This window comes from Halichoerus grypus, chromosome 13 (genome assembly GCF_964656455.1).
Source record: "Halichoerus grypus chromosome 13, mHalGry1.hap1.1, whole genome shotgun sequence".
Lineage (NCBI taxonomy): Eukaryota > Metazoa > Chordata > Mammalia > Carnivora > Phocidae > Halichoerus > Halichoerus grypus.
In genome coordinates, this window is record NC_135724.1 from 48,054,039 (window position 1) to 48,126,127 (window position 72,089).

A 72,089-nucleotide genomic window follows, 5' to 3' on the forward strand; every position below is an offset into this window, starting at 1 on the left:
TTCCCCTGCTTGTGTTCCCTCTCTCACTGTGTCTCTCTCTGGGAAAATAAATAAATAAATAAATAAATAAATAAATAAATAAATAAATAAATAAATAAAACCATGATAGGATTAAATAACTCTTAGGAGGTCAACTCCAATCCTGGGATGCCCATCTCCATTGTGACTTCTCCCAAAATTGTTCTCAAATGAAGTTTCTAGTCTTAATTACTTTCATTGGTAAGGTACTCGAGGAAAAAAACACAGTACAAAACTATTTCCTGTAATGATTAATCACTTCTTCCTAGAATGGAAGAACAGCCGATTCCTAGAGTACAGCTTGTCTGTTTTTAAAAAAGCAAAGCACTCCACAGCCTAACCCTCCCCTTTCTCATTTGATAGACTCAGATGGTAACCACACCCTGATGTGGGGTCTTGGGGTTGTGTACTTCCACACCCCTGAAAGTTAGCCTCTTGTCTCACACTTACTAGTGGCACCGTTGGGTTCCAGAACTTCAGAAACAATTGAGGGGAAGAGCAAGGGGCTCATCTTTATTTCAAGTTTACTCGGTGTCAAGTATTATGCTTGGCAGTTCACATATAGCATTTTATTTAATTTCCAACAACCCCAGAAGATATCCCATTACTCTCACTTTGCAGATGAATATAAACGGAGGCCCAGGGAAGTTAAATATTCTGACCAAGTTCGCACAGCTGGTAAGTGGAAACGCAGGGTTTAAGTCAAGATCTGTCTTCTTCCAAAGCCTTGGTTCTTTCCAGTATACTCTATAGTCCCCTAAATTTCAAGAAAGCTAATACAGAGGGTAAGTCTACCTATCGTTACCCTCGAGCTTGTGCGGGTACATGTCTTTTTAATGAGACATACTTTTTAAAAATATTTTTTAATCTAAAAACACCTCTCAAGCACTGACTAGATGAATGATATCATCACATCAGTGATAAAAAGACACCCCTTTTCTGGTTCATAAACATGTGATGCCATATCCAAAAAAAGTGAAGCAATCACAAGCTGTGAATTCCTAACAAGTCTCTGCAAATCTTGTACCAACACTAGAGGAGAAGAGAAATGCAGTGTTAAAAAGTGAGAAGAAAACGTAAGGTGCATCAAGTCTAAATGTCCAAGCGGAAGCCCGGAAGAGCCCAGTGACTTGCCCAGAGTCACACAGCCTGACCATGGCAAGCCAGGCTCAGGACTTGAGGGGACAGGAGTCGACAGCTCCTATACTTCAGGAAAACACCCTTGTACAGAACGTCCCCTGCCCAGTGAGAAGCCTGTGGGAGTCCCCAGTATTAGTCTACAGGTTGCTCTGAAGGTATTTTTTAGATGTAATTAACATATAAACAGTAAACTGAGTAAACCAGATTACCCTCCATAAGAAGGGTGGGCCTAATCCAGTCAATGGAAGGCCTTCAGAGTTTCCCAAAGAAAAAACTCCTCCTTGGGACGCCTGGGTGGCTCAGTCGTTAAGCGTCTGCCTTCGGCTCAAGTCATGATCCCAGGGTCCTGGGATCGAGTCCCACATCAGGCTCCGTGCTCAGTGGGGAGCCTGTTTCTCCCTCTCCCTCTGCTGCTCCCCCTGCTTGTGCTTTCTCTCTCTCTCTCTGACAAATAAATAAAAATCTTAAAAAAAAAAAAAAGAAAAAGAAAAAACTCCTCCTCGGGAATGCAACATAGAAATGCTGCCAGTTTCCAGACTACTGCCCTGCAAAACTGAGACTCAAGATTCCAACATCGACTCTTTTTTCATCTTCAACTCATTTCTCCTACCTCCCACTCCCTGCCTCTGGCAACCACCAATCTCTTGTCTGTATCTATGAGCTTAGGTCTTTTGGGGAGGGCTTTGTTTTTGTTTTATATAAGAAAGATCAGATGGTACTCGTCTTTCTCTGCCCAACCTATTTCACTTAGAATAATGCCCTCAAGGTCCATCCATGTTGTCACAAATGGCAAAATTTCCTTCTTTTTTACGGCTGAGTAATCATAGATACATATAACCACATTTTCTTTATCCATCCATCCATTGATGGATACTTAGGTTACTTCCACATCTTGGCTATTATAAATAATGCTGCAGTGAACATGTGAGTGCATGTATCTTTTAAAGTTAATGTTTTTGTTTTCTCCACATAAATACCCAGAAGTGGAATTGCTGGATCATATAGTAGTTCTATTTTTAATTTTTTGAGGAAGCTCCATCTTATTTTTCATACTGGCTGCACCAGGGTGCATTCCCACCAACAGTGCACAAGGGTTCCCTTTCCTCCACAGCCTCACCGACACTTGTTGTTTCTTATCTTTTGATGCTAGCCATTCTGACAGGTGTGAGGTGGTATCTCATGCAGCTTTGGTTTGCATTTCCCTCATGACGAGTGCCGCTGAGCACCTTTACATGTGCATGTTGGCCATCTGTTGGAAAAATGTTTATTCAGATCTGCCTGATTTTTAATTGGATTTGTTGTTCTATTGCTGCTGAGTTGTATGGGTTCTTCATATATTTTGGATATTAGCCCCTTATCAGATATATAATTAGCAAATATTTTCTCCCATTCAGTAGGTTGCTTTTTCATTTTGTTTGAAGGCTTCTTTTGCCGTGCAGAGGCTTCCTGGGTTTTTTTTGTTGTTTTTTTTTTTTGACAGAGAGAGACACAGCAAGAGAGGGAACACAAGCAGGGGGAGAGGGAGAGGGAGAAGCAGACTCCCAGCTGAGCAGGGAGCCCGATGCGGGGCTCGATCCCAGGACCCTGGGATCATGACCTGAGCCGAAGGCAGACGCTTAACGCCTGAGCCACCCAGGCGCCCCGAGGCTTCTTAGTTTTTGATGTATCTTCATTTTTGTGTCTCTGATTTTGGTGTTAGATTCAAAAAATCATCACCAACACCTATGTCAAGGAGCTTACCACCTATGTTTTTGGGTTTTTTTTTTTTAGTTTTACAGTTTCAGTTCTTATATTCAAGTCTTTATTTTGAGTTAATTTTTGTGTATGGTGTCAGATAGTGGTCCAGTTTTCCCAACATCATTTACTGAAGAGACTGACCTTTTCCCATTATATGTTCTTGGCCCCTTTGTTGTAAATTAATTGACCGTGTATGTGCGGGTTTATTACTAGGCTCTCTATCCTGTTCCATCGATCTATGTGCTTTTCTGCCAACACCATACTGTTTTAATTACTATAGTTTTGTAATATAGTTTAAAATCAGGGCTCATGATGCCTCCAGCTTTCTTCCTTCCCAAGATTGCTTTGGCTATTTGGGTCTTTCATGGTTCTACACAAATTTTAGGATTATTTGTTTTATTTCTGTGAAAAATGCCCTCGGAATTTTGATGGCGACTGCACCAAATCTGCTGATTGCTTTGAGTAAATAGACATTTTAACAACATTGATTCTTCCACTCCATGAGTAAGAGATGTTCATTTGTGTCTTCTTCAATTTCATTTATATCTTGTAGTTTTCAATACACAGGTCTTTCACCTCCCTGATTCAATTTATTCCTAGGTATTTTATTCTTTTTGATGCAATTATAAATGGGATGGCTTCCCTAATTTCTCTTCCTGATAGTTTCTTATTAGTGTATAAGAAACAACAGATTTTTGTGTATTGATTTTGTATCCTGCAACTTTACTGAATTCGTTTATTAGTTTTTCAATGGAGTCATTAGGGTTTTCTATATGTATCATGTTATCTGAAAATAATGAGTTTTACTTTTTCCTTTCCGACCTGGATGACTTTTATTTCTTTTTCTTATATAATTGCTCTGGATAGGACTTCCAATACTACGGTGAATAAAAATGGTGAAGAGTGGGCATCCTTGTCTTATTCCTGACCTTAGAAGGAGAAGCTTTCAGCTTTTCACTGCTCAGTGTGATGTTAGCTGAGGGCTTGTCATACACGGCCTTTATTTTGTTGTGGTACATTCCTTCTATACCTGCTTAGTTGAGAGTTTTTATCATAAATGGGTGTTGAGCCAACATCAACTCTTAAACTGAGCTACCAGCTTGCTGGCCTGCCTTATGGATCTCAGACTTGCTATCCCCCACAATCACTGCATGAGCCAATTCCTTAAAGGGAGGGAGAGAGAGAGAGAGAGAGTAGAGAAGGTAATATACACACATAGAGATATATATACATGCACATGCAAATACACATATAAAATACATACACATGTACATGTACATAATACGTATATGGTTCTGTTTCTCTGGAGAACCTTGACTAATAGATGGTGAATGAATGAATGAGGTTCTTCTAGGCTGCACATGGGAAATAAAAAGCAACTAAATCAGTGTCTATCTCATAAATGCACTATAGTAGAACCACGCCCAGAGTTACATACGCAGCTCCTCCCTCCACAAAGCTCAAGCTGAGTGAGGCTTCAAGGCTGATGACAGGGCCATGAAGTGGTAATATCGCTCTCCTTTTTGTTGAACACTGAACACTGCAACCTGGAGAGTTCAAGCAACGTGGTCAAGCCACAGAGCTGGTGTGTGGAGCCAGGATTCAAACTCATGACTGCATGACTCCAAAGTCCACAGTCCTTCCCACTTCATCACATTCCTGATTTATTTATAACATCATGACAAGTCAAAAGGGGAGGTTTCAGGAAAAATGGAGCCGGCCACAATGTCAAATGCTTTAAAGAGGTCGAGGAAGGAAGGCTGAACTGAGGAGCAGCTACCTCCACTGCCCCAATAAAAGATAGAGCCACTAACCAAAGGCCTTCTCTGGTCAGTTCCATAATAGAAGAACCTCTCACTCATTTGGAAAGGAAAGGAGGCACCATCTAGGAATTTCTCCTGGAAGGACTCAACTAAAAATTTCACCCATGAATCTAGTAGTATCAAAGTATCAGAAATGTTTGTTGTAAACCCAAGTATTCAACAAAATGTAAATGGAAGAACAGAATAAACAAAAAGACATTTCTGGTAAAAGTATATAAGGAATAATAAGTGTGTAAGAAAGAGTAAAGGGAAGATAAGAGTTATAGAAATGTTAAATATCGTGTAATCTATGCCAGTGTGTTCCCCACAGACCAACTGGTATTCAGTATGTCTTATAGATAATACACAGCAGATGCTCCCAACATCCTTTTCCATGAATAAGATGGCTTGTGTCCTCAAAATGTAATACACAGGGTTTACAAAGTTCGTTTGACTGGAGTCATCACTCTCAGCCAGCCTAGCTACTGGTCATTGCCCAGCTGATTGGAGCCAGAGATCTTCCCTCTGCCAGATTCAACAAGAAGGGAGCATAAAGAATGCAGTCTCTTATTTACAAGCTGTGAGGCCTACAAAAACTTCGCAGAGTGTATCTGTCCATTTGGTGATAAGTGATCTCCGGGGGCTCAGAAAGGGAAGCTGTTTGGGTTAGCAAGTGTAGGTGTTTGTCCTAATTTCCTGCTCTCACAATGCTTTCATTTATTCCAGCAAACGCAGTCTGATGATTCACTGGAGACCAATGGTCATTTGTGCTACTCCCTGGAGGTAACTCTGAGCTGGTGTTTGGGGACATACGCAATCTTTGAACAACTCTATTGGCCCAAGTCTCAGTACCTTGTTAATTTCTAAACTGATTAATGAAGCAATGCTCAGAGTAGTAGAAGTTACTAGCCTCTGCCAAAGGCCAAATTTTTGCTCACAGTGTTCGGTTCTCTAGTTTAGTTTCATTTAGTGACCTCTCAGCCTAGCCCAGAGCCAAGGCCACTGAGTCAGGAGTCTGGAAACCCAGGGTCCACACTAACCAGCAGGACTTAACCTCTCAAGACTCAGTTTCCTCTGCTGGACCTCAGGAAGGTCCTTCCATTTCTAAAGTTAAGTGAATCCATGATTTAAGTGAACAAGTACATTAGAAGGTATGTATTTCCTTATTCAAACACCACCAAGAGCAGGGTTTCCCACCAACACCCAAGCCATCAGCAGTGCAAACGGAAACTGCATGATCCCCCAGAAGACACCAGATAATCAATCGAAAGAAGATATGAAAATTCAGAATGATTCTGGGAAACAAGCTTAATATACACTTAGCGTATGTAACAACCAATTAGAAAAGTAGGACTAACATCAGGAAGTGTGAAACACCTAGGGATAAACTTAACTAGAAACATGCACAGGATCTAAATGAAAAGTTTAAAATGCTAATGAGGGATGCAAAAAAATATGTAAACAAATGAAAAGGTAAGTCAACAAAATATATTAATTCTCCCTAAGTTAATTCAAAATTTTAATATTATCCCAATAAAAATACCAATAGGGTTCTTTTTGTTTGTGTTTTTACTGAACAAGTCGATTCTAAAGTTTGTATGGAAAATAAAGTGAAAATAGTGATCAAGTTCTCATTTTTTAAAAGATTAATGAGAAGGGGTTAGCCCTCTAAGTATATTGAATAGTCAAAGCAATTTGGGATCAAAGCATGAACAAACAGATCACTGATACAGAATAGAAAAATCCAGAAATAGAGCCAAATATATATAAAAATTTATATTATATATATCCACATAAGAATTTATACAAGAATACATATACATATGAGAATCTACATATTTTTTTAATTCCCATTTTGAATCAGTGGGAGATAAATGGATTATTAAGAAATGATGCTGGGACAATTCGGTTGCCATTTGGAAAAACATAAGGTTGAATATATACTACACATATTACAACCACCAAAAACAAAAATTCCAGATGGAAACAAAATGTAAACCTCAAAAGCAAAACCACGAAGTACTAGAAGAAAACATGGGATTAAAAAAAATCTTAACAGTGAAGAAGGCTTTCCTAAATATTACACAAAACTCCAAAGCCATAAAAGACAAGATTGATAAACTGAAATACCTTTAAAAAAGAAAAGATCATGATTTTTTAAAAGTATAAACAAAGTCAAACGAAAAACCAGGAATAAATATCTTTAAAGTATATTTCAGACAAAAGGCTAATGTCCTTCATATGCAAAGAGCTTCTCAAATCAATGAAACCAATAACCCAATAGAAAAAAATAGGTAAAGAATATGAACAGAATCGGGCAAAGAGTTCACATAAATGGAACTACACACATGGCTCTTAATCATTAGAAAAAATGTTCAACCTCATTCACAATAAGATAAATGAAAAACAAAACTCAGAGATGCGAAAATGACAAAAATCAGAATGTTTGGTAACAAACGTGTTTGGCTGAGGGAAAACATGCACTCTTGTACATTGCCTGTGGGAGTGCAAACGGAACCAACCTCTGTAAGACCAATTTGGCCAAGCTACCAAAATTAATAGTAGCGATACCCCTTGACTCAGTAATGCCAATTCTAGAAACTCACCTCATAGGTATATTTGCATATGAGTGAAATGACACAGATACGGGATAATAATTGCAGCATTGCTCAAATAGCAGAAGATGGGAAATAAATGTTCTTCAGTAAGGCACTTATTAAATAATGAACTACCCAGGCATACTAAGTGAAAAAAGCAAAATGCAATGTGTATAGTATGCTACCAGGCGTGTTAAAAAAAAAAAATGAGTATATATACTTGTATATGCTTGTGTATGCACCAACAGTCAATGCGTATAATCAATACAAGAAATAAGAAGTTACATCTGGGAGAAGAACAGAGTGGCTGGGGAATAGGGGTAAGAAGGGCAATTGTTTTTCACTGTATTCCAATTTATAACTTTTGAGTTTTGTACTATTCAAGAAATTTTAATTAATGCAAGGCCAAAAAAATGCACATTCTTCAGCCTTACATGGGACCTGCAGAATCAGATTCTTTGGGGAAGGAGTCAGGGGCTGTGCAATTTTAACAAACACTATGCATGATTCTCATGCAAATAGAAGTCTGAGAACCCTGACAGAGAGCATCATTAGTAATGTACACTTATCAAAGTAATAATAGCAACAATGATGTAAGCACTAATGAACACTTATTTAAAAAGATAAAGCCTAAGACACCACTGCCAACATCTTGCACAAGTTTTTCTGAAAAAAATTCCTTGGCACAACCAAGCATAGAAAGATTTGACACCACAATGATGCATTCCTTGTTCTCTCGTGTTCAGTTTTAACCACTACTAATAATTTTACCAGCTTTTTACACTTTGCAAAATGCTTTAGCCACATCTTTTGTGCCAGGTAAGGGCATAACAAGCCTTACTTGGAGTTCCATGAAAAGACGACAAGTAAATTGCTCACACACCGCACAATACCTGCAAACTCCTGCCCTTCCTTTCCAGCTAACAACTACACCCTACCTTCCGTGTTCTAAAGAAACTTGTCATTGGAAGAAACACATACATTTAACTAGGTGTCTTTAATAAGGCATACCTGTATTGCAAATCACAATTACCTATTTCTGAGATGCTGGGGGAGAGAGGAAGGACCTAGCCTCAAGTCTCAGGCAATTCTGGCTTCCCTTCTGCATTCTCCAATTTCTTCCCCTTTAAATCAAGATGAAAAGACAATATGATGGAGAGATTAAGAGCATGTGCTTTGGAGCAGGACAGCCCGGGCTCAAATCCTAGCTGTGCCACTATGTAACCTTGGGCAAGTTACTTCTCTGTGCCTCTGCAGACACATCTGTAAAATGGGGATAGCACCACTTCATTCATGATATAAATCGACATATGTGCAACACTTTGTATAGAAACTGGTACGTAGTCAGTGCTAGATAAATATTTGCTATTTCAGACCAGTCTTGGAGTGTTAAAGGAAGAGAATTCACAAAAACAGAGGTAAAACCTGGGGAAGGGGTAGAGAGACAGGGAGGAAAACTCGATGGCTGAAGAGAAGACACAGAAGGCAAACAATGAAAAGTTGATTGTTTCCAAGAAATAAAAAACCAACTACAAGATATCGAAGCAATGGGCCAAGCAAAGCAAAGCTGTTTTTTCCTTGTTCTGTGGACGGCTCAGCTGCCAGACGTTTCCATTTTCCGGTCTGGGTCCGTATCGCTGTATAAGTTTTGTATCAGGGGCCCCAGACCAAGCAGGTTTGGCATGAGGGGGTGGGGCAGCACCTCTTACAAAGCCCCTGTGTTCATGAATATGACCAGGATTCTCACCCTCTGTGGCCTAAGGCAGCAGGATGAGCTGGTAAGGGTACCAGAGGAGAGCTAGAAGGGGAGTCCAACTCCACCAGCTGCCCACAGACACACCATCGCCTCTGCATTGAATCTGCACCTGGGCCCGTGGGCAGCAAATGCAGATGGGAGGGACCTCTGAGCAGCCACACTGCCTGATTTCTGCATTTTATGGCTGCTTCGGAGACGGAGGTCCAGAGAGAGGAAATGCCTTGCCCCAAAGTGAAGGGATATCGAGATGATTATCTTACCACAGGGAACCACCGATGACTGAAATATAAGCCCTTCCACCAATTAAAACATTATTTCATCTCTGCTATATTTAAGCCATTTTTTAAATGCCCATTCTTTAAAAACAAGCAAAAAAAAAAGCTTCCGAGCAAAGTATCTCTTTAACTAGAACAGTGTGAGCAGTCACCTCCCTGGGCGGGCTCCCGAGTGGGGAAGCACAGCACAGACCAGCTGACCCACCAGCTCTCGGGTGCAGATTGGGAGATGCCGCAGTACTTGGTGGGAGCGTGGTCGCTTGCTCAAACGTCTAACTCAGGGGTTCAACGTGTACCTGCCACATCCTAACTTTCCTTTAGAAGCTGTGCGTTAAGTATCAACCGTAATTTACTTTATCCAGAGCCCCTGTGAACTTACTTCGGCTTTCAGCCTCCTAGTATTTGACATTTGAACCAGTCACAGACACCATAGGACTCTTTTCCTCTGCGGGTCCTACAGCTGGCTACCACCTTGTCCCGCTCCCCCTAGCCCCCACCCACCTCCAGGCACCACAACCGAGGGGTCTGCTTTCGTTGCAGCTAAAGGTTCAGCCACACAAAATCCATCTCGAATGCCTCAAGTAGCCAGAGCTATAGGTACCGAATTTTTACCACAGACCCTGTTTTGAAAGATTTGGTCTAGCAAATGTACTGACGTTTCTCATTTAAAATAATCAAATTCATACCTGACTGCCCATTAGAGCTTCCAAACAACAGGTGCCAAGCTGACTTGGTATTTCAACCCAGAAACAAAACGCATTTTAATTAGCAAGAGCTGCCTTACCCTGAATGAATGTTTGATCCTGCTCCCCGACCTGGCCTTGCCTACACAATTATTTCCTTCTCAGAGTCATAGGATCTGAAGACCCCGTGGAAAATGCCAGTACGTAGAATTGAAAGCACCAAGCTACCACACTGCCCCGAATTAAAAGCAGCCTGAAATCTGGCATAGCCACCAAAGACTTGCTGTATTGCCCTCCCAGCAGCTAATCTATGATCTGAAATTATTCCAAGGACTGAGGAAAACATTTCCCATGAGCAAGAAGTTAATTTACTTGCAGGGGGGAAATGAACGGCTCCCTTTGCTTTCCTGACCCTCCCATAGGCACCAGGAAACACCACAAAGTGACCCCGAAGAGAGACCCCAGACAGAGCCTTCAATTATGTAAGGTGGCCTAAAATCAGCCATGGGTGACAGAAATTCTGCAACCCATGGTAATGGGCCTAAGGACTCTTGAAGCTGAGATGCACCATCTATTTAAATGCACTCCCTCTTTTGAGATATGACTTGTTTTTTGTAGGTCACACTTTGGGGGAGCAGTGCTGAGATCATGTATTTGGAACAAATTATCAAACTTCTTTATACAATCACAGGTGAGAAAGTTAGCATTGAAAGGCTTAGTTTAGGAGAGCTCATGGTGTTAGGACAGGCTAGATACAAAAAGCCCCGTTCCCCTCATTCTTGCCCCTTGTACTTTATTTTATGGAAGCTTGAATTCTTTCCCTTTTGTGTTCTTAAAAAAAAAAAGCTTTAGCAACTCAGTGGTGTCTTGGGTTTGGAAGGAGCAATATCTGAGACCATCCCCAGAAAAGATTATTCGGAAGCCCCAATAAGAAAAATTCATTTTCCCACCAAATTGTATTAACTCTAACAAACTCCCAACCCACCAGAAAGCACTCAAAGTAATGAGAACTGGGAAGAGGAAGGAGGGAAAAAAATTGGGGTAGCAATTTTCTTCTGCTGTCAGACTAACCCTTTTCTTTTAAAATAGTCAGCCAAACTCAGACTGGTGTCTCTCGTGTGCTCCCTCCCTCCAACTCGGCCACCCCCTGGGCTGGGAGAATCCCTCATTTCACTCACCCCAGCCTTGTTCACAAAGTGCAAGTGAGTCAAGGGACACCAGACCCTCACAGACCATAAACTTCTCAATACCCCACAGGGAGTAAGGCATTCAGAACACCCATGTGGTAAGAGCTCCTGCCACCTTACCTCAAAGTAAACACACTTGCCCAAGGTCACAGAGCTCGTGCATGCACAGCAGGGACCCGAAGCCTAGCGGTCTGAGTCCACACCCAGACCATGGTTCTAGCCCACCTTAATGGTTATCAGGGTACATGTGGGACTCAGTGGCTTCCCCAGACACATATACCACCCCCGCCAGCTCTGAGTCTTACTTGCAATACTACCCACCACAAAGCAAGACTTCCCCTCTCTTGGAAGACTCAGACTGGCCCCCTAGAATGACTGATAATCAAAGAAGCAAAAAATGTCCCACACTTCGGGAGCCAAAATGAAATGCCACCATTGTGTTGTGAAACAGTCTCCTGGTTTTCTGAAATCCACAGAGACTGTTCAGATCATTTCCTACCTTCTGGTGAGTGTTAAGGACTTCAACCTCAGATGAGCTGGGAGACTTGGTGGCACTTTGCAAAGAAGGAACTAGAAAGGAAAACTGTTCTGTTTCTGGGAGTATACTCCATTCAGAGGGAAAGAAACTCTGGACTCTTAATTTAAATGTTTTCAAGGATTACCCCTACACAGAATGCTTATAATCTCAGATATTGTCACAGAATACTGGGTCCTTTTCACTTATAAAAAGTGTCCCCAATGCAAACTGAAGGTGATAACTCCATGTGCCAACTTCAAATAAACCAAGGTATAAAGCAGCTCCAAAAGAACAATTCATTGAAAGGAAAGCCAAAAGGCAATTTACAAACATCACATGCACTTGTTTTATATGAACATCTCCAGCCACATACAGTGTCCAAATGAAACTAAAAGGGAAGGAACTCACTGTACAGAAGACGAACAATACCCTTTTTATTTTTAAAACTTTGGTGAAAATAGGTTTCCATATGACATCCCATTTAAAAAAAAAAATTAATGTAAACCAACCTGCCTGTGGGTTAGTCACACTATAGACTTCATCGTAGTGTGTACAGATGCCTACAGTATTTACAAATGTTATCTGTTAGGTAGTAAAGTTTTGTTGCAATTTTTCCAGCACGCATTCCACAGTAAAATAAAGAGGGGATACTGGTGTTCTTGTATAAAAATTCTTAACAGATGGATAAAGGCAATTTTCCTGAGAGAAGATTTGTTCTTGAAATATTTTTCTTTCACAATTGGAAATATAGAAATGGGATGCGGTTGTAAAAGAAGTATAAGAATGTCTAAGTTAACATTTTCTTCTTTTAAATTATTTAAGTACCATTAAGTTAAAATGTTTACATTCATTATAAAAAATGTTGTTAAATCTTATGCAAATGATTTAACACTGATTGCTGCAACGCAAATTGCACTTTTTAAAAAAATTATTGTTTACATGGAAGAAAAACATCTTGTTTGCTACCCTGTTTACAAAACCCGACTGACTTCAGATCAGTCACACAATATGCACTTTGAGAAACGTCAGTCACAGTGTATGTTACAGTCATAATGCAGTCTTGCCAACTGAGTCACAGTCCTGACTCAGCCTCCAGAAGTGTGTACCAAATGGTCTTCTCCATGAAAGCAGGTGAAATTCAGGTGTGGAAAAGGTACAAAGAAATTCTGGAACAACCAAAACCGATCAGAAGAAGCACATGATTTGGGGCAATACACATAAAACCTTTTTTTTTTTTTTTAAGAAAAAAAAAAAAATCTCTCTCAATATTCCTTAGCAGGCAAGGCCCCGGTCCTAGTCCCGCTTTCTGGAAGTGGCACGGCGGACATCAGATCCCCTGGCGGGCCCAGAGGCAGGTTGGCTGGCTGGAAAGGACCGTGGCCGGGGAGGAGGCGACATGCTGTGGGCTGCACTGGCCCTTCCCTGGAAGCTCTCCATCTCCTCTCTGGCTCTTCAGAGATAGGGGCAGGGTGAAGGCAGAGCAGGCCTCTCGGGAAATACATCTCTTTCAAAATAAAGGCACGGAAATCACGCATCAGAGGAATGTTCCGTCAGCATACTCGCCCTGGTGTGGCCGGCTTGACAAAATCCCCGCAGGCCGCGCGCCCTCCTGCTCCCTGGCAGCAGGCTCAGGCCAGGGCAAGGGCGCACCAGGAATCCTGTCTCACCGAGGATGTGACTTCGGCCGGCGAGGCCAGGCTGACGCCTATGTACAGCCCATCTTGACCTGAGTACTTGAGCTCGCTGTTCTCGGGGTTAGTGCTCTCTCCCACGCCAGACATCACTGAGGCGCCCGCCTGGCGGAAGAGGGGGACAGAGAGGGAAGAGAGAAGGGGAGAGACAGTTATCGATAAATGTGTCAGGCGGCACTCTCCTGCAAGGAAAACACCTGGGGACAAAGGCGGTGGGCAGCGGGGCCGGCCGTGCGGTGCCACTGGCCTCACCCTTGAGAGCTCAGGGCAGCAACCACCCAGCAAGCTGCTCGGCTGGACGAAGGTAGGAAAGGGCGACTGCGGGAGGCCGTTTGTAAGACCAGCCGAACCCCCAGCTCTCTGACAGCGAAACAAACCACACCACCCAGGTAAACGGGTCTCAGGATGCCCACACAATCTCATCATTTCCAGAGAAAGCACAGAGCGCCACCGCCCCCCCTCCACACACACACACAGCAGAGCCACAACCTGAGCACTTATGCCCGAGTCTAGGATGGAAAGCTACACAGCTCAGCAAGGCCTAAGAAATGAAATTTTTGAGCACCGACTTCGGGGAAAATTAACTCATGCGTACACAGGTTTTAATATACCGCATTTATCTTTAATTCTTTGCAAGGAGAACGGGCCATTTTGAAAGCAGGCCACATTATAAAGAAAATGCTAACATCCAGTATGTCATGGTTGTGGCAACATTTGTTGAAGCAGAAGATCACTGTTCTCTTATTTCATTCCTTCCTTCCATCCAAATGAGAAAGGCCAAATAGAAAACACGATATAACTTAGTAGAATCAAACCAAAATAACTAAAATCATGTTTAGACTACAGTTTGAGAAAACAGTTGCCTTTGACTTAAAAAAAAGTAAAAAAAAAAGAAAAAAAATCTAGCCATGACCAGTATGATGCCCAGGCTGCTCAATGTGGCTCTGATGTTTCCCTCAGGATTTATATGTATGTTGTGCTTGGTTAAGAAGTTACAGGATCTAGGGGCGCCTGGGTGGCTCAGCCAGTGAAGCGTCTGCCTTTGGCTCAGGTCATGATCTTGGGGTCCTGGGACTGGGCCCCGCATCAGGCTCCCTGCTTAGCGGGGTGTCTGCTTCTCCCTCTGCCTGCCGCTCCCCCTGCTTGTGCTCTCTGTCTCCCTCTCTGACAAACAAAAGCTTTTTAAAAATAATTAAAAGTTAAAAAAAAAAAAATTCTAGCCATGATTCCATACTTAAATCATGGTTTTTTCCTTCTAAAAAGCTCAGAGTCTCTTATTTCTTCCTAGGTTTCAGGGTTTCGTCCCATAAATTACTGGCTATTTGCTTTTTGACACAAGTAGAATGTTTTGTGCTTTTCAAAAACATCCCTTTGTCTGTCTGAGCTGATGTGACATCTACTTCAGAGAAACATGGGGCACCAGACACAGGCTGAACTGAACAGAAGGCACGCTGAGCCCCCCTTGGCTCCACACAGGGGCCTGGAATCAATGTGGTCCTGCTCTCTCTGGAACAAAACATCTGCTTTTCTCTCTCATCCTCAAGATAACTGCATGAGGCTGGAAGGAGGGCTCTAGGAGGTCTGACTGTGGGAATTCCTATCTGCCCATCCCAACTTCCCAATCCAGCCCCTCATCACAGGTAACCAATCCTTCTCTTTCCCGGTGAAAATGAGGGTATGTAAAAATCCAGCCACAACAGTACCACCACACTCCAACTTCTTTTTAAATTAACACGAGACTTAAACTGAGGGCTCTGGGTGCATAAAAAAGCAAATTTCAGATCTTGCCATTTGCAACGACGTGGATGGAACTGGAGGGTATTATGCTGAGCGAAATAAGTCAAACAGAGAAAGACATGTATCATATGACCTCACTGATATGAGGAATTCTTAATCTCAGGAAACAAACTGAGGGTTGCTGGAGTGGGGGGTGGGGTGGGAGGGATGGGGTGACTGGGTGATGGACACTGGGGAGGGTATGTGCTCTGGTAAGCGCTGTGAACTGTGCAAGACTGTTGAATCTCAGATCTGTACCTCTGAAACAAATAGTGCAATATGTGTTAAGAAAGAAAAAAAGAAGAAGAATGTAGCAGGAGGGGAAGAATGAAGGGGGGGAAATCGGAGGGGGAGAAGAACCATGAGAGACAATGGACTCTGAGAAACAAACTGAGGATTCTAGAGGGGAGGGGGGTGGGAGGATGGGTTAGCCTGGTGATGGGTATTGGGGAGGGCACGTTCTGCATGGAGCACTGGGTGTTATGTACAAACAATGAATCATGGAACACTATATCTAAAACTAATGATGTAATGTATGGGGATTAACATAACAATAAAAAATTAAAAAAATAAAATAAAATTCACCTTGGAGAAAAAAAAAAAAAGCAAATTTCATGAAGTCACTGAGATGCCTAAAACTTAAAAACAGATTTTGAAATGGCTGAAATAATCCTGTCAAACACACCAAAGTGATGATTTGGTTACCCATCAATATGGTAATTAACAATAGCCATTAATTCCAGAAACTCCACTGTGAGCAAACCCAAAATAGACCCAGATTTATCCCCCAAAGAAATAAACAAAAGGGTGATATTCAATTACAAAAGGACTCATTTGAGAAAGGAGCTACCATACAACTAATAAAAAGAGTGAGTGCAATTATAAATGATTTATGTCACATCCAATCTCATATTGATCTACCTATTCCCAGAAAAAGCGCATGTGCATTTATCCAACTAAATCTGACTTCACCACAGCAAGTGTTAATTTTCTGAAACAAAAAGGGTACCTGAATTGGCCCAGGAAGCAGCCCACCTCACCTGGCCAGACATGCTGAAATAGCAGAGGGGTCGGTCACCACCTCAAGTCAGCAACAGGAAACATTAGCAAGGTGCTTATGAGAGCCAGGCACCTGGACCATGAGCCCCAAAGAGACAGTTACTCCCTGGATGAGCTCCTAGGCCACATACACACATGGAAGTAACAATGATCAACTGCCTATCATGAATGATAAATGAGTGGCTGAGATATGGAGTGGAGCAATAGATCAAAAAAGCAATCAAGACGGAAAGGATTCCTGGGGATGGGCCGCAAGCAGACTTCCAAGCACTACTCTGGTTCAGCCACCTACTGAGTAAGGTCACCTCTCCAAGCCTCCTCCTGGGTAAACTCGCCTTCACGTCACCCATCAGGTAGGGTTTGATGATTCAGTGCTTGTAAAGGATCAGCATGATGCTTCGCCATGGTAAAGGTACTGGTGAGGAAAGGGTTTTCAGCATGGGAGGCATGTAGGACATACCAGAGGCCTTCTGAAACAGAAGGATAAGCAAAGGAGGAAAGGAGACAATGTGGAAGAGGCAAACTAGAAGGCCAGACTGAAAACTCTCTATGCCTCAGGTTCCTCACCTAGAAAAATGCAAATTTTTTTTAAAGATTTTATTTATTTTAGGGAGAGAGAGAAAGAGAACAAACAGGGGGACAGGCAGAGGGACAAGGACAAGCTGACTCTGCGCTGAGCACAGAGCCCAAAGCAAGGCTTGATCCCAGGACCCCAAGATCATGACCTCAGCCGAAATCCAGAGCCGACGCTTAACCGACTGAGCCCCCCAGGCACCCCTAAAATTCGTTAACATACATAAAGCATTTCCAACAGTATCTGACAACAGGAAGGACGATACAAGTATACACCACTATTAGTTATTTTATTATTCTTGTTAAGGAGCATAGACCTAATTTAATCTCCCCAAGTCTGCCCTTCACCAGGTGAGTTACCACCCATCACTTAGTGGGAGAAGTGGAACTAAATTCAGAGCTAAGTGAAAACCATCTACCACAGCAATGACCTTCTAATTGTTTCTGACAACGCTTCAGAACAAAAACAAAAAAACAAAACAAAACAAAAAAACCAAGGTGCTTCCTTAGCCCTTCAAAAGGTTCATGGGCCTTCTTCAAATAAACTACATTGAAGAAATCCTAGTACCCTGAACATTATTCTTAACCCTTGAGCAGTAACTCCAAAAGCTACCAACTCAACTACCTATTGTCTTCTTTGTTCAGTCAAAAATGTTGTTAAGCTATACGGCAGACCAAGACTCCAGCGCCAAAGGGCAGGCAAGGCAAACCCCAAATTACATGAGTGACTCACATCGGCTCATTTGAAATCAAAAGCAACATCTGACTTTCTGAGGAAAAGATGGAACAAGTGCTTATGCCAACACTGTTAAGAACCTTATTTGTAATTGGGGATACACTATTTAAACATGAAATACTGCAATGTACAGCTTTTTTGTGTATCAGTCATACCTTAATAAAAAATAAAAATGTTTATGTAATGATACATAATGAGATCATAGTGATGATATGGGATGAGACCGTGATAACCCCAGTCCCCTCATCCACGGGCGGCAGGGCTATATTCTGGTACACGCCTTAGAAGGCAATTAGCAAAGCCCATCAAGAACTTTATACACTACTTAGCTCTGTAATCTCACTTCTGGAAATGTATTTATAAGGAAAGAATTCAAAGGAAGGGAAAGGCTCCACAAGGGAAGACATCCATTTCAGGGTAACTTATAATAGGGGAAACCATGGAAATAATCTAATGCCTAATAATATGGGATGGTTTGGAAAAGCAAGGTACATCCGCTCAATGAACTATTATGCAATTATTAAAAATAATAAGATCATGTAGCAAAGTGGAAAAAATCCTGTAACGCAATGTTAACTGAAAAACAGCAGGATATAAATTCTGTCATCATTACAATTTACGCACGCAAAAGTATTTCAAGGGAACCCAGTAGTGTGTGGGGACAAGGGACCATCTATTAGCCATCAGTACCTTCCTTGGAATATTTTAATTGAATGGCGTAGTGCAGTCTAACTTTGGGGAAGGCAGAAAACATTAGCACCAGAAATATCACACACAAGCACTTGAGGGGTAAGCCAGCCTGTAAAGAGTCATAAAGTAGCATGAAAAAATAGGGAGGAATCCGAGTGGAGGTACTAAGCAAGAGAAGGGAGGACCAGAATGGGCACCCATGCCCCCCAGAAGTCACCTCCATCCATGCTATCTGCCACCGGCTGGAAGCTGGCTGATGTGAAACATGGTTCCACATACGTTAAAACAGCAAACACGCTACAACTGGGTGCATCTGTGTCATCTGAGCTCTTGAAACCGGTATTCTAACTGTGTAAGACATCTAGAATTGGCACAACTCTCCTTAAGAAACCTGGCTTGTCACATCATTGTTTGTCTAAAGTGCCTTTTCCTCTTTGATGATGTTCAAGAGCTACCCTATCAAGAATCAGTACAGTACAACTTGGGGGAAAAAAAATGAGAGGAAACTTACGACCCTGGACCCAGTACACACACAGAAAATCATAAGCATAAATTTCGATTGATGAATATGTTTTCCCACATCTAGTTAAACCCTTGAAAGGACTTTAGTTCATATGGAAGACATCTAAACACAGCAAAAGCAGGCATTTCACTAACGTAAACCAACCTAACCCCACCAGTGTTCCTGAACAGGCGCTCTGAAGGGAGCGTTTCAGAATGCCCACAGCTGAACCATCCTTCCTCCTCTTGGTGGGCAGCTCACGCAGGCGGAGGTCCTCGCTTTCTCTGATCAAAGTGCATTATAAGGGTGGGGCAGAAATCTGTTCTGGGTTTCCATTCACAGCTTATCTGCCCTCCACCCTCCCACAGACAACTGAAAATGGAGGCACTTCCTGTTGAAAGAATGTGTTATCAGCTCCAGACTCGGCCGGGGCTTAGCACTGAACTCAGGCCAGGTTAGGTGGGAGACCCGGCTGAGTGACTGGCTGGAAATCTCCCTCTTAAAGGAATAAATGACTTCAGGGACAACCCGGGCTTCTGCGAGGCTGGGACATGGAAAATGTCCACTAGCCTGTGAAGTAGGCACAGTTCATCTTTAGATCACATGAATTTTTTTCCCCTGTGAAAACAACTTTTGGACGTATCTGAAAAGTCAAGGATTCCTTTTTTTTTTTTTTTTTAAAGATTTTACTTATGTATTTGAGAAGCAGAGAGAGAGCACACAAGCAGGCAGAGTGGCAGACAGAGGGAGAGGGAGAAGCAGGCTCCGCGCTGAGCAGGGAGCCGGACGTGGGGCTCGATCCCAGGACCCCGGGATCATGACCTGAGCCAAAGGCAGACGCTTAACTGAGTGAACCACCCAGGCGCCCCCTGAAAAGTGAAGGATTTCTAATTTGATAAACTCCTGGAGTCAGTGCCCAGCAGTGTCTGGCTCACAGTGGGCTCACCAACCCTGTCAGCTCTCTCTCTTTTCCATTGCCTCACAGGCCGGCCCAGAGACAGCTCCTAAGGCACCTCTGGATAGGCGACTCTTCCAAGCGAAAAGAAACCCTTAAAGGACACAGCCATTCCAGAACAGCATAGGTTCTCTAGCTTGTGAACATCAATTTCATCTTTGAGGAAGGAAACCAAAAAGGAGTCAACTGGGATATGTTCAGTCCTCTGTGCTGTAATCTCTCTTAATGGAGCCCTGAGCTGAAGAAACAAAACACAGCAACCCCAGGGTGAGTGTGTGATCATTCCCAGAGCTTAAGACTTTGATGATGGTCACACTGCCTCCTTAGCTCGAATTCAGACTGCCGGCTTCCATGGCCTCTGATCTGTCCTCCCTACATCTAAGTAAGTTTGTGGTTACGGCTTTTTCTTGTGTGAGGGGAAGCCAGCCATCCCTCACTGCCAACGCTCTCTTCTCTGCTTTTGTAACCTCTAGGTTAGGCTCTCGCAGTGCTTTAGAGCGGCCTGCCTCAAAAAAAAAAAAAAAAAGTAACAACTATGTGTAAATTCCAACAAAGGAGAAACACTTTTAGATAAGTGAACGTTCACTCTAAAAAACTATACTCATTTCAGTTTGGAGGGAGACAAGAAAGTGCCTCACTAAGAGTTTAGGAAGTGGCACAAGAAGATACACAAACACACAAGGGTTCTGTCTCCATCAGGACCCGTGAAAGTCGTCAATCACAACAAAACCCTTTATGTCTCCCCTAACAGCTCAAATAACGCAAAAGAACATAAGCACCTTTTCTCACAAGAAGGAAGAGTACAATCACTGTAGCCAATGACCTAATTCAGTGTTTAGCAGAATATTTTATTTTTTTGTAATTTAACAAGCAAATTTAATGCAGAGCTCACTGGCTGCCCCTTGGGCCCTTTCGCCCTGCCCCTCCTGGGCTTGAGTAGGCCAGGTTCTACCCATACCCCAGGATGCTGCCCTTTTTAAGGAGGGAAGAACAATTCTACACACACAATCTACCCTGCGCAAAGGAGCAGATTGTTTTATACATCTGCACACATTCAAATAGCAGGTTTGTAACGGTGAAGAAAGGCATAGCCCGAAGTTTAAGTGCCCTTGGACTAATAGTAAAATGCTGATTACAGGGGCTCCTGGGGGGACTCAGTCGGTTAAGTGCCTGTCTTTAGTTCAGGTCGTGGTCTCAGGGTCCTGGGATTGAGCCCCACATTGGGCTCCCTGCTCAGTGAGGAGCTTGCTTCTCCCTCTCCCTCTGCTCCTTCCCCCTCCTCCTGCTCTTGAGCTCTCTCTGCACTCTCTCAAATAAATAAATAAAATCTTTTTTTAAAATGCTGATTACAAACATAAATGGTAGGGGGGAGGGTTTGTCCCAAAACTTGAAGTCACTGGCATTCTAAAGAAAAAGTTTATCTTCTAAAACGAATCAAAATGGATGACCCTATTCTAGTCAAAGTCATAAAAGATCCCGGGGAAAGATTTAAAACCTGGTGAATTATCTTTTGTAACAAAACTGGCTTTTCAAATTGGGTGAGTACCTTAATCTCACCGTCTCGATCAGAGAAAGCAGACCATGGTCCTAGAACCAAGCAGCATTTACAAGAAAGCATTATGGAAGTACTAAGTGTCACAAGGAATGAAAAACTGTGGCTATCAGAAAAATAAAAATATTTGTAACCTGGTTACTTTGGGGGCGCCTGGGTGGCTCAGTCGGTTAAGCGTCTGCCTTCAGCTCAGGTCGCGATCTCGTGATCTCGGGGTCCTGGGATTGAGCCCCGTGTCGGGCTCCCTGCTCAACAGGGCATCTGCTTCTCCCTCTGCCCCTCCTCACCCCACACATGCTCACGCGCTTGCTCTCACTCATTCTCTCTCTCTCAAATAAATAAATAGAATCTTAAAACAAAAAACAAAAACCCATGGTTACTTTGTTAACGCAACAGCTCTACATCTCTTAATTTCCCCCATCAGGAAAGTAAGGATTTATTTCTAATGTCTTGGGATGGAAAAAAAACAATGCCATATAAATAAAGCACATCACTAATAGCTTCCAAGATTATATTTAAATAGTGCTGTTCTCCTTGAGCTTCAAAGAGGTCTGCAGGCATCTCCCACTTACGCTACACAATGCTCTGAAGGACCAGATGGTAGGAATTACTTTCCCCTTTTAGGAGGAGGAGAACAGAGGCTTTATAAAACCTTGGCAGCTTACTGTAGTCACACACAGAGCAGGATCTAGCCCCTGGCTGCCTGAATTTGTTTCCTCCCAGCTGCTAATCTGTGAACCCCCAGAATGAACTTCAGACCATGCCGAGGCTTCACCATGAATCAAACAAACAAGCTTAATCAGAGCTTTAAATTAAAAAGTATGTGTCCTTAGTAAGATAAAAATAGGATTCCGGAGTGTGTGCCCCAGCTCTGGTGAAACCATGCCACGTTAACAACGAAACCAGCAGCACAGCCGTCGGATACTGACTTGGGACTATTTACTCCCAAGACTCCTACAGGACACCGAGATCAATACCTGTTGTCTATTTGTTCAAGTCTTTCTTAAAATCTGAGGTCAACAGAATAATCTGTGCTCAGGCCCACAAATTCCAATGCTGGGTCCGGGCCACAGGTAGCTGAATTACGAATTATCGCATATACCAACACCTATCTTTGGAGATGCTTTTTAAAATTATTATAATTTCAGGAAAAATTAACAGGTAGATCTCAACATGAACAAAGCTAACAGATTGTATTTAATTCATATCCATTAGATCTTCATATTGCTAGTAACTCTTTTGGCAGACACCCATGAAATGCATAATAAATTACTTTTGTTCCAGTAAAGGAATTCATTTTCTTCAAAGATTAATTTAGCAATAACATTTCAGAGCATTCTAAGCCAGGATTTCTTAAATTTGGCCATGTTTTCCCGTAACATTATTTCATGTTTTGTGACAATTTGTATATTCTTACAGAGGCAGGGCGGGGAAAAAAAAAAACTGCAAGGGATCTGTAATCTACGGAGAAACTTTGTGTTCTAAGATGAAGCCTTCTAACCTGAGGCCATGAGAAGGCGCAGGACACCCTGCCCACCCTCCTTCTTTCCCTAGCACTCTGGCTTTCAGATTGTGATAATGAGTCGCTTATTAAATAGACCACAGTCCTGTGATAAATTGGATGGACATATATATTATAAACTATTTGAAGGACGATACAGTTGTGCTGACTCCTAACATATATATAAAGGCATTGGATATTAATGTAGTGCAATGCATCTCTAACTCTTCCTCCTCACTATCCTCCCCGTAACACACAGGTGTGCACATACACACACATGCACGCGCGTTCTGGTGCACACAAGACAAACGGGGGGAAGTCTAGAAAAGGCCTTGAGATCAAAATGAAAGTATGCAAACTCCACATGCTTCCATGTTCCCTGCCAGGTTGGCGTGTGACTTTCTCAGCAAAGGCCAATGTGGTCAGACAGGAACGTGAGTTATTAGAAGGAACTGAAAGAAGAAAGGGAGCCTGGCATGTAGGGAGGGTGAAGATAAAATGCCAACAAAATATTTACGTTCATGGCTTGTAGCGAGTGGCAAGTGGGATATTAATAACTGTGATGACTGGTCAACTCCCTGGGAGTGGTAACAGCCCTGGGACGGGGAGGCAGGAGACATCGGTTCCAGTCCCGGCTTCAACACCGGCTGGTTTTGTGACCTTATGGAGTCATTCTGGATCCTGGCTTATAAATGAGGCAATAATAAAACCTAACTGCAGCACTCTAACAGACCCTGGTGGGAGATTAATGACTTTTTAACTCTCTTTTTATTCATTTAGAAAACAGTGTCGTGGACCATAAACTCTGCAGGGAAATGGACACTTGCCTATTAAATGCTTTTTCAATGATTTCATAAAAACTAAATGTATGGCAATTTGAACATTCTGAACAATTCCAACTAACCTGGCACTCACAGTGTATTAAGATTGAAATCACACCGTTAGAAGGATGTTAGTACTGCAACCTTGTATTTGCTATTGTAAGAGAGCCTTTTAATAATCACGTTAGGTACATCAACCACAGTAAATTTCACTACCTGTTACCTTTTTATTATCCAATTAACATAGTCTTAGTACTATAACACAATTTATTTAGAAATACATGAAAATTTATACAGTGTTCCTTATATATTTGGTTACAAGCAAATCACTTCTCTGGCATCATTTTCCCACCTGTTTCCCACCTGTTTCCCACCTGCAGGATGATTTTTGATGCTCAAATTACTAATGAAAATTAGTCAGATTTAAGAAAATATTATTTCTTCTCTGAAGATTTCAGTATCATTTATCATGTCTTAATCTAATATGACATACTAATACTAGTAATATACTATATGTTAATTAATTGCATTTAAATAAAAAATTAAATTACAAAGTGAAAAAAAAATCTAGTATACCATAGTGATAAAACACTGACTGCCAGACCTGGGTCCAAATCCTGCCTCTTAATACGTATATAACCTTGGGCCTGTTACTTTGTTCTGAGTCTCACTACTCCCCCTCCCCAAATGGAAATATAACACCATAGGTTGAGTGGTAATTATGAATAGAAGAGAAAATGTACATAGAAACCTGACACGTAAAAAGTACTTGGGAGAAGCAGGTTTCTGCTTTCCTATGTCCAATATCTTGTAAATGATAAAAGTATGGAAAAGGGAGAGATCTCCTCAAGAGCAAGAGTACAATGATAAAATGCAAGACTAACACTAATGCCCTGCTCTCCCGCAACCTAAAGGCTTCTATATCATATTCAACTTAAAGAGATGAAGAGTAATTTTTTTGTCCCCCTCCAGGAACCTCCTGAGTCAGAACTGCTCTGCAGAGTGAAAAACAACTTATACTGTATATGTGAGTCCTTCATGAATGTACCTTTCAGCTACTTAACTACTGTCGGAATAATTAATAATAACAGGAATTATTGTTTTGTCACCAACCATAATGCCATAGTAAATCCAGTGTGATCCAATCACTTGGAGAAAGACAGTGGAGTATAAATTTGCTAATACAGAAGTAAGCTATGTGACTATAAAGTGGTGTTTTCCAATGTTCAGCATAGGATGCAAATATTAACACATAAAATCTATAACCAAACTTTAGATATTAACCTACAAAGTACCTAGCCTTTCTTCAGAAGGCCTTCTGAGGACACCCAGAGACCCTACAAGCACTAGGGGTGCACATTAACTCTTTCAAACCGCTTATAGCCCAAGATTTAGCACCACACAGCTCAGAGAAGTATTTCTTCTGACACGGTCGTTGAATAAAGTTATTGCCAAGGAGGGACCGCAGTCGGGAAACAGGTCTATCCAGGCGCATAGCATCCCAGAGGAATAAATGAGGGAGGAAGGAAGACACCTATTTAGTATCAAGAAAATGACCAATCAGCAGGTAAGCCCCCCCACCCCACCCCGAAGGCACAGAACCAGCCAGCGCCAAATCTGAGATGAGGTCCTTGTCTCGGTCTGAGGACGGACATCTGCCTCTCTGTGGAAGTTGTCTATTACCAGCAACGAACCACAAAGGTGCGGAAACATTCCCTACCACCAACACACCATGCCTAATATGTCTCCATTCAGAAGATTCACCAGGCACCACCCCAGAAGCCCTGAGGACAGAGGAACAAAAGCCCAGGCCTACATCATACGCCACGAGGCCAGTGCATGCCACCAGCTCCAAGGGGTGTCCTTTCCTTACTAATTATGAGGGGAAACCCTGCTGGTAAAATGCTGGTAAAATGGAGCATGCTACCGTGTGTTTACATCAGTCATCAAAATACTCTGTGGAGAATGCTTTGTGGGACTCTAGCATAGCAAAAGAAATACATTTGTCACCACAGATGGGGATTAGAGAAGGTCCATTATTTAGAAATGCAGGTACTTTGGGCCCCACTTAAGGCTGCCTTTATATTGACGTGAGCCAGTTTCAAAGGCGTCCCTTCCACTTACTTCACCCGTCTCACCTCCTGCTTTGGCTCCACACCCTATGCTCCAGCAACACTGGACACTAACGTAAGTACCATAGATGCCCATGCTCTTCTTTCTGGAGAGCTCCAGCCCACTGTTTCCTTTGCCCTGCAAAAATCCTACTCCACTAGTTCAAACGCACTCCGTGAAGCCATTTCCAACTCTGAGGTCCGAATTAACCGCTCCCTCCTTTCGACTCCTACCCCAAGGTGTCCCTCATTTAAGGCACTTCCACATCTGACCAGCAGTGAGCTCTGTCGTCTACACGTGCTCCCCACCCCGACCACCACATTATCAACAATTTGAGGTCAGGTACCTTGTTTTACTCAATTGTAAATAGGGCCTCCCAGAGCACAGTACTTTTTAAATCGAACAATGACCAAAAAGCAAGGTTCTCCATTTATTCCAACGTTGTATGTTTAATGATGACTTCAACATTATGGTTGCAGTTTTAATACAAATTTAAGTAGCTTTTAATTTTTTAGAAGTTATTAGGCAGGCAAATATGTTCAGTGATTTCTTATTCTCAGACATTAAGTCTTACTGCTAATTTCATCCCCAAATTAATCCTTCCTGTCACAAAGGAAATACCTTTTATTTAAAAAATTTGGGAACTGAGCTATGAAATGCATATATAAGCTTATATATGATATATACATATTATACACTATATACATCTATTACACACACATTTTACATATATGTAAAGAATTCTCCAGTTTTACTAATCTTTAGTTACAAATCATACGAGGGATAAGAATATTTATAGATTTATTAAATCTTATTTGGCAAATAAATCTTATTTGGGAATTGCTAAAATAGAACATGTTCCAGTATTTCCCTCCTAAATTAACAAGAACAAACCAGTAAAATGTAATTTAGTCAATACATGGAGTTCAATGAAAGATTTAAGTATTCTTACAATCCACCAGAGAATATAAATGCCATAGAAAATGTTATCTATTTTAAGTCAACCAAATACGTATTTTTCAGTAAACCTGTATGTGTAAGAAAATTTTAGCATAGAAGACTTTTCTTGAAAAATCTTTTAAGTTCAAAATCTTTTAAGTTCAAAAGGCACAAAAATTAATCAACTGTCTATCAAAATTTAAGTTTAACACATTTCTTAAACACAAGAAATTTGAAAGGAACAAGACAGGGGCTGTTTCAACATGAGGCTGCATGGCAGTCAGCCTTCCAGAACACTGCCCTCCGTCCCTGACACACACACACCACACAGAAAACCTACAACAACGAGAAACTGAGTCTGAGTTAAACAAAAATTAGCAACAAGTACAGAAAGCTAAGACACTGTAGCTTTATAACAAGGGAAGACATGAGGCCTCGGAGCACCACAAAAAATGGTTTCTGTGGCCCCGAGACACTTGTCAAGCCTTTGCTCACAGCAGCAGACGACTACCCTCCCTCTAGAATATTCAGCTCCTGCCAGGCGAGCTCAGGAACCTGGTGCCCCCACATGCAGGAGAGGGCAGAACGTCAGGATTTTAAAGGAGCAGGCTGGGAATGCCTACTGATCATCTCCTACACTGCTTTCTCAGGGGGGACTTAAAAGGACAGCAGGTTTGCCGTGGACCGCTCCAACAATCTGACTTCCTTGCTCTTACAATCGTCATTAAGATGGCAAAGCAGCTATTGCCACTTAGATCACGTGGCCCCCAGTTGCTGTCTTCCACTGGGAGTATGCCTGAGATCACCCTGTTTTGTAGCTCGGATGACCCTCTGCAAGTGAAGTAACGCTGAACTACTACTTTCCACCACGTCAGCCACAGGCGCCACTGGAGATCAATGGGACGGACCCATCATCAAAGGAGACTTAAACGCTGAGCCAACCAGGATGCTTGCTGTGTGCTGCGCACCAGGCACAACCCTGCGATGCCCATGGAACCTTTTCCTCACCTACAGCACTTCCCCAAATCCTACAGTCATCCAGTCACCACACCTGCTGCCTTCCAACATCATAGAAACTGTGACCAAATGGGAAAATGACACACCTTGTCAGCACAGCCACCTTTCACTAATGCTTCCGCCAGTGCCTCACAGACAGCTCCCCCAGCCAGGGCCCCCTCACGGCCCCTCGGCCACCGGCCGCACACGCCAAGCCTCAACCCACCCACAGAAGGCTCTGAAGGTGCTCAGGGTCACCTGGGGACACCGCTTGGGCAGACAACAAGCATTCCTGGAGGGGAACAGTTTCCAAAGGCAGCCAGCAGACTGGCTTCTGTCATGTGCGCCTGGTCCCCCACAACAGCCACGTCAAGTCGGGGCTGCTGGAGACATCTGTGATGGACTAACCCGGTGAGAGAACCCTGGGGGAGTGGGTCCCTGTGGGGAGAGGAGGGCGGGCAATCGGCGCCCCCTGCCCTGGGAAGGTGTGGGGAAGCCTTTGAGGCCGCTTGGGCTCTGCAAGCTCACGCACGCGCACACGCACACGCACACACCCACCCACCCCCGTCTGGTCGGCAGCTCACACAGCCGGCTCCTGCGGAGGCTGCCTGGGCTACGGAGTGCTGGGGACTTACAGCACAAGACCTCGCATGGAGCTGCTCTCCAACTCCACCAACCTCCCAAATCCTTACTGCTCTGCCGCCTGGCCCCTAGCAGGAACGGCGCGTTCCACCGAAGGGCAAGGGCCGGCGAGCGGTCTCGGGCGTGCTGGGTCTCGGGTGAGAGATGCCCAGCCGAGCAGCCAGAGGCCGGCCGGCACAGCTCCCGAGGTCCCTCTTCCTGGCAGGCCAGGGCCAGAGCCAGACCCCGTCACTGACCTTCCACTGTTCCTCCCTCGGAGGACGACCGATCAGACTCGCAAATGGCCCCATTTTGAAATTTTACATCACAAACCATGAAAGCAAAACGAGCGCCCCGTCCCCGAAGTCCATTGTTGGGGAAATACCTGTATTTCTGCGCCATTTATCTTTCAAATTTGGCTTTTTCCAGGCTTCAGCTGGCCTTAACAAACAAAAGTGACCTGAAGCTGGCAGCAATTTCCATTTCAACTAGAAAAGACCAACACCCAAGCCAAAAACCTGGCTGCTTCCCCAGTGCTTTCAAAAACCAGGACCTTGTTCTGCCTCACTTAGCTGCTACCGAAGTGCTGCTGAGGACTTAGGGCATAATAAAGTATATTTTAAATAATCTTTATCTTTCCATTTCCACACAAGTAACTGTTCTATTTACCACTCGAGTCCCTTAAAATTACACCAACCCTTCTGTACAAAAAAAAACAAAAACAAAAACAAAAAACAACACCATCTTACACCAGAGTCCACCTTTATAAAGGTTAGAAACGTTCTTTAACATCTGTCAACAAACGAAACAACGGAAAGGCTTTTTGCCTTGTGAAACTCTGAACATACTTCTTGTGTCATTAAAGCAAAAGAAAAAGCCCAAAGAATTTGGGATGGAGGACCAACAGAAATATCACATTTAATTTTTTTAATGTTTCATTTTTGTTTGTTTAAGCCATTTGAAATATGATGAAGAAACCAGCTCTGTGGTTCCCGAACCCTGGTTTGAAGACACCTCAAGGGCAACAAACTTCAATTTCACCTGGAGCGCTAGTTCAAAAACACAACTCTCCAAGCCCCGCCCCCAGAGACTCTGACTCAGAAAATCCAGGGTGGGGCCCAGGAATCCGTAGCATTTCAAAGTACCCCAAACAGAGCAAAGCTAAATGTAAAAAAACAACTACTAAGTAAATAGGGGTTTTAATGCTGGTGTTTTGCCTTAAACTAGTCTCCGCATAATCCTAAAAAAATCACCCGGGCCTGCTGTAAAGTCCTGTGGCCCAGATCTCGCCCCAGATCCCATGGGGGTCTAGGGTAAGGCCCAGCTGTTCTTCAAGAGCATTCCAGGTAAATTTGGAGAACAAATTTAGGGTAGGAATCACACTTTTAACAGAAACTAACTGGGATCCTCACAAAGCCGTGGCATCCCTATCCTTAGGGGCATCAATTACTCACAAATCTCACAAAGCGAACTGCTCCCAGGCTTGTGGCAAGGCTGAAATAAGCCGGGGTACCATGAAGGTGCATTAGAAGGCAAGGGCCCCCAGCGGGTAAAGGAAGATCAGTGAATACAGCAGCACAGAACACATTATGATGAGCTTTGCTTTTTTAAATGATTTTTTAAAAGGAAGGAAGGAAGAGAAAAAGGAGAAGGGAAAAAAGATGGAGTCGCTATGATAAGCAAAAGCAATTTAAAGGCCACGGTCACGGAGATATATAAAACCTCTGAGTTCATAGTTCTGATCTACATCAGAAATACATATATATAGCAGCTCAGACAGAAACCTGGAAATAAAACAACTTCAAGCACTTCAAACCAAAACTTCTTGCTTTTACTTGGGTTAATTTAACCATAAAAAAATGATACAGATCTTAATTAAGAGTTTGTAAAGTACTTAAGTTTGTCATTTTGTTGACATTCAAATGTAATCTCCTCTGAAAACTATTCTTAGGTATCAGCTAACTAAACTGAACTGTTGGTTTAGATTATTGTACTACCAGATAAGATAAAATTTGAGATAATATACTAAAGAGCAACCTCCTAGCTTAGAAAAGTCTACGCTGCTTTTAACACTTACCCCTGAGGCTGTCGGTTGTGTTGTAGGGGAAGTATTTTTGCTGCAATCATCTGAGTTAGAAGAGGTGGAAGTTGGAGTCATAGGAACAGAATTATTGCTACTACCTGCAACAGTCAAAATTAACCTCATAAATATACACATACTCTACTCTTACAGTTGGCCAATACTTTACAATCAAATAGCATTCTGTTGTATTTACCAGAGCAAGCCTTTGACTTATTTATGTTCTTAGGTTTTCTTTTCCTGGTTTGAATTCCCTCTTTTTTCATAGCAAGCGGTCGAGGCACCTAGAAAAATTTTCATATAGGCCTTAAGTTTAATAAATAAATACTATATTGAAGAAAAACCCAACTTCAACCAAAGAACATCAAGTACTGAAAGCCCTCAAGTTGGCATAAATTTCAGTCCAATTTTTATACATGCTCTATAGATCCCAATCTATACAAAGACTACACTTTCCCCATCAAATGCAGATTCCTTCAGAGAAAACGAGAGGACTTGCCAGGGAAAATTTATTCCTTCAACTTACTGTTTGTTTTAAACAACTTCAATTATAGAGTAAAACCACTGGGTACATATTTTTATTTCAAAGAGATTGTGTATTCTCTTCCTCCTACACATACAAGGTTAATTTCCTTTTTAAGACTGATGTGCTTCTAGTATTTCATGCTATCCTTCAAATGAAGGACAGAATGTTGCTAACTACAACTACCAAATATATTATTGCTCCTTTGCATAAATGGACTTGATTGCATTAAAAAAATTCAAAGTTAAGATATAAACTAGTTGTGTGCATTTCTAGTTGGTTCCATGCTTTTTTTTTTCCTTTGAGTATACAGGTTTTTTTGTTTTGTTTTTTTTTTTAAAGGTTACTAGGTTACTACTACATTAGATTCTAAAATGCACATTTTTCACCTTTTAGTATTTCTAAAATTACTAAAATTTAGTCTTTCTAAAATTCTTACCATGGATGTGTGTGACAGTTTAATTGGCAGCATTTTTTGTTTCTTACTGGTATGTAAGGTAATCGTTTATCTTATAATAACATCCTCAATTCAGTAACGTGCATATAAAACATCAGATTCTTCACTTTCATCCCCTCTCCCTGGCTGATTTTTTTTAACAGACACGAGGTACAAATGAGAGACTAAACACGTATACACATGAGCAAAACAGGTGGCGCACCCCATGGAGTTTCATGTAGAGTCCACAAGCATTGCACACAGGTTCACCCTCGGCATTTCTGCGCCACAAAGTGGTGGTTGTGGTGTGACAGTTGGCACAGGACAATCCAAGCCGCCGGGAGGAAGGCTAAAAAGTAGCACAAGAAAAGTTAAGTGTAAAGATATAAGTGACTATGTATCTGCTACATACATCAATGTATCCTTTCCTTGTCGTCAACAAGCATGGACCTTTTATTAAAAACAAATGAAAGGTCCCCTGAGAAAAAAATGTGAACTATAATTAGATTGACCTTCCTGAACCAAGACACTGAAGTTTCACATAGGGTGCTCCATCCCACATGTATGTTTGGGTTGCTCCAGCATATTCATGCAGATTATAGCATAACCGGGACTGAGTCACAACGTTGGCCAATAACTGTGCTCACTGTTGTCAGAGGAGATGTAAGAGTCAAGAAACTCAATCACAACCACCACCACCCCCCGCCCCGCCCCCAGTGGTGTCCTAAGTGGCTTTGGGCAGTCTCTACTTCACCTGGAAGGCAGAGATAATCAGGTCTATTTCTCAGGTATGTGCAGAGGAATGATCCAAAAACTGTAGAAAGGTAGATAGATAGATAGATAGATAGATAGATAGATAGATAGATAGATGATAGAAACGGATCTTGTAAAATATACAAAATTTTTATAAAGAAATATATTCTGATACATCTCAATGATCATGGTTCCCTGCCGCCTGAGTTTTTGCATTATTCATTTTACAAAGGATAAGCAAATTTTATGGCACTGTTTTAACGCTGGCATTGTCTTACAGACGGTGAGAAGGATATATTTTCTTTACCCTGTTAGTACAGTACCCAACTTTTGTTCATACAAAGGATTAAATGGTATCAGAAAAGGCACTGTCATTCCGATTTCCATGTTCCTTTTATGCCCATCACATCCTCAGAAGGAATTTATCTCATCTGAATTATTATGTGTGCGTTATAAAGGAGAGGTTAAGCTAGTACTGTTAAGTTCCTCCCCCAAATGCCAAAATCTAAATTTGTTTTTTTTAATTACCTAGATAGGCAACTAAAAAACAGCACCATGACTTCAGTAAAAAAGCTGTGAGGGAAAATCCAAGGACCAAAATAAATTGGAAGATTTTTCGACAGAATTTGGGAAGTTAGTTACACTGATTAATTTCAGAAAAGAATAGTTTTAAAGAATGTAAAACAAAAATAGGAATTGAGGGTGTACTGAATATTGGAAGAATTTGGGAAGTTAGTTACACCGATTAATTTCAGAAAAGAACAGTTTTAAAGAATGTAAAACAAAAATAGGAATTGAGGGTGTACTGAATATTCACAGGTTAAAGGACAGATTTATCAAACCCTTTGCTGCCATATTTAAAAGGTAAAATTGAATTTTGCATTTACAATTCACATCCTATTCTATTACTGTAGCACTATGCTTTACAGACAAATCATAAAAACAAAGACAGTGGTAAACCTCTTAGCACTACAACATTTTTAAGTCAATGCTAAGAAAAAATTGATTTCACTTTGGCTGAAATGAACATGCTTGGCTGACAGGCAAACCATTTGCGAGATTGTTTTTGTTAAAATGATAAAAACATGTAAAACCTTACACATCGGGATTTGTTTGTTTCTTTTTCCTTTTATGGAAAAAATAATTTCCTAGGAGAGCACCCCTTTCTCTTCATAAATGTGAAATCAGTTAACTAGGGACAAGAAGGTTCATTTTATAAACAGGTCATTTATGACAGTTTCCAGTGGAATTTGAAGCCAACGTGAAGTAACCTTGTTATCAGAATTTGCCATTATAACAAAGAACTTTATGACTGTCAACTGCAAATCATAAGTGAAGCCAGTCTCCATAAACATGAGAAATGAAGGTGAATGGGTTATAAAAGTTCCTTGTAACAAGTGATCTCAGTTATATTCATCACTGACAAGGAATTCAAGTTACACCATAAATCTCTTATTTTGCAATGTATTACAAGTTCAAATTCACAGTGATTGGTTCTGGACTGCTGGCTAAACAAACTTGGGTTCAGCATTCTGAGAACTAAGCTAGGTCCATCAAAACCATAAATAAGAAGCCCACAAGAACTAATTGATGAACACGCCCTTCAATTGGTATCATTTATAACCCATTTACAAAGCACAATGGCTGACCTTGGTTGGTCACGGCCAAGACACCTGCCACACACAAGGAAAACCAACAGATTAAGAGATGTTAAAAACTCTTTTCTGGTAAGTGCACAAAACAAATGGCACTATCTAAATATGGATGTTTCTAGATCAAATTCAGAATGCAACTAGAACCTAATCAGCTACTCTTCTACCAGTTTTCCCCTCAAACTCAAGAAAAGGTTACCTTGCTGAACTCAGCTAGAACTCAGCTCAATGTACCTTTCCAAAAAAAAAAAAAAACCAGTTTCACTGTTCAGACATGAAAACAACAAACTTCTCGGAATATTTTCTGGCCACTACTTTTTCTTTTCTTAATATGATACATAAGAAATGAAAACCATAGGGAGTCAGATACTTAAGTGAAGGGGATGCCCTTTGAAGACAATTTTAAGCTGGAAGTTGTAACAAGTTTAAGGCACATACATTAAATTAGCCTCAGCCACTTTATTTTAAATGCATTAAAAACAAAACAACCATAAAACTAATTGCTTCTCTTTAAGGTGTCAGACTTCCATTGTGATGCAATATCACCCTAATCTATTTAACACAAACAACATGTGTAGCATTTGTTCCTGCTAATTAAGAGTATAACAATTAAATAGATTACTTGGATACTTAAGATGTCTGGCATCTCACTGTAAAATATTTTACTTTAAAAGGTATTAAGAGTATGAGTGCTTGGTTAAACAAATGTTAACCCTACAGTGGGGCCTGTGAACACTTTCATTTATTTTCTCTAATCACTACAGCAGTAAATGCCCCCTCCTAAAACTACATCTAACTCTAAGATTTATCCCTGAAGAAAATGAGAATTCCCATAATTTAAAACACAGTAAAAAAGGCGTTTGGATCCCAACTTGAGAAGCACATAAGACTGCTTTTTTTTTTCCCCTCAAGTTCTGTGTAGTGTTCTGAACAGCTAGATTTCCAAAATAACAAAGGGTAGAGTAAATTTTCATCAAACTCAAAGACAATCCAAAAGACGGATGGAATTTGGGGCTAAAATCTGTCTCACTCCCAGGAGAAGAGGTAGAAGGGACCCAAAGGTATAAGGAACAGAATCAAAGGAACCCTGAATGAGGCTGTGGGGAGAAAGGGAGTGTGGGTTTGTGACTGTCATATTCTATGGGGAAGGGAGGGAGGTTTTTCAAGAATAAAATCCAAACCAGAGCAAACAGTACATAGTGAAGTGAAAAAGATCTCCCTCCTTCATCTGATCTGGGTTGGTATACCCAGTTTTTTTAGCGGGAGGTTACCGTCATTAATAATTTCTTGTGTCCTTCCAGAATTTTTCTAGTGCATTTACAAGTACGTCTAGAGATAGGTCAACACAGACTTTTGTATATTTAAAAAATGGTATAGCGCCCTACACCTTCTTCCTCCCCCATTTATAGACATCATGCCCTGGGTGTAAATGTGGGGAAAGGCTGTCTTCGTTCCCCAAACGCTGGTTTCTTCGGGACAACCTCCACTCGGGCGCTCGCGGGTGTGAAGGGGACAGCTGGGTCCCCGCTCTCGGGCAGACCCCGGCGGCCCCGGGCCGCGCCGCACCTGTTGCCGCGGGGGCGCCGGGGCGAGCCGGCAGCACCGCGGCCGCAGGAGAAGCGCCGCTCGGGGCCCGGCCGCAGGGGAGGGCGGCGCTCGCACTCACCACGCGCTTCTGCGGCTTGATGAGGGGCCGGCTGAGGCCGTTCATCTTGCTGTAGAGGCCGCAGGCGTTGCACAAGTAGTGGCCGGTGCCGTCCCGCCGCCAGAGCGGCGTCTGGATGGAGCCGCAGTTCACGCACTCACGGCTCTCGGGCAGGTCCTCCAGCAGGTCTGCGGCGAGAGCGGGGACAAGAGGCCCGGTGAGGCGGCGCCGCTCCCGCCCCTCCCCGGGCTCCCGGGAAGACCCCCGGCACCCCTGGCCCCAGCGCTGGCGACGTGCTGCCCGCCTCCCCGCCCGCGCCCTTCCCCACGATCTTTCTGCTGCTCAGCAGCCAAGCCAGGAGCCGCCCGTTGTCGCTATCGATCTGCTGAGCGTTTGTCCAATACTTCTGCAGCCCCGGGCGCCCCCAGTAAAACCCCAGGAAAGTAGTAGGAGAGGGTGCTGGAGGCCGAGCCCGAATCATCTGCCTTCAGTCTCCAAGGACCTCGGAGCTGAGATGAGCTGTGGGGAAGTCGGTTTGGGTCCCCTGACCCCTCCTTTCCGGCTGTTCCCAAGCGTTTCAAAACTGAAATCCATCATAATTACAGTGTGCCACTTGCCAAGCCGAGCAAACCATACAATATCAACACTGATCACTGACCCCTGCACCAAACCCGCAAATATCCTGGGACACAGTCGGGCTACCTTATTACTTTTATCCCAAGTAATTATTTTTTAAAGAATTTACTGTATCTGTCACCCTTTTCTCCAATAATAATAAAAAAAAATGGACAAGTGAAATTAGAAATACTGTTCTTGGGCAAGTGCTAGAAAGTGACTCAGGTCTCCCCAGGGGAAAAAAAGCACCAACATTAACAAGCATAGAGATAAATATTAAGTTTTTTTTTCATGCTACAAGGACCAAACGCTAAAATATTTTGAGTTCCACATGGGTCTAGCTGCTTCTATCTGCAAAATTTCTACAAACAGTTGATATTTTATTGATTCAGAACATTACTAAAACCGTCTCGGTGCGCAATAAAACTGTTTCATATTTTCATACACTAAACTTCAATTTATGCAATCTACCTAAATTGTGTTTGTGTCACTTTGCTATTTGGTTAGTTTTTGGTGTTTACAACTAGCCTAAACCTGTTAATAAGAAAAAAATCTCGAGTAAATGGTTGTAACATTTATTACTTCCGCTTAAATTTGTTAAATATGAATGAATAAATACTGTCTAAAATGAGATAGGTATTAATTGAGTACTTTAAAATAGACTTCGTAAAAATTAAAAATATCTTTCTGTTTAGGGTTATTTATAGAGGATTTAAATGTCCAAATTTGGCTTGCTTTAAGAAGCATTTCTGAATTTTTGAAGTAAAGAAGCATTACATTTTAAAGCTTTATTTGAAGATGTGTGCTAGCAAACCTTTCTATTCTTTCTCATTCCCGAGCAGTTTACAGCTTGTTTCTACCATCAGCTACTTGTTGTAAAGATATTTAAATGTGTCTTTGGCGTGAATACTCTTTAATTCCATTAATACTATTTACCCTACAAAACAGGTCTCCTTCCTCTCCTTCCTCCTCAAGAATTAAGTTTAAAGGAAACTAGCATCCTACATAACTGGAGTTCAAAGTCGTCACAGGGATACCGCAACTTACAACACATCACAAAGATTTATTCTTCTCCACCCTAAAAGCCACTATTGACTACGGTAATCAGTAAAATGCTCAGGACTTCAAGGACACTGAAGTTAAACAAGGTATTTGTCTTAGTTGTTGACTTTAAAATGTTACCTATCAGAGACCCTCTCGATAGAGGAGTGGGGCATTCCCTGGAGAACACAGCCCTATGCCTGGCCTCCTTCCCCCAGGCGGGAAACAATAAAGACTCCCTAGAGAAGACAGTGTGAACTCTCCAGGTAAATCTCTTTAGTCATCTCAAAACCCAAAGACAAAACTTAAAGTCCACCTTGGATAAATAAAATTTAGGAAGTTTGCTTATGTCTAATTAAATCAAATCTCCAGCTCCCATTTTCTCCCTACCACTTACCCAGCAGCTACAATCCTACAATGGACCAACGTAAGAAAAACTTACAATTAGGAAACCTAATTGTGCTGGACCTTTGTTCATCAGTTTCCCCCCACTCATCATCGCCTCCTAACACGACTGCTTTGGGTCCCCTGTAGAAAATAAAAAGCTCTGGGGAGAAGGGCACGGCCAGCAAATGCCGTCCCAGGACCCGAGGAATGGAACACAGTTCAGCGGGAGCTCAGGAGGGCGCTGGGCTCAGGGACTGAAGCGCTGTGAAGACTCACCCCAGGACTCCCTCCCACCCACCCACCACCAGAATCAGAGAGGTGTATGGAGCAGGTTCCCGGAGGCCTCCACACTGTGTACGTTGAAAAAGCTCAGTGCTCAGGTTTTAGCCCTGCTGTTTGCCCAAATCAATTAAAGAGTGCCTTCAAAAATGGTTGTTGTTTTTTTTTAAACAATCAAAGTGGAAAAGGAGGGAATCTAGCTAGGAAGCTGGGAGGAGAGGGGTTGGAGGTCAAGGTTTCTCTACCCCGAGAACACCTGTGAGGACAACCAAAATTAGGTCTTTCGCCTCCCCCAGCCCCAGACTGGCTGATTCTCAGTAGCTTCCCGCCTTCTTAAAAGACTCTTTATGCAAAAGCTGGGTGTTCCCAAGCCCCTTCCCATTTTGGGTTTTTTTTTTTTTTTTTTTTAACATACTCTGGATCTACAGAAGATTTTCCTAACTTTGCAATGTCCCATCTAGAAGGTGAAAAGTTGGTGAAGAATAAGCTAGGTTTAAAATGAAACTGGTAACTCGCCTACAATGGCACCCTCCTGCCTCTGGAAAGATTTTTTATACAAAACAAGTTGCTTTAAACATCGGAAGACTCTGATGATGTCTTTTGGGACTACTCTTTCTCAGTCCTGTGAAATGCCGGAAGACTGGAGGACAGGGATCTGGAGACCACACTAAGGTGTGTCCTGGAACAGGTGAAGCTGCAGGATCTCGCTCCAATGGGAGCTGCCCCCTACTCAACTCACAGGCCCTTTCAGATTCCCTGCTGGATTCCTGACTGACAAAAGCCTCACCCTAACCCTTCCCATTCTTTGGAGATTCCTCATCTCTCGGTCTCTCAGCTCCAGCCAGGGAACCAGCTAGGGGTCCCCATGCTGCACAACGGGGTGACAGTGCTCTGCTCTCAATTACTCAACAGGGTCCTCCACACCCACTGTACACAATGCTGAAGATGGTCTCCAGGGCCAACTTCGCAGAGGGAAGAAGAGGGAATTCTGAGACCAGAATCTTAGGAGGTAGAGATACCAAAAGCCTGTTGTCCCCCTCCCAATGTTACCAGGAGGGCTGTTCAAGTCAGATCCTTCCCTTTCGGGCCACTGGCATTTCCAGTATGTCTTTTGAACACAAGGCTGGCAATTCATCACTTCATCCTACTCGTTAGGGCCCCTGAAAGATCTGTTGTCCCAAAACGGAGCACTGAGGCTGGGAAGAGCCCGGACCTGGAGTGTGAAGACACCAGGTAGGATAATTTAGGCTGACCCATGTCTCTTTGCCACCTCTGACTCTCACACCTCCCCTCAAACAAACAAAAGCCCCTGCCCCCCCAAAAAAGGTTTTGTCTTAGGAGTCTGTCAGATTATCAAACGGGTTAAATACAAAATTAAGAGAGACCCACAAAAGCACGTAGAAGGACCAAGAATGCTGCAGCAGCCGAAAAAAGAAGCCCCAGACACAACAATTTCATAACCTCCTCTGCTTGAGCAGAAAACATTTTTCAAAATGGGATGTTTCCAGATATTTTGACAATTGTGTTTTCCCAGTTCACTCCACATTGCCCCCAAATACTGCAAGGAAAGTACGGGTGGCATGGAAAACTTGAAAAAACTGATGGGTTGAACTCTGGAGCAAGAACTGATGGGGGACCTCCAGGATCCCTGGGTCCCAGCCTGGCAGGGACGAGCAGCAGCACAGCTCCAGACACCTCGGCCCAGTTGATGTCAAGCAAAAGGGCCCCTCCACCAGCTTTCCCTCCGCACGAGGCTGGCCAGTCCAGATACCCGCCTTAGCTCCTTTTCCACCGTGGAGCTCTTAAATACTCTCCAGGAGAAAAACACAATTCCTCCCCTCTGGAGTGCTGAACTGGGTGAGACTGTATTTGAGAAGAGGGTGAATCAAGTGCCCAGCATTCTCCTAACGTACCCCCACCCCACCCCCACCCCAACAGAGTCTCATTCTTCCACTTAGGCAAATTAGGCTCGGTGACAGGTCTCGGGCCCTATCAGTTCCTTCCCAGGACCTTTTGCTCCGATTTACCCACCCCATTCACTGTTCAAGTCCCTTGAGCTTCTCCAAGGCACTGAGACCTATACGCGCCCTAAGCCTGGAAAGGAACTGAAAACAATCCGCAAAATAAAGCACCTCATCAACACTGCCAGACTCTGGGTGGCCCTGCCAGAGTTCTGCAAATCCTCCCTGGGGCCGGGCCGACCTCTAGGCACCCAGACAGAAAAACCCTAAGAACAAGGCCCAAGGCAACTAGCTGTTCCACAACCCCCGTACACCCCAGCGCCTCAGGCCCCCACTCCCACGCGGCGGCGCACCCCTTACCTGCGCTGGGGCCCCGTGGCACCGGGAGCGGGGCTCCGGCGCGGCTCTGCAGGCTGTGCAGCACTGGGGTCTCAAAGGGTCCTGCGGGCCAGGCGGGAGTCAGCGGTGCACCCACGTAGGGGGAGTAGGGGTTCGGGTGGTGGTGATGGTGATGGTGGTACGTCCCGTTCAGCGGCCGCGCGGCCGACAGCGAGCTGTACTGGTGCTCGCGGCCGCCCATGGCCGCCAGGCTGCCGCCTCCGCCGCCGCTCACGCCGCCCGCTCCCCCGCCACCAGCTGCGGCGTAGCCCCCGGGGTCCCGCGCCGCGCCGTTGGCCATGGGTGGGCTGGGCGAGTAGGGGAAGCGCGCGGAGACGTGCGCAGCGGCCGAGCCGGCGCTCCCGGGCCCCGCGGCCCCGCCGCCGGCCGCACCGCCTCCACTGCCGTACGGGGGGCTGTCGGCCGAGGCTTGAGGCCAGCCGGGGTGCGCGCCTGCACCGCCCGCGTGGTTGGCGGGCCCGCTGCCCGCCCCCTGCAGGTACTGCAGGCCCGGCAGCATGGAGCCCACGCGGGTGGTGGGCACGTAAACCGGGGAGCTGGCCGCGGCGGCGGCGGCTGCAGCGGCGGCTGCAGAGTGCACAAAACCGCCGGGCGCGCCGTCGTAAGCGGCCGGCCCCTGGCTGGAGAGGGCGGCGAGGGTCTGGTACATCTCCTCGGGCTGCTCGGGTGCGAAGGGGCTCAGCTTGGCGCCGCGGCTGGACCACAGCAGCTTGCTGGCGGTCGCGGCCTGGTCGAGGTCAGTGAAGAGCAGTAGGTCCTCCCAGCTCGACAGGGCGCTCCCGGGGCCAGCGACCCCGGGCGCCGAAGGTCCGTGGGGAGCCCCAAAGGGATGCGAGGCGTATGCGCTGAGCAGCAGCGAGCGGGCCGGGGGTCCCGCCGCCGCCTCCGTGTCGAGCTGCGGCGTCCTGCAGTTGCTGGCGCCGCCGGGGCCACGCTCCCCACCCCGGGAGCAGCAGGAGGAGGAAGAGGAGGAGATGGGGGAAGGCGGCGTGGAGGGCTCCCGCGCTGGAAAGGCTCCGGAGTCGCTGGCGTCCGCAGCCGCGGCCCCGAAGCGCTTCGGCAGGCACCAGCCGCCGTCAGTCAAGGCCATCCACGGTCCGGCGCCTCTCCAAGCTAACTTCTAGCTCCTGAGGCGGGGTGAGGGGAGGCAGGGACGGGAGGAGAAAATCAAGAAGGGTTAACAAAAGCGCAGGCCGCACAAAATCTCACTCCCACTGCCTTTTCTAGCTAATGGGATTCCTCTAAAATCCCATTTCTGCCCCAGGCGCGGGAGTTGGGGAAGGAGAAGGGAACGGAGCCTGGGTAGCTGCCGCAGGGTCCTCCCAGAACAGGGATATCCGCCCTCCCTCGCCTGCACCGCCCGGATCCCCTCGCCTTCCCGCCCACCCCCTCCGCAGCATCCTCCATCTGCGCGCGCCAGGTCCCAGGGGTGACGGTGAGACTGGCCAAGGTTTTCCTTCCGCCCCCAAAGTGGCTCCCTCTCAGCCGATGACACACAAAAGAATTTTTTTAAGCAGCTGTGCTTGTCGGCGCTGCCTTCTCCCGCCTCCCTACGGGTGCCCCCCGCCCGGAATGCCTCGGTGTGAGGTCTGCCCGCGCGAAAATCATTAGCTTAAGGAAGGCAACCTGTCCCCGAAAATGAAACCGCCGCGTTCTTCCACACTGGCTTTCCCAGAGCTTCCCGGACTGCGCTTGACGGGACGGAACGCAAGCTCCAGAGACGTGCAACTCAGCCCAGGGAAGGTGGGGCGCCGAGGCGGAGACCAGTCTCTGACCTTCCGGGCCCGGGCACTGCTGGGTGCCCGCGGGGCCGCAGTCTCACGCCCAACCCTCCTCCCCGTGGCGCTGCACACCTTCGACAAGGCTCGTGGCTGCAGCCACCAGCGCGTGCGCTCACGCCGGCTGGGCCACCCCCGCCCACCCCGAGATCTTCCCCAGCCGCGGAAAGGCCGGACCGTTCCGGAGTCGGACGTAGCGGGGTGGAGCGGAGCGCAGAGAAAAGGAGGAGGGGGAAATGCGGGGGGCGGGGGGGGGGGGCGTGAGACCGCCCTGGGGCCGAGGCCACCCCAAAGGGGAGAGCAGGAAGAAAGACGGGGAGACTCGGAGGGAGTGGGGTAGGAAGGCGAAATGCAGCCGGACGGGCCTCCTCCGAGCTGCTTTTCCAAATCGCTTCGGCTCCTCGGAGATAACCATACTAAAATTAATACCCACACACAGACCCGGGCTAGATAGCAAGAAAGAAGTCTCTCTGCCCGCCTGACTGCCGGCTCCCGCCCCTTTGCGCCAGATAATTCGGAGATAAGGCTGCGCGCAGATAAGCGCTTCAGGGAGAGGAAGAAACAGCAGAAGTTGGTCCGCGGTGTCCCGGGAACCTGGGAGCCGCTACAGCCAGCCGCGACAGGAGGAAGGAGACACCCTCAGAGCCGACGGGGCCCGCAGAGGGCCGGATGGCCCGGGGCGGAGGGGCTCGCGACGGGGTGGGGGGTTGAGGGAAGTAAAGAGGGGAGCCCGAGCAAGCGAGAAAGCAGCCGAACCTCGGGTGCGCGCTGCGCATGGAGAACGGCCGCGGCGGAGACTGCTCTCGAGCACGGAGAGAGGTTGTGGACGCCGGCAGGCGAGCGCGAGTCCGGGGTCTGCGCGGCGCTGCTGGTGAATAAAAAGGAGAGAGGAGGCGCCTCTTACTGCTCTGCCGGAAAACTGCAGCCTGCGCTCCTGATTGGATTCACCGAGCCCTAAACAAACAGCGCTCGCCGAAGGGTGCCAGGCTGTGGGTCGGAACTGCGCTGTGCGAGCAGCTGGGCGCTGGAGGTGAAGAGGAGGAGGAGGAGGAGGAGGAGGAGGAGGAGGGAGCGAGGGGAGGAGAGAAAGAGGGTGGGGAGGGGACCGCGGGCGGCGGGGGGAGGGGAGCGCGCCACCCCAGCAGACAATGAGCGCCGCGCAGCCTGCGGGTGTGGGCCGAGCTGCGAGTACCTTCCTGGGAGGGGGCCAGTCCATCGAGGGGGCGCCGAGCCCTGGGACGCCCGAGGAGGGGCGGAGGTGGCGGAACGCTTGACCTGGCTGGCGACCCACACCCATCCGGCGGCGCAGCACTTTCCTCCGCCCCCAGTTACACACGCACTCACGGGGGCGGGGGGGGGGGCTGGCACGAGAGGAGTTGGCTGTGCACAGCCCTGCGCAGCCACCGCAGCGGGAGGGACGCGCCAGCTTTCGGGTCAACGTGCCCCCAGAATGAGGGGGAAAGTGCTTTGCTCCACGGGCCTTCCCCGCTCCTTCATCCACGTTAGAAGAGCGTTATGCTCTGCCTTTGTATGTGAACTACCTTAAACTTTCCCCGACCTCTAATTGAGACCCTGGGGCTCGGGTCCTGGTGACCGTCGGGGATCGAGGCTCCAAAGATATGGAAAAGAAGGAACTCAGGTGCCCAGCTCCCTACCTCTGCCCTGCTTTTTAGAAACAGACTAAATCCCCAGGAGGTTTCGGGGAGTTCACGTCGACACTCACCAGCTAACCTTTGGGAACTTTTAATTCGGGGTCGTGGTATACGTAAAGGCTAGTCCCCGAAGGTGCGCGTAATGAAAAGGGTTTCCACCCCAGTTGCGCCCCGAGATGCTTTCCAAGTTTTGGTGTCCCGTTTGCTCTGAGCTTATCCTGGAGAACTTCAGGTAAGTCTCGGATAAGTCGTTGGAAAGGGGGGAGGGGGTTCACCTTCACTGGACCCAGCAGGAAATACCTATTCCCCACCCCCACCCTCACATACACACCCCTTCTTCGCTCCTTCCAAATGGTTATCACAACTGTGTACAAACTGATACGGTCCTGAGCCGGCAAAGGGACTGGAAATGAACGTCGCGAGGTTATCAGCGCGGATCTGTCAGCAGCGAGGCGCGCGGCCGCAGGTTCGTCCGCCGCAGCAGCGGTGATCTATGTCTCGCTCCCTTTCACTCACAAAAAGATTTCTTCCGACAGACGTGACCCCAGAAGGCCGCGGAGAGAGAATTTTAACTAGGGCAGGAGGAGTTGCTTTGTGAGGATGGATTTTACAATTACCCCCCCCCCCAGGTAAATCGAAGTAAATGATTTTCTAAAGGTCAGTCTCCCTGAAAGCATTTGGGCTCTTTTGTGTGTGTGTGTTTTTCCAGTTGGGGAAGGGAGAGGAGCCTAAGCAGAGTTGAACCGGCGTAGCTAGGGACATTGTAAAATAATGATTTTGAGAGATTGTGAGACCTCATCGTTAAAAGTATGTTTCCTCTCAGTATAATTGTGAATGTGAGCCTGTGTATCCTAGGGGGAGAAGGGGACAGGGCCTGGCAGTGAGGGGAAGAGCGCTGAATCGAAGAAGTTGGCGAGAATTCTTTTTTTTTTTTTTCCATTCTTCGTTGTAAATTGCTGCTAAACGCTTCTGAATTTTAAATTGCTACTACGACGGTCCATAAACCGTTCTTGTCCAATTTAGTTACTTTTATTACATTCCTCTTTGCTTCCCCCAATCACTGTGGCGGCTCCCAGTTTCAATGTGGCCACAGTTCGGGAGGAGTGAAGGTAGAAAACTCTGGAACAGAGAGATTGGCGACCGGAGCAGGATTCAGGGCTTTAAAGTTTAACCTAGGTTCGATCGAACGGTACTAGCAGAAGAGATGACCCGGCGTCTGCCTCCCACTTAACTCCGACCACAGCTTCCAAAGCCTTTCTCTTTTGGGTTTTGCGTGAGTTCCGACCAAATTTTGAGTTTTTCAGAAGCTCATTTGTAAGCAGATACAGAAACGTTGTGGACGTTTGCCTTTCTTTTGAGTCCAACTGTTTTTGAAATGCTTTTTCAGTTTTATTCTTAAAAGCAGTTTTTTTTTTTTTTAATTCATATCTCAGTGAGGTGATTTCCAATGGAGATGAGTTTTTTTTTTTTAAATCCTCTGGCTAAGTTAGATTCCAAGCTGCGAACGGCCTCCAAGCCTTGAGCCCTTGAGGAGACCTAGCCCCGAACCTGGTTCCTGTTGTGTGTGTTTCTTTATATTAGCAAGTATGAAGGTGTCTGTGTGAATTTCCTTGGACAATAGCTAAAGCCCTAGGGACCTGCTTTTCCCGCAGCTCCAGAGCAGCTGCGAGAGGGTGCGCTGGCCCTGGCACCGCTGGGAAAGAGGTGAGCAGCGGGGCAGACACTGACCACAGCGTGCGGCTTTTAAGGGCTCGAGAAGGGACCCGGCATTTTACCATCCAGATTCCCAATCTCTCTTTAACACTGCCTAAAACAAGAGTGGGAGGTTGTAATTTGCTCCTTTGCACAGTCACAATTTTTTTAGATTGGTTTTCCAACTAAAGGAGGGAATGGATAGTACAATGTTTTTCTTTTCAGTTAACTTAAAAACAAAACTGTTTAACCCGCAGAGTTTCTTCAGACAGAAAGGCAAGGAAGCCTGACCCATCCAGTTTATCATTTTCCCAATGCACTGGATTTGGCCCTGGGGAAAACTTCCACTCCCAGGGGGGAGCGGCACATTTTCAAAGCCTAGGGGTTTGAAAACCTAGGGGTTCCCAGGTCCCGCGCTCTGAGTTTCCTTTGAGCACCCCAGCTAGTCCGGGAAGGTGGGGAGAATAGGGGACAGGGAGGGAAGTGTACCCTAAACTAGGGAGGAACCCAAGAACTGGAGAAGTCCCCCACGGTTCCCCATAAATAGGCTCTTAAAAGTTCTATTTTCTTCGTTTTTTTTTTTTTTTTCTTTTCCTTCTGCCTGTCTCCTTTGGGGGGGGGGTGCTAATCTTAAACGAAATTATTTCTCTCCCGACTATTTAGACGAAAGGAGTGGCCCCTCCGGAGTGAGCCTTCCGTCCTCGAGCCGCCCTCCTCGTCCTCGAAGAGGTGCTGGCTCTGGGGCGCGACCTGTCCCCAGGGCTGATTTATTTGGGGCGCGCCACACTACTATTCGCGATTAGAATCCAGCCAGAATACAGCAGCCAATTGGGCAGGGGGCGGAGGCTTTGTTGCCAAAATGCGAAGGGATGTTTGGGGACCCAGTCGCGCTCTGCTTCCAGGGGAGCTGCGAGACCCGGGCGAGGACCCGCATAACGACACGCCTTTACCCCTGCAAACTTAAGCTCCTTACGTTGTCAGTTCCCAAAGCTCCCGGCTGCTCCAGCGACGTTTCAGAAAGAATACAATTTCTGACTTAAAGTTTTAAATTGAGAGTTTTTACAAAGCCAGATCTCTAGGGCCTTCTCGCCTATACCGGATTTCTTCCTGTCCCTGGGAAGCTTTTGCCGAAGGACAAGGGTCACCCCGGTGCCCCCACCCCAGCCATCCTCCCGGCCCAATAAGCGGGTCGGGGCGGCCTGTCCCCTGACTCAGCGGCTGTCAACCCAATGCAGTCCGTCCAGAGAGCCCGGACGGTGTTTGGGGTGGGGGAGGGAGGGTTGTTTTGTTCTATTTTTTTAATTCTCGAAAGCCCAAAAATACTGGTTAGAAATGTCAGGTGGTGGCGGCGGAAGCGCGAAAACTGCGCAGCCTAGAAAACTGGGCCGCCGCCCCCCCCCCCGCCCCCGGCCCGGCTCCCCGCCCCCTCTTCCCGCCGCCGGTCACTTCGGGTAAGGAACTCGCTGCGCCAACGGCGGGCCCGGGCGGTCAGCATCGAGTCCCGGCGCCCGGCGGCTGCAGGCCGGGCCCGGCCGCCCCCGGCCCGCAGCCCCGGGCTGCCCCCCGCGCGCCGCCGGCGGCCGCCAGCGCGGCGCGGAGGTGGGCTTGCTGCGGCGGCGCGCGAGAGGTCACCGCGGTGGCATTCCTCCCCGCGCGCTGTTTACGTGACTTAATGTACTTCATACGCCGCGGGTAAGTTAGGGCCGCGATAAGGGGGCGGCCGGAGGAGGGTCGCTGTAAAAGCCCCACGCTGGGCGCCTTCTAGCCCTCCCCTCATCCATTAACCTTTTTACTTTCTTCTTCCCTCTCTCTTTTAAAGCTTGTTATCTAGGCCACCCATGACCGACGAAAGATCTTCCCTCCCGGCTTCTCCCAAGGCCGCTTTAAACCAAATAAATTTAGCTATTAAGGGCCAAGATGTCTGACAAAAGATCGAAAGGTGTCTATCCGTGATCGCTTAAAGAAGCGAAGGAGAAGCTGGTGGTTCTCTGATCCCGATAAAGGCATTCCACACGGCGCCGGCCTCCCTCCCCGCGGCCTGGTTGCGTCCTGACACCCTGAGATCTCCGCTTCGCTGGCCAGATCTCCACCGGCCGGGCGAGACCTGCGTCCGTTGCCCTGGGAATGTGGAGGACCCCAGGCGACCGGCCTGGGCGTGCCGGTCCCCGGGGTCCTGGGAGCCGTGGAACTCCAGGCCGGACGGGGCTGGAGTCCCAAAACCGACCCCCCGCACTTGGCAGAAAAACTAAACCGAGCTCATTAGGGCCTGAATTACTATCCCTTTTATATTATTTTTTGATGCTGAATAATTAAACTCGAGTCAATCCAGCCCTACCTTCCCACCCTCACTCCCTGCGGGTTTGCCGAGGGTCCTCGTTACTCCACATCGCTGGTCGTCGGGAACAGACCTTCTTTTGAACCCGGGTCAGAACCTGGTGGGTGGAACTAGGCAGCTAAATTAGACTGAGGCTAACGGCGAGGGTGTGGACTCCGAGAATAAGAGCGTGCAGGTGGGAGGCAGAGGTTCAGTCATTCAGGCATCCCCAGGTTGGGTTTGGTTATAAAGTGTGGTATTTATTATCATTATTAATTACTACTGGCATCACTACACAAAGCCTAGGGCTGCCAGCTGGGCCGAGGCCCTGCCCCTGGGGGGATCCCTTCCCTTTCACTAAAGGTGAAACGGAATGTCCACTTTCCTGATCCAGGACGGGGAAGTGGTCTTGGGAGTCAGGTGCTATGTTTTGGGGGTTTCTGCACTGAGTCATTTATTTTCCCCTTAGGTAGCATTCCCCCATACTCTAAACACACACCTAAGCCTTTTCTACCTCTTTGCGGTATGGGTGGATAAGAACCTCAGAGTGTCAGAGACTGCCTGGCTTCCCTGCGTTAGGGATTCTTCCCGTACCTTTGCCGACCCCTTATGCGCTGTGGTGAAGCGGCAGACAGGACTCTGAATTCCAGAGGCCAACCAACATCTTCAGTTTCTGTCACCTCTTGCTGAGCCCCGGAAGTGAAATCTGCCTCTCTTTTCTCATTGCCCCACTCCAAATAAGGTGAACTCCAAAACCATCCACCTTATCTAATCCTCCCCCCCACCCTCCCGGGATAGGAAAACTCAGAGCATCAGAAGGAAAATTTCTGCTCCCAGGGGAAAGAGATACAGAAATTTCCAGCACACTAGACAGACAGGACCCAGGCTTTCCCTGGAGTTCGCCGGTATCACTAGGTGTGCAGACAATGCCAATTCTAGGGTCAGAGTCCAGATGCCCCTGCCCCAGAGCTGCCTCAGCTCAGAGACCTTTCTTGTTTTTCTTTTCTTGGGGGCGGGGTGGGGGGGTTGGGTGTTGCTAAGGGGAAGCAGAAAAGGAGGTGATAAGCTTTTGGAGATTTGCTAAGTAAGTAACGCTCCTTCTTAAGTCAATTAAAGGGGGGGAAGTGCCCCCAAAACAAAAAATTACTGCATTTGCCAGCCAGAACTATGACCTCTGCACTCAGTTATGTTGCAAATATGCAGAGAATCAGGACCAAGAGTTGTCTACCCATATGCAGCCCTCCAGTTTCCTGCACTTAACCAACAGCACTGCGTATATACTGCACAAAGAAGAACTGCACAAAGAAGAACTGCACAAATAAGGGTTAGCAACTAGTTTTGAAGTGTTTACAGTCTAGAAGTTTGGCACTTGTGTAGAGCCGGTTAGGCAAAGTACCACAGACAGCTTCAAAGATGGAGGGAGATGCTTGATCCTTTCTCTGGAGAAGTACCCAGGCTCATATTGTCCCCTAGGCTTCACAGTGAGTTTGTAAAGAAGGGAGTCACTGCGGCTCACAGCCTGAGGGAATTGCCTGGGTTTGAATCCTGACTCCACCATTTTCTGTGTGACAAATTGCCTAATTGCTCTGTGCCTCAGTATTCTCATCTGTAACAAGGGGATGATAAAAGTACCTGCCTTACAGGATTGTCAAGGGGATTAAAAGATTACCAGTATCTACATTGTAATAGACTCACATGTACTACGCCAGATTTCAATTTCTTGTGTGACCTAACTGTTCCCCAGAGCTAATTTATTTACAGGAAAGAACTTCTTTGAGCCCCCATTCAACTTTTAAGTCCTGCCATTCATTAAAGGTCTCAGGCTTTCTCTACATACCAGCAGTGAGGATTTTATTTATTGCATTATAATAGGAAGGGGTGGGGTGAGACAAACATAGATCCTTTACTTGCTTTTGGTTCCTTTGAAGAAACATTCCCCGTCATTCCCCCTTGCAAATGCCAGCAGCAGACTCCAAATGTCTTCTACAGGACAGAGATAGTAATCTTGAGGCTCATCCCCTGAGAAAAGTATCCCAGTCCTAGCAGCACCCCTCCCTGGGAACTTCTTTCTGGCAACAGATAGGAGTGAGTTAACAGATGGGGCCATGAAGGAGGGCAACCTGTGGGCTGGCATTAGATAAAAGGGTGGGTGGGGGCTAATTAAATGGACCTGGTCATCTGACTATGCTCCTCCCATGCTTTGTACCTTTCTTTCAGTTTGGTATCACTGTATATGAAGGAGACTTACTCTACTTTAGTCCCATTTTGTTAAGGAATAGAAAAATAAAGATCACTTAGAAGCTATGGAACACATTATTGATAGAGTAAAATCTAGGCTGTTCCAGCCATTTTTCAACTGATTTTCTTTCTGGCTTGTTGGTTTTGGGGTTTCGTTTGTTTTTTCCACGTAGCACCCCATCTTCTAAAACAAGATCTCAACTTCAATAATGAAAACGTAAAGAAAGAAATCCATGGGACAAAACAAAGAATACCATTCTCTAGATAAAACGACAGGGAAAGAGATTTGTTTTTCAGAAGGCACAGTCTGGAGAGAACATAAAAGTCGTCTCCTGCCTGCAGGTTTTCAGCGGGGCTTGTGCCCAGAGCCTGTTTTTCTCTTGTCTCTGACAGTCCTGATCTTCTCTGCGTTTGATTTACTGAGTGCTGTCATTTCTCTGCTCTTTACTTTCACAATCACACATTCAAACCTGATAAAGTTCAAGACCCTGAATACTTGCAGCTTTCCCAGATTTACAGCCCCCCCCCTGCTCCCCACCCCGGCCAGCAGCCCTGAGCCTGATTGAATCCTCATGGACAGATGCCTTGGGGGATCAGCAGAGAGCCAGCCCGTCCAAGAGGGCTGGGTCCATGGGGATGATAGTGCCCATGCCAGCTCTGTTAGCCAAAGCAACCCTCCATCTCTTCCTTCCCCTAGAAGAGGATTGGCAACATCCTCTCAGTTTAGTTGAGTTTCAACTTCCAGTTTGTAACCTGCCCATGGGCAGGTACAGGAACTATAACTTGCAAAATTTAAAATTGGTGAGAGTTGAGTGCAAAATCATGATCGGCTTGCATTAGTGCCTGATTTGCCCGGATCTCCTAAATAGCTGTGTGAACAAGGGCAAGCCACTTAACCTCTTAGTGCCTCAGTTGCTCCATCCATAAAATGGTAGAAATATTACTTTCTACAAACATTAATCACAAACTAATGACTTGGGCTGTCCTCCCTGCGTGTAGCTCTGTCTGGACCCCAGGAAAGACTGCCAGCACATGTCTGATCTGGCTCTTTGGATTCTGTCAGGTTAAATACAAACCTACAAGTAAATCTAAATACTATACCAATGGGCTAAACAAAAGGAATGATTCATCTCCAAAGACTGAACAGTTAACTCAAGCTCAAGTCTGCAAACCACTGAAACGTCTTCGAATGGAAGATGCTATCTAAATAAACTATTCTTGGGGCATCTGGGTGGCTCAGTCGGTAAGCATTTGCCTTCGGCTCAGGTCATGATCCCAGGGTTCTGGGATCGAGCCCCGCATTGGGCTCCCTGCTCCGTGGGAAGCCTGCTTCTCCCTTTCCCACTCCCCCCTGCTTGTGTTCCCTCTCTCACTGTCTCTCTCTGTCAAATAAACAAAATCTTAAGAAAATAAATAAATAAATAAATAACCTATTCTTTGTCTATAAATATATAATAAGTCAACCTAAGTCACAGGACATTGATGAAAAGCAACCACTGATGATGAATATTCTTATTTACAATCTGGTTAACTATATAGGGACTTCACATTTACTAAATTATTTTTACACGACTTAATATTTTCATTTTTCTTGAACTCTCAGAATTTTAGGCAGTAATGGTTTAAGTAGGTCTTTAAGAAAAATCACTGTTCTGAATCCATGAACTGCAAGAGGTGTGATTTTTTTTCCCTTTTATTTTTTTTCTTTCCTAAAGATTTTTTATTTATTTATTTGACAGAGAGAGACAGAGCGAGAGAGGGAACACAAGCAGGGGCAGTGGGAGAGGGAGAAGCAGGCCTCCCGCGGAGCAGGGAGCCCCACATGGAGCTCGATTCCAGGACCCTGAGATCATGACCTGAGCCGAAGGCAGACACTTAACGACTGAGGCACCCAGGAACCCTTTTAAAAATTCATTTTCTAAAGAAAGCTAAACTGTCGTAATATCTAAAGGGAAAATTGTACTCACCTGTTAGGGAAGCAAGCAGAATTGTTCCCTACCTTCTTCAGAAGGTTCTTTTTTATTCTCCCAACATAGCCAGTCAGGAGACACCCATTAGAATATATTATAATGTTGCTTTTTCTGGACCATAATTCTCACCTCTACAGAGGTGAATAAAAATAGCAGGTTGACTTAATGGATATCAAATAACTTTTTCTGGCTACTCCTAAACCAGATTACTGCTCTGTTTATAATACCACAAATTAAAGGCATGCAATTATCCAACAAAAACAGTGTGAATATTACACCATTTTTAAAGACTGACTACCACATAGCCAGTGCCCAGCAGACTCCAGCCAAAAACCACAGTGTGGGTCCGCAAATAAAGCTGTCAACCTTTGCATTTTGAAGGCATCTTTTTGTAAAGAGCCCAGCATGCTCTGGGCCAAAGTGAACCGGCCTTGGTTAAGTAGGACGGAGCCTACCCAGTGGTTGAGCAGGTGGGCCCAAGGCAGAATATCCAAGGCAGAATATATCCAAGCTTTAGCACTGTGGCTGGACTAAGCACCCATGTGGAGGTTGGGAGCATGAATCTCTGGGTTCAAATCCCAGCTCTTCAGCTTGCTCTCTGGTTGTGTGTTCTTAAGAAGTTTTTAAGATCTCTACTTCTCATTTTTCTTATCTGTGAAAAGGGAGCAGTAATGACAGTAGCCCCAAAGAAATGTGAGTTGATTAAGTTGATTTTTATAAAGTGCTTAGAAGAGTGCCTGGCTCAACATGCAGATTTGAATTGTTTGATAAATAAGTAAAAACGCAGATTTCTAGTTCAGGCCACCTCTTAAGGGGAAGGGAGATGAGGGGGAAGAGAGAAGGTATCAAGGGCTCAAAAAGTTAGGTAGGAAGGTGATCAAAGGCATAAAGAAAACTAAAGATGGGGGGAAAGGCATTTCTTATTGGGGATTATTTAAGATCATAAACTCACCCTTTCTGTGTATATATAGCACCTTCCAATGTGCTGTCTTCCCCACAGTGACAAATGTGCCAACAATTTGATCTGTGAATGGAGTCCTAGGATTTTTTTTTTTAAGATTTTATGTATGTATTTATTTGAGAGAGAAAGAGCGTGCACAAGAGGTGGGTAGGGACAGAGGGAGAGGGACAAGCCAACTCCGCACTGAGTGTGGAGCCCCACACAGAGCTCGATCCCACAACCCTGAGATCATGACCTGAGCCAAAATCAACAGTGGGACGCTCAACCAGCTGAGCCACCCAGGCGCCCCTGGAGTCCTAGGCTTTTGCCCACCATAGCATGTTTACATCAGAGGCAAAACTGAAGGTTGCCAAGGTACTGAAACTCTCTCAGGGTGCTAATATTTTAATGTCTAACAAGTGTAAAAGATTCTTCTTTCTGGCAAGTCAACAACCTTTCTCACTTGAGCAAGCACTGCACAATGGCTAAAACTTGGCCCCAGGTTTCCACACCTGTTTTGTCCTCATGAGCGCCCCAGACTGTGTCCACAGTCACAACTGGAGTGATTCTAATGATTGTAAAACCCATCCCCAAACCGGCAAAGACCATCACAATGTGTTCCTACCACACAGCGGCCCCCTTCTTCCTCCCCCCACCCAACCGCACTCCCACGATCATGGCTGCCGCCTTTACGCCCAGGCAGCGTTGTGATCATTGTGACACACAGTGAGTCACAGGGGGCTCATCTTTACTGCATCTCTCTGCTCCTCTAGTCTGGGAGACCGGAAGGGCACAGATCACGTCTAGGTCATTTTTGTCTCCCCATGAACACACACAGTGTCTAGCACAAAGCACTCACTAAATACTTGCTGAATAAACCGTTGCGTGTGATAGTATTGAAAATTTCAGATGCAGTGCTCCAAACTCAAAGCATAAAATCCAGCATTATCAACACCACATCATTCCACACTAAAAACAATGATCTCTTTGTATGACTTCCTAAAATTCAATTTTTTTCTTCTAAGTAGAATCCTCAACCAGAATGTTTGAACATCAACTTTTGCAGGGGATTTTATATTGAATAGAGCTGATTATCAAGTGATATCTATATGAGTCCTTTTCTGATCCAATAATCCCGATACAAACAAATCATGACTGTAGCTTGTGGAAATTTGCTACTCTTTAGAAGAATCTATTATGGGGCTATTATTGCAGCTGAGGCTTTGCCTCAGTTTTTATGGACTGGATATTTCACAATATTCTACTACCACCCAACTTGAGACTACTGTCCACATTTCCCCCCCTAATTCATCCACTTAAGAATATTGTCTGTCCTCAGAATTCTGTATTAGCCATTAATTTATCAAGCCAATTGGAAAGAGCACTTTAAAAGAATTCATGGCTAATTGTTCCAATCAGGAAGAATTTATTAAACATCAATGGCCTCTCCAGCACCATGAGCATGAAGCAGAGATCTTTTGTTTCCATCGTGCCAATATTAAAGGAACGGATTTCAGTCCTGAGAACAATGCCTTTTGCCATTAGGTATAACATAAATTTAATAGATTTATGACTGGCACACACCAAAAATAAAATAGGATAAGTTCACACCAAAAAGGGGAAAAGAATAACAAGAGTCACTTCTGAAGGGCTCATTCAAATACAATGCCAAGTTCCTTTCATTTTTGCTGAACTCAGTTTAAGAATACTGTCATTTATGTTTACCTCTGTGTTGTTTGTGGTAGTCAAAATTTCTCTTCATTGGAGGGATGTGCCTAGTGATAGCCTTAGTGCGCTATTTGAAGAAAAACAGCCATCACTCCACACCAAGGGTCTTCCCTTCCCGGAAGCCCCCAAATAATGGGAAATAGGGCAAGACCTGCTAAAGAAATTAAGGTCAAAGACATTTCTCCCACAACACCACAAAAGGTGGAGCATCTAACAAGAGTACTATAGATAAAGGCCCTGCCCTACAGAATCCTTTTTTAAGGAATTGTCACTGTAAAACATCCTACCTAATTAGCTGCACCCCAAATAGATTCATTGTGCAGTCTCAGACCCACATCAGTTCAACTGTGCTTCTTTTGTTCCACAACACCAAAAACAAACATCAGTATCACATTTTCTCTTACTTGCTTCATCTCTCCACTGATACAGGGACTATGGGCTGGAGATAAGAACGAAGCAAAAGAAGAACTATCTCTCACTTCCTCCCTCCATGCACCAACTCAGGGGCTCACTTGAAGAGGCATTATTTCTGACATAACCTAAGTACACCATTCAGGGGAGAGAAGCAACATATAAAATCAGCCATTCTCTTGCCTACAGAGCAACTGCCAGGCTACAGAATAGGGGTCCTGGTGAAACTTCTTTGTAGGAGATCAGACAATGGGGAACCAAAGGGCAGAGAATGGGAATAAGGTGGAAAAAACGAGCTAATGCAATCCACACCCTCTGAGACTCAAAGAGAATGAGATCTATTGACTTCCTGTGAATGAAGATATACAGGGAAAACCCAAGGCAACAGTTTGAAATAGGCCAAATCATCTTTGGTCTCTCACAACTAGTGCTGTGTAACCAATAGGGGCTCTCATCAGGCTACCCCACAGTCAGTCTTTTGTCTTCTTCCCTCTCCCACCAACCCACCCCCAAGCAGGTGGCCATGGGGCTGATCTAAGCTAGTGTGGTACTGGAAGTCATTGGGCTAATAACCAGCTCATCCAAGGTGACATACTATTGTTTTTGTGGGGACTTGTATGGTAGAGTTTCTTTAAACAGTGATTGGTAGAGTTTCCAAATTCTTGGTGGTCTTGTGAAGATTTGGGGGAAGAGTCTCTTAGTAACATTTATTTTCTACAACGTAGGCCATCACCTGCCACACCTAGAGGTAAGGTCGTTTTCACCTAATCACAATTCCAGGCCTGGATCTGTTTATTTCAAGGCATTCTCTGTGCTTACTTGGTCACTTGTTTTTCAATCTATTATTACTTAAGTGTTGAAGGAAAAGTATTTTGAACCATTGCATTTTTGGATTGAAACCATCTAAAGATGGCAAATATCTCCACTCTTAGAAAAAGTCTCTGCTTTGACAAATCCATGGGTAGAGAAGGAGGAAATTACTATTTGCTCTTGCTTAGAAATGTGAGACTGTTTAGAGCTCTCAGGTTTCCAAAAACTGACAAATCAAAAAATGAGTTTGCTGTGGGCAAAAAGGTATTCTGTGTATAAATATTTAGGGGCAAGATGTGAGCAGTATGCTAGAATTTCAAAAATGGCTAAAATAATGATGGCAAATCTTCAACTGCTGTGAAAACAAGATACAGCTTGCTGAATGGGAAATGTACAATCTTCAAATGCCATATTACTCAAGAATGCTGCCCTATTACAGGGTTTCGCTTTTACTTACTTAAAAAGAACTGGTAACAAAGAATCATAGAATGTTAAAGCTAGAAGATACCTCAAATTTCATCTAATGTGACCTCCTGGTGAGAAACCTGAGATCCAGAGGGTCCCTAAAAGTTCACTTGTAAGCCACTTATTTGGGACTTGGAGCAGATATTGTCATAGAAATAATGTGATAAGTGATGATTAGAGCCCAAATACTGTCCTTTCCCCTCTTGTTATACAGTATTATATATGCCTAAACAGTATGACTTTCTAACATTGTTCACTGCAAGTGCATACTGTTTAATCTACATTCTAGGTTAATGTGAGTGATTGACTACCATTCATAACATCATGTCAGAAGGAAGACAGAGTTGGGGCACCTGGCTGGCTCAGTCGGTAGAGAGTGCGACTCTTGATCTCAAGGCTGTAAGTTCAAGCCTCACAGAGATTACTTAAAAATGCAATCCTTAAGAAAAAGAAGGGGGACAATGTCTCTAAAGATATCCCTTATGATGCCTAGATACAAGACACCTGCACCCCTCTGTAAAGAGTTAGAATGTTTTTGGTTCCAAGACACAGAAAATCTTCTCTAACTGAATTGAACAATGAGGACATTCGTGTGTTTATGTAACTGGAAGTTCAGAGTGGGGCAAGCTTCAGAGTAATTTTAACCCAGGAGCTCCCACTCCATTTCTCTGCCACTCACTTGTGTGTGCCTCTCCCATTTGTTGACTTCATCTTTAGGTCATTTCTGTCAGGTGGCAAAAGGACTGCAATGGTTCCTATACTTCCTGGAACAAGAAGGAGAAAGAGGGCACCCCAGTCATAGGATTTCAAGCAGGAGTCCTGAGATTCACCTTGATGGGACCCTGTAAGCCATATACCCACACCTAAACCAGTGCCTTTAGCTTGGAAGTGGAATGGGCTGATTGGATTGAGCCAACTAAGAGTTAAGGTTGAGATTATTTCACCTCAGAGTACATGGGTAATGATGTAAACTAAAATGAAAACATGGTCCATTGAGCTGGGTAAAGAGGAGAAAAGGGCAGAATACGAACAATATCCACTAAACCATCTTTCCCCATTGACCTCAGCCCCAGCCACTGAGAGATGTATTATGTGGCATGGTGGAGCTAGGAAAGCTGGATGAACAGGCACAGGCATGTAAGTGTGGGCATCAGAGGATGGAAATGGAAATATTCTACTTCTGTTCACTTCATCCTAGAATATAATTTACCTCTATCCTTTAGGAGCCCCAGACCATAGATCCCCAGTTTCTGTCCCAAATCCCAGCTACTTAGACCTTCACTCCAGCTTAGAACTTTCGGATCTACCACCACCACTAGAAAGGAGAATGTCAATAGAAAAACATATCTTGGGTCACCGGATGGCTCAGTCGGTTAAGTGTCTGCCTTCGGCTCAGGTCATGATCTCAGGGTCCTGGGATCGAGCCCTTAGTTAGGCTCCCTGCTCAGCAAGAAGCCTGCTTCTCCCTCTCCCTCTTCCTCTCCACCCCCCTTGTGCTCTTGCTCGCTATCTCTCTCTCTCAAATAAATAAATAAAATCTTTAAAAAAAAGAAAACATATCTTGCATCGCTTAGTAGTGGTTATGTGTCTTTCATCTTCCTCTCCATTCCACTTCCTTGTTGAAGGGAAACATAAGGGCCCTAGAAATATGACTTATTCTTTGTCTCCTGACAAAATAGCTTTGGTACCCATTGACTTCCCAGGATGCTTTGGGATAAAACACTGGTGGCTTTATTCCACTTTTGATGGTCTGTCTTTAGCCAGTCATGCACTAAGATTACAAGGTCAACCATGAGACTATCTAAAGAAAGGTACAAAGAAAATGGGGTCAATACTGCTTTCCCAACTACCTCACATTAATAAAAGCACATTACCCCAAACTCTCTACAGAGTATCCTCTTTTTGACTAATGGTGGTTACAGTGTTTATTCATGAGCCACCAAACTGTAAAATGTAATAAATCGGCTTGTGATTGGAAAATAAGCTGGAATTCATGACAATCAGCAAAAACACAAAATAAAATAAAAAAAGGGTCAATTACTCAGGCAAAATTGTCCCACGTAAAGATTGATTTCAGTCTCACTCCCACTGTACTCCAAAAATCCCACTTTCTAAAATGGTGGTTTCCCACTGCATGACTGGCTCAGAGCCCAGAGCTCTATCTCTAGAGCTTTCCACAGAGTTCCAAGTAATTGCAGCCTTTGCTTGACTGGAAGCCTGGAAATAGAATTGCCCTTCCAAGGGTTAAATTTTAAATAGTTAAGTTCTTTTATTGCAATAATAATACTTTACATGTTTGTAATGGCTCACAGTCATTTTAAATGCTGACTTAAGAAAGAGATGTGTACATCTTATATTTAGGAGCTAAAGGATACTTATAGTAGGAACTGAGCAGAGCTTCCAGTCTGACACCTGGTCAACCAGTCTCTGAGGTGGACTAAGCAATTGCAGAAAAAGACAAGCACGAGAATGGAACTTTTTTTATGATAATAGCAAATAATGTTTGACTTTTATTATATATTATTTTCCTATATATTCTTTTGGCTTTTACTACATATTATTTTTGAAAATCAAGTTTTTGCTTCAGGATGAAACATCTATTCCTCAGAAGCAAATGTTCATTTTTTTTTAATTTTTTAAATTTTATTTATTTACTGAATGTTAATTTTTTTTTAAAGTACTCTCTCCTTTTGACTGGTTTCTAGCCCAAATATTTTCTCCTTTTCACTGGCATGATTTTACCTTCTGTAAAGAGAAAATAGTTTTTAATTTGGGGCATAAATAAAGTGTCAACAATCAGTATAATGATATTAGTTGTTTTGTGTTATTAATCACTCAATTTGGGGTATTAGTGCTCCTAAAAGCTTTTTTTTTTTTTTTTTTTTTTTTAAAGGGCTAATGCTCTCTCTTCAATTTAGGTTGAGGTTTCCAGGCATGTTTTCCAAATTATCCACTCCCCTGTGATTTACCCTACCCTTCACAGGGGCCCAGAATTAAGTCTGCGGGAAAAAACTAGCTCATTCTCATCACACTGGAAGCTGTTTAAAAGGAAAGGAGTAGTTTCAAAACCCTTGTTTCTCAACTGTCAGCATTTAAAATCTATGGAGCACTAGCAAGTGGGCCTAAATGGATATAATCTTTTTGGAAAGCAGCTTGATAATCAGCTTTACTAGTCGGGAGAGTTTATTGTATAACATTACAACATTATCTCCAATGGTGGCAAATTGTAAAGAATTTATATGACCCACAACAAGGAAATGATTAAATATGGCACATCCGCACAATGGATCATTTTATTGCCATTAAAAACATGTTTTTGAAGAATATTTAATAAATGGGAAAATGCTCATCTTTATGCCGTAATCAGCTTTATGGCTGGTAAGATAAGGAAGAGCTCTATTTTCTCTTTTGAGTGTGTGAGTTTCTCTATTTTACAACTTTCTATAATGACCATGTATTGTTTTTTGAAATTAGGAAAAAAATCCCAGGAATTCAGGAAGGCCCAGCCGGGCCCTCACCCTGGATGTGAAGTCTGGCTGTCAGTGGGTCTGTGGATCAGTCAGCAAATATTTATCCAGTGCCTACTTTGTACCAGGCACAGGGACAAACACTGGGGACACAAATGACTTAAAAATAAAACAAAACCACACCAACCAGGAGGGGCGCTTGCTCTGAGACACTGGGTTCACAGTGAGTCTTGATTGTGTGAACAAATGCAGATGCTTGCTGTCCCATTGGTAAACTCTAACTACTGGTACCCTAAAGAAAAGAAACTAGTTGAACAGACATATTAGTACATTTTTAAAATCTGAGATACCAATCACCAGAAAGTCCACCTAATCTAAAATTTCTTTCTCATACATGCTATTTTTAGGAAAAAGGAAAATGACAAGAAAATAAAGTAACATAGAAGATAATTTAAAAAAAAAATTAGCTTGGGCTGCCTGGGTGGCTCAGTTGTTAAGCGTCTGCCTTCGGCTCAGGTCATGATCCCAGGGTCCTGGGATCGAGCCCCGCATCGGGCTCTCTGCTCAGCGGGAAGCCTGCTTCTCCCTCTCCCACTCCCCCTGCTTGTGTTCCCTCTCTCTCTGTGTCTCTCTCTTTCAAATAAATAAATAAAATCTTTAAAAAAATTAGCTTATCTCCTACCTCCTGTTTTAATGGCACCATGCAGTAAGGGTTTCTTTTCGTACTAACATACGATACTATCTGATTTCAAAGAATACTTGCCCTTCATCTTTGTGCTTGGATTCTTTGAAAGGTGGTGATCCTGCTTCATAGGATAATGTTCAGTTAACCAGAACCTCTTAACCATTCTGGATAAATGGTAGATTCCATATTTAGAATTTAAGGTCATCATCAAGAATTCAGCTTGAGATGAAAACAGTCAATGAAATTTATGTCTGTAAGAAGCTTATGTTTAAGTAACTATCATTGTTGTTATTTGCAAATAATAGACTGGATTATAATGGTGAGCAGTACAAAATAGCCAAAAGCGTGACAGTCTTATTGATAATAAGTTTGTTCAAAAGCAACGTCTTTTCTTGAAGACATATCATGTTATCCCTACACAAGTAGAAGGATATACTTTTTAGACCAGCCCCAGATAGGAACGAAAAACCTCCAGGAACTGGAAACGAATTCTAGTTGTGCTGCTATCTGATCCAGGCAGTGGATCTACCTCCTTGGGTTTCCATTTTTCTCATCTGGAGAATGGAAGTGGCAATTGCTACCTCCTTTATTACTTCACAGTAATGATTGATTAAAGTTAACATTACTTGTAATGGGACAGATCTACATCATGTGCTTCCCCATAGAGATGCTCTGAGAAGGACACAACATCAGTATGGCGGTATTGAAAAATCCATGAGGAAACACAAGACAACCCCAGCTGAGGGTCATTCTGTAAAATAATTGGCCAGTACTTTTCAAAAATATCAAGGTGTGAAAGACAGAGAAAGACTGAGGAAGTATTCTAGATTAATGGAGACTAAGGAGACATGACATCCCATACAACCTGTGATTCCTCATTGGATCTGGAATCAGAAAGAGGACACGGTGCAACAATTGGTGAGATCTGAATTGGATCTGCAGATTTGATAAGAGTATTGTATCAAAAGTACTTTCCAATTTTTATTATTATACTGTGGTTAGGGAAAATGTTAACTTTGGGGGAATCTGGATGAAGGGTGTCTAGAAATTCTTTTTTTTTTAAAGATTTTATTTATTTATTTGAGAGAGAAAATGAGAGACAGAGAGCACAAGAGGGAAGAGGGTCAGAGGGAGAAGCAGACCCCCCACTGAGCAGGGAGCCCGATGTGGGACTCGATCCTGGGACTCCAGGATCATAACCTGAGCCAAAGGCAGTTGCTTAACCAACTGAGCCACCCAGGTGCCTGTCTAGAAATTCTTGATAGTCATTTTCCATTTTGAAAATTTTGGAGGTACATCTGGGGAAAAAAATGTCCAACATAGTCAACTAGATAGAAATTTCTTAAAATTATTTTTATGAAGTGATACTCAGGAAATAAACAGAAATCTGACTTACTTATTGTAATGTGTCAGGATATCTCAAAAGGCCCCTTCTTAAGAGTAATTAGAGATGGAGAAGATAATTTGAGAAGTGGTTTTCATTTCCCTTTGTCAAACATAGAATCATAATCTCTCAGTGCTGGAAGGAAACTTAAAGAGAATAAGGAAGAAACCAGCCACAACCTTAACATCCAACAACAGGGAATCATTAATTATGCTTCATGCACTCCCCAGACTTATGCAACCATTCATAGTTATCTTTATAGGAAACCATGTAGCAAAATAGGAACATGCTTAGACTATAATTTTATTCCTTTAAAAATCAGGATGCAAATTATATGTATACTTACTATATCCAACTACCTATAGTATACATACATGAAGAAAGACAAAGGAAATATACGGTGAATTTGGTTAAGATGATAGTGGAATTGTGGGAGTGCCTGGCTGGCTCAGTCGGTAGAGCATGTGACTCTTAATCTTGGGGTTGTGAGTTCGAGCCCCACACTGGATGTAGAGATTGCTTTAAAAAAAAGATAGTGGGGGGGAAAAGGAGCAAGATGGCGCAGGAGTAGGAGACCTGGATTTCGTCTCCTCTCAGGAATTCAGCTGGATAGGGATCAAACCATTCTGAACACCTACAAACTCAACAGGAGATGGAAGAAAAGAATAGCAACAACTCTCTGAACAGAAAAGCGACCACTTTCTGGAAGGTAGGACGTGCGGAGAAGTGAATCCGAGGCGTTATTCGGGAGGATAGACGGCGGGGGAGGGGCCTCCGTCGGCCGCTTCTGGCAAGTGATAGAGCCACAGAGCACAAAATCGGAACTTTTAGAAGTCTGCTCCGCTGAGGGACGTCACTCTGGTGGCGAAGTGGGGGGTGGAACCCTCGCGGGACAGTGTGGTCTCAGGACCCTTGGGGTCACAGAAAGACCGGGGGTGCCTGAGTGCGGCAGAGCTCCCAGGTATCGGAGCAGGGAAGCCGGCTGCAGAGACGGAGCCCAGGCGCGGGCTCTCAGCTCGGGGTTTCCATAAACCGTGATCCGCGGCACAGTCGGGCCACTGCTCCTCCAGCAGGGACCCAACAAGCGGCAGATCCGGGGAGACTCACCTTCTTCCCCCGGGAGGAGAGGTGCGGGAGCGCACCGCGGGGATCTGCTGGGTTTGGAGACTCCACCCGGGGTCGGGTGCCAGATAGAAAGGCGCGGTCACAGGCCGGGTGAGCGCGGAGTGTGGTCGGAGACCGGGGAGACGGAAGTGACTGACTGCTTTTCTCTGGGGGCTCGCTGAGGAGCGGGACCCCGAGTTCTCGGCTCCGCCGGGGCGGAGACTGGGAGGCCTCCATTTTCACTCTCCGCCTCCAAAGGTGTACGGAAAGCTTGCAGGGAACAAAAGCTCCGGAGAACAAACCCGCGCAGATTACTTAGCCCGGACTGGCAAGGGCAGGGCAATTTTGCCTCCGGCAAAGACATTTGGGAACCACAGCAACAGGCCCCTCCCCCAGAAGATCAGCGAGAACAGCCAGCCAAGACCAAGTTTACCGATCAATGAGAACGGCAGAACTCCAGCGCTAGGGGAATACTGCACATAAAATTCATGGCTTTTTTACCATGATTCTTTAGTCTTTCAAAGTTAATTATTTTTTTTAACTGTCTTTTTTTCTTTTTTCCTTTTTTCTTTTTTTTTGAATTTTTCTTTTTCCCTTTTTCAACCAACATCTTATCAATCCCTTTTTTAAAAAAAAACATTTTTATTTTTCATTTTTAAAGTCATATTCTATCCCTTCATAGTAGTTACCCGTATTTTTGGCATATATATATATGTTGTTCTCTCTTTAAAATCTTGAGATAGTTTCTTCTAACAGATCAAAATATACTCTAAATCTCTAGTGTATGGTTTTTTTCTACTCCCCTGCCTGATCACATTCTCTCCCTTTTTTCTTTCTTTCTTTTTTTTTTTAATCCTCTTCTTTCTTTTTTCAAACAACTTATCAAATCCTTTTTTAAAATTTTTTATAATTTCCATCTTTACAGTCATATTCCATCCCTTCATCATATCAACCCTTATTTTTGTACATATATAAGTTTTTCTTTCTTTAAAATTTTGGGAGGGACTTTCTTTTAACAGACCAAAATACACCCAAAATCTAGTGTGTGGCACTGATCTATAATCCAGCCTGATCATATTTGATCACATTCTGTTTTTGTTTTGTTTTGTTCTGCTTTTGTTTGTTTTTATCTTTATCTTTTTCTTTTTTCTTTTTTTCTTTCCTTTTCTTTTTTCTCTCTTTCCCTTTCTTTTCCCACTGCTTCAGGTCTTTTCTGATTTGTTTAGAGTATATTTTCTGGGGACGTTGTTACCCTGTTAGCATTTTGTTCTCTCATTAATCTATTCTCCTCTGCACAAAATGACAAGACGGAAAAAATCACCTCAACAAAAAGAACAAGAGGTAGTACCGACTGCCAGGGACCTACTCAATACGGACATTAGTACGATGTCAGATCTAGAGTTCAGAATCATCACTTTAAAGATACTAGCTGGGCTTGAAAAAAACATGGAAGTTATTAGAGAAACCCTTTCTGGAGAAGTAAAAGAACTAAAATCTAACCAAGTAGAAATCAAAAAGGCTATCAATGAGGTGCAATCAAATATGGGGCGCTAACTGCTAGGATAAATGAGGCAGAAGAAAGAATCAGTGAGATAGAAGACCAAATGATGGAAAATAAAGAAGCTGAGAAAAAGAGAGATAAACAACTACTGGATCACGAGTGCAGAATTCGAGAGATAAACGATACCATAAGACGAAACAACATTAGAATAATTGGGATCCCAGAAGAAGAAGAAAGAGAGAGAGGGGCAGAAGGTATAATGGAGCAAATTATAGCAGAGAACTTCCCTAATTTGGGGAAGGAAACAGGCATCAAAATCCAGGAAGCACAGAGAACCCCTCTCAAAATCAATAAAAATAGGTCAACACCCCGACATCTAATAGTAAAACTTACGAGTCTCAGAGACAAAGAGAAAATCCTGAAAGCAGCTCGGGAGAAGAGATATGTAACCTACAATGGTAGAAACATTAGATTGGCAACAGACCTATCCACAGAGACCTGGCAGGCCAGAAAGAACTGGCAGGACATATTCAGAGCACTAAATGAGAAAAATATGCAGCCAAGAATACTATATCCAGCTAGGCTGTCATTGAAAATTGAAGGAGAGATCAAAAGCTTCCAGGACAAACAAAAACTAAAGGAATTTGCAAACACGAAACCAGCCCTACAACAAATCTTGAAAGGGGTCCTCTAAGCAAAGAGAGAGCCTAAAAGCAACATAGACCAGAAAGGAACACAAACAATATACAGTAACAGTCACTTTATAGGCAATACAATGGCACTGAATTCCTATCTTTCAATAGTTACCCTGAATGTAAATGGGCTAAATGCCCCAATCAAAAGACACAGGCTATCAGATTGGATTAAAAAACAAGACCCATCGATATGCTGTCTGCAAGAGACTCATTTTAGACCCAAAGACACCCCCAGATTGAAAGTGAGGGGGTGGAAAACCATTTACCATGCTAATGGACACCAAAAGAAAGCTGGGGTGGCAATCCTTATATCAGACAAATTAGATTTTAAACCAAAGACTGTAATAAGAGATGAGGAAGGACACTATATCCTACTTAAAGGGTCTATCCAACAAGAAGATCTAACAATTGTAAATATCTATGCCCCTAACATGGGAGCAGCCAATTATATAAGGCAATTAATAACAAAAGCAAAGAAACACATCGACAACAATACAATAATAGTGGGGGACTTTAACACCCCCCTCACTGAAATGGACAGATCGTCTAAGCAAAAGATCAACAAGGAAATAAAGACTTTAAATGACACACTGGACCAAATGGACTTCACAGACACATTCAGAACATTCCATCCCAAAGCAACGGAATACACATTCTTCTCTAGTGCCCATGGAACATTCTCCAGAATAGATCACATCCTAGGTCATAAATCAGGTCTCAACCGGTACCAGAAGATTGGGATCATCCCCTGCCTATTTTCAGACCACAATGCTTTGAAACTAGAACTCAATCACAAGAGGAAAGTCGGAAAGAACTCAAATACATGGAAGCTAAAGAGCATCCTACTGAAGAATGAATGGGTCAACCAGGAAATTAAAGAAGAATTAAAAAAATTCATGGAAACCAATGAAAATGAAAACACAACTATTCAAAATCTTTGGGATACAGCAAAGGCAGTCCTAAGAGGAAAGTATATAGCAATACAAGCCTTTCTCAAGAAACAAGAAAGGTCTCAAGTACACAACCTAACCCTACACCTAAAGGAGCTGGAGAAAGAACAGCAAATAAAGCCTAAACCCAGCAGGAGAAGAGAAATAATAAAGATCAGAGCAGAAATCAATGAAATAGAAACCAAAAGAACAGTAGAACAGATCAACGAAACTAGGAGCTGGTTCTTTGAAAGAATTAACAAGATTGATAAGCCCCTGGCCAGATTTATCAAAAAGAAAAGAGAAATGACCCAAATCAACAAAATCATGAATGAAAGAGGAGAAATCACAACCAACACCAAAGAAATACAAACAATTATAAGAACATATTATGAGCAACTCTATGCCAGCAAATTAGATAACCTGGAAGTAATGGATGCATTCCTAGAGATGTATCAACTACCAAAACTGAACCAGGAAGAAATAGAAAACCTGAACAGACCTATAACCACTAAGGAAATAGAAGCAGTCATCAAAAATCTCCCAAAACACAAAAGCCCAGGGCCAGATGGCTTCCCAGGGGAATTCTACCAAACATTTCAAGAAGAATTAATACCTATCCTTCTGAAACTGTTCCAAAAAATAGAAATGGAAGGAAAACTTCCAAACTCATTTTATGAGGCCAGCATTACCTTGATCCCAAAACCAGACAAAGACCCCATCAAAAAGGAGAATAACAGACCAATATCCCTGATGAACATGGATGCAAAAATTCTCACCAAAATACTAGCCAATAGGATCCAACAGTACATGAAAAGGATTATTCACCACGACCAAGTCGGATTTATCCCTGGGCTGCAAGGTTGGTTCAACATCCGCAAATCAATCAACGTGATACAATACATTAACAAAAGAAAGAACAAGAATCATATGATCCTCTCAATAGATGCAGAAAAAGCATTTGACAAAGTACAGCATCCTTTCTTGATCAAAACTCTTCAGAGTATAGGGATAGAGGGTACATACCTCAATATCATAAAAGCCATCTATGAAAAACCTACAGCGAATATCATTCTCAATGGGCAAAAACTGAGAGCTTTCCCCCTAAGGTCAGGAACGCGGCAGGGATGTCCACTATCACCACTGCTATTCAACATAGTATTGGAAGTCCTAGCCACAGCAATCAGACAACAAAAAGAAATCAAAGGCATCCAAATTGGCAAAGAAGAAGTCAAACTCTCACTCTTTGCAGATGATATGATACTTTATGTGGAAAACCCCAAAGACTCCACCCCAAAACTGCTAGAACTCATACAGGAATTCAGTAAAGTGGCAGGATATAAAATCAATGCACAGAAGTCAGTGGCATTCCTATACACCAACAACAAGTCAGAAGAAAGAGAAATTAAGGAGTCGATCCCATTTACAATTGCACCCAAAACCATAAGATACCTAGGAATAAATCTAACCAAAGAGGCAAAGGATCTGTACTCAGAAAACTATAAAATACTCATGAAAGAAATTGAGGAAGACACAAAGAAATGGAAAAATGTTCCATGCTCATGGATGGGAAGAACAAATATTGTGAAGATGTCAATCCTACCTAGAGCAATCTACACATTCAATGCAATCCCCATCAAAATACCATCCACTTTCTTCAAAGAAATGGAACAAATAATCCTAAAATTTGTATGGAACCAGAAAAGACCCCGCATAGCCAGAGGAATGTTGAAAAAGAAAAGCAAAGCTGGCGGCATCACAATTCCAGACTTCCAGCTCTACTACAAAGCTGTCATCATCAAGACAGTATGGTACTGGCACAAAAACAGACACATAGATCAATGGAACAGAATAGAGAACCCAGAAATGGACCCTCAACTCTATGGTCAACTAATCTTTGACAAAGCAGGAAAGAATGTCCAATGGAAAAAAGACAGTCTCTTCAACAAATGGTGTTGGGAAAATTGGACAGCCACATGCAGAAGAATGAAACTGGACCATTTCCTTACACCACACACAAAAATAGACTCCAAATGGTTGAAAGACCTCAATGTGAGACAGGAGTCCATCAAAATCCTAAAGGAGAACACAGGCAGCAACCTCTTCGACCTCAGCCGCAGCAACTTCTTCCTAGAAACATCGCCAAAGGCAAGGGAAGCAAGGGCAAAAATGAACTATTGGGACTTCATCAAGATAAAAAGCTTTTGCAAAGCAAAGGAAACAGTCAACAAAACCAAAAGACAACTGACAGAATGGGAGAAGATATTTGCAAATGACATATCAGATAAAGGGCTAGTATCCAAAATCTATAAAGAACTCATCAAACTCAACACCAAAAGAACAAAGAATCCAATCAAGAAATGGGCAGAAGACATGAACAGACATTTTTCCAAAGAAGACATCCAAATGGCCAACAGACACATGCAAAAGTGTTCAATATCGCTTGGCATCAGGGAAATCCAAATCAAAACCTCAATGAGATACCACCTCACGCCAGTCAGAATGGCTAAAATTAACAAGTCAGGAAATGACAGATGTTGGCGGGGATGCGGAGAAAGGGGAACCCTCCTACACTGTTGGTGGGAATGCAAGCTGGTGCAGCCATTCTGGAAAACAGTATGGAGGTTCCTCAAAAAGTTGAAAATAGAGCTACCATATGATCCAGCAATTCCACTACTGGGTATTTACCCCAAAGATACAAAAGTAGGGACCCAAAAGGCTACGTGCACCCTGATGTTTATAGCAGCAATGTCCACAATAGCCAAACTGTGGAAAGAGCCAAGATGTCCATCAACAGATGAATGGATAAAGAAGAGGTGGTATATATATACAATGGAATATTATGCAGCTATCAAAAGGAATAAGATCTTGCCATTTGCAACAACGTGGATGGAACTGGAGGGTATTATGCTGAGCGAAATAAGTCAAACAGAGAAAGACATGTATCATATGACCTCACTGATATGAGGAATTCTTAATCTCAGGAAACAAACTGAGGGTTGCTGGAGTGGGGGGTGGGGTGGGAGGGATGGGGTGACTGGGTGATGGACACTGGGGAGGGTATGTATTCTGGTAAGCGCTGTGAATTGTGCAAGACTGTTGAATCTCAGATCTGTACCTCTGAAACAAATAATGCAATATATGTTAAGAAAGAAAAAAAGAAGAAGAAGAATGTAGCAGGAGGGGAAGAATGAAGGGGGGGAAATCGGAGGGGGAGAAGAACCATGAGAGACGATGGACTCTGAAAAACAAACTGAGGGTTCTAGAGGGGAGGGGGTTGGGAGGATGGGTTAGCCTGGTGATGGGTATTGAGGAGGGCACGTTCTGCATGGAGCACTGGGTGTTATGCACAAACAATGAATCATGGAACACTATATCTAAAACTAATGATGTAATGTATGGGGATTAACATAACAATAAAAAATTAAAAAAAAAAAAAAAAGATAGTGGGGGACACCTGGGTGGCTCAGTTGGTTAAGCAACTGCCTTCGGCTCAGGTCATGATCCTGGAGTCCCTGGATCGAGTCCCGCATCGGGCTCCCTGCTCGGCAGGGAGTCTGCTTCTCCCTCTGACCCTCCCCCCTCTCATGTGCTCTCTCTCATTCTCTCTCTCTCAAATAAATAAATAAAATCTTTAAAAAAAAAATAAATTAATTAAATTAAATTAAATTAAAAAAAGATAGTGGAATCGTGGGGAGATTTTTTTCTTTTTCTATTTTACAATATGATATTTTAAATTTCAAATGTTCTTATAGAGGAAAAAGTGAAAGTTCTCTTAATTCTGAGCCAAAATTTATCCTTCTATATAATAAATCTTAAATCTGCTTCCACACAACTGCCTTGCCTACCCCACTCAGACATGGGTACTAAGGACCTCACACACGATGATGTAGCCCAACCACTGGGCCGCTCTCTCTGTGGAACCAGCCTTCCTGGGTTCTTACCACCTTGTATTTGATGTAAGATCTTTTATGTTTGGGAGATGAGTTTTGGGAAAGTCTGTGAGACTAGACAAACTTCACAGAGTTTGCCCAAAATTCACTAGACATTGTCTCCATTCCCCTTTTTCATTTTCATTCCTCCTCTGGGGCTGAAGTTCCACTCCCCTGCTTGGTTGTTACCCTAACATACTGCCTGGTCCTCACCAGTGCCCCCCCTCTCCTGGGGGCTGAACTCTATTTCCACTGGATGAGTTTGCTCAGGCCACTATAACAAAACACCACAGACAGTGGCTACAGGGGGTTATTAACCTGACTAGAGGGTTATCCCCATTGGCAAGTGGAGTGTATCTGTCCATCATAAAGAATCTGTTTGCCTTATCATATGAATTTCAACATTACATATGTCAATGGGAAAAAAGGGAAGTACTACTTGATTATCTACAGTCCTATTGTACATTTTTAAATAGTTGTAAATAGTACTTTTGTACATGTTTAAATAATTATAAAAACATTTCAGGGGCGCCTGGTTGGCTCAGTCGTTAAGCATCTGCCTTCGGCTCAGGTCGTGATCCCAGGGTCCTGGGATCGAGCCCCACATCGGGCTCCCTGCTCGGTGGGAAGCCTGCTTCTCCCTCTCCCACTCCCCCTGCTTGTGTTCCCTCTCTCACTGTCTCTCCCTCTGTCAAATAACTAAATAAAATCTTTTTTAAAAAATTAAAAAATAAAAAATAAAAAAAATTTCAATTTTTTTGTTACCCACTTATACAACAAAATTTTTTTCCTTGTTAGAGATTATTGAGAGTTTCAAAAGGTCATTTTAAAAAAAGTTTTTGTCAGGGGCGCCTGGGTGGCACAGTTCGTTAAATGTCCAGCTCTTGGTTTCAGCTCAGGTTGTGATTCAGGGTCATGAGATCGAGCCCCACGTCAGCCTCCATGTTCAGCGCAGAGTCTGCTTGAGATTCTCTCTCCTTCTCCCTCTGCCCCTCACACTTGTGCTCTCTCTCTCTAAAATAAATAAATAAGTATTTTTAAAAAATAAAAAGTTTTGGGCGCCTGGGTGGCTCAGTTGGTTAAGCGACTGCCTTCAGCTCAGGTCATGATCCTGGAGTCCCGGGATCGAGTCCCACATCGGGCTCCCTGCTTGGCAGGGAGTCTGCTTCTCCCTCTGATCCTCCCCCCTCTCATGCTCTCTGTCTCTCATTCTCTCTCTCTCTCAAATAAATAAATAAAATCTTTAAAAATAAAATAAAATAAAATAAAAAAATAAAAATAAAAAGTTTTGTGAGGAACCACATGTAACTATTTCAAGCATAAAAACATATAAAAATGTTATGTTTGTGAAATCAGGGTCAGATTTCCCATTTAAATTTGAAAGAATTTTATCTGGATATTTTATACAAATGTGAAATTTAATTTTTTCCCCATTACCTTCTGGCCAAATGGTATATAGTAATGTTCTGATCCTCTCCTTCTAAATATTCATCTGTATGCTCTTCAGTGGGCTTCTAGCTGGTTCCTCTACAACACACATGAATCCCCTTCCCTGCTTCGTAGGCAAGCTTCTTTTGAATAGGGCATAGGTTTGATTTCATCACTGGGTGTAAGTCTTGAGTCCCATCCACAAGGTTTCAGCGAGATCATCATGTTTACACCTGGTGTTATAATCCTGAGTTGACTTTGCTTGTTACCTACGCCATGTGTGTTTGGACGCAGACATCTAAGGCACTAACTATTATTTCTGGCCTCCTTCCCAACTGTTTTCTCATGTGAATCACCAAACACCTCCCGCTCCCTTATTCTTTCTATGTCATGCCTACTGCTCTTCGGAACAACTGGATTCACAGGTTTACCTAGGTGCTTTCCTCCCTTCCCCTATTTATTCTCTTTTCAAGCTCCATGGATAAATTCTTATTTATCCAGTAAACTCCTGGGGTAATTATTATTCCCCAGTTTTGTGAAAGGCCCATCATCCCAAATCAGAAGTCCATAATTTTCATAGCATAAGTATCCAGAATCAAGATCTATAAATCCAAATACAGTAAAACAAAGCCATCTTCATGGCCTGTCACTCATGTCTCAGACCTTCTCCCTTTCAAACTCACAAATGTCAGCAAGATACAAAGAAAATGATGAACTGGGATCGCAAGTCACTCATTTCCACGGGGGGCAGCGTGGTCATTTCTCAAAATCCTGGGTATTATCTTCCAGCAACCAATCTCTTCCACTCACTTCAGCCAATCCAATGTCCTGTCAGTTCTTCCTCCCTAAATGCCATTTGGATCGGCCCCATTTCTATCTCTACTGCATTGCCTTAATTGAAACTCTCGTTATATTCTGTTTGAAACATTGCAGTGATCTCTTTTACAGGTTAGTCTCCC

The 72,089-nt window shown here is 44.1% G+C and overlaps 1 protein-coding gene and 1 long non-coding RNA gene across 3 annotated transcripts; one reads left to right on the forward strand and one right to left on the reverse strand.

Annotated features, from left to right (window-relative positions):
• Positions 1 to 11,989: 11,989 nt before the first annotated feature.
• On the reverse strand, positions 11,990 to 42,809 carry GATA6 (GATA binding protein 6). 2 transcript variants are annotated; one of them, XM_036079259.2, is made up of 7 exons: positions 42,542 to 42,802; positions 39,969 to 41,134; positions 35,347 to 35,513; positions 31,499 to 31,624; positions 30,513 to 30,600; positions 30,314 to 30,417; positions 11,990 to 13,508 (listed from the first exon to the last, which is right to left on the reverse strand). In XM_036079259.2, the coding sequence occupies exons 2-7, from the start codon at positions 41,095 to 41,097 to the stop codon at positions 13,341 to 13,343; spliced, it is 1,782 nt and encodes a 593-aa protein (XP_035935152.2). In that variant the 5' UTR covers positions 41,098 to 41,134; positions 42,542 to 42,802; the 3' UTR covers positions 11,990 to 13,340. The 2 variants fall into 2 exon arrangements, with proteins under 2 accessions (XP_035935152.2, XP_035935156.2); XM_036079263.2 differs by lacking the exon at positions 30,314 to 30,417 and having other exon boundaries at positions 13,334 to 13,508; positions 42,542 to 42,809.
• Positions 42,810 to 45,585: 2,776 nt separating this feature from the next.
• LOC118527451 (uncharacterized) lies at positions 45,586 to 47,457 on the forward strand. The gene is made up of 2 exons (XR_013443362.1): positions 45,586 to 46,821; positions 46,949 to 47,457. It is a non-coding gene; the product is annotated as an uncharacterized LOC118527451 (long non-coding RNA).
• The last annotated feature ends 24,632 nt before the right edge of the window (positions 47,458 to 72,089 follow it).

What these genes read in the sequence shown, in the direction of transcription:
- GATA6 (XM_036079259.2), bottom strand. Translation starts at nt 41,097, where the DNA reads ATGGCCTTGACTGACGGCGGCTGGTGCCTGCCGAAGCGCTTCGGGGCC. An exon ending in TCTACATGAAACTCCATGGG is followed by an intron (nt 30,601 to 31,498) that starts GTGCGCCACCTG and finishes AAATTTTTCTAG; the next exon opens with GTGCCTCGACCGCTTGCTAT. An exon ending in CACAACCGACAGCCTCAGGG is followed by an intron (nt 13,509 to 30,313) that starts GTAAGTGTTAAA and finishes CTCTTCCGCCAG; the next exon opens with GCGGGCGCCTCAGTGATGTC.